The 72,089-nt window shown below is 36.7% G+C and overlaps 2 protein-coding genes across 5 annotated transcripts; one reads left to right on the top strand and one right to left on the bottom strand.

The window, feature by feature from the left end:
- Positions 1-12,620: 12,620 nt before the first annotated feature.
- LOC131154919 (transcription termination factor MTERF15, mitochondrial-like) lies at positions 12,621-18,308 on the top strand. Of its 4 annotated transcripts, none has more exons than XM_058107751.1 (3): positions 12,621-12,797; positions 16,473-16,564; positions 16,782-18,308. In XM_058107751.1, the coding sequence occupies exon 3, from the start codon at positions 16,953-16,955 to the stop codon at positions 18,159-18,161; it is 1,209 nt and encodes a 402-aa protein (XP_057963734.1). In that variant the 5' UTR covers positions 12,621-12,797; positions 16,473-16,564; positions 16,782-16,952; the 3' UTR covers positions 18,162-18,308. The 4 variants fall into 4 exon arrangements, with proteins under 4 accessions (XP_057963734.1, XP_057963735.1, XP_057963733.1 ...); XM_058107754.1 differs by having other exon boundaries at positions 12,637-12,797; positions 16,477-16,564; XM_058107752.1 differs by having other exon boundaries at positions 16,477-18,308.
- Positions 18,309-47,906: 29,598 nt separating this feature from the next.
- LOC131154918 (uncharacterized) lies at positions 47,907-70,269 on the bottom strand. The gene is made up of 9 exons (XM_058107749.1): positions 70,180-70,269; positions 65,983-66,028; positions 65,012-65,131; positions 64,785-64,880; positions 62,425-62,512; positions 49,478-49,562; positions 49,255-49,321; positions 49,059-49,148; positions 47,907-48,615 (listed from the first exon to the last, which is right to left on the bottom strand). Exons 3-9 carry the CDS (start codon positions 65,120-65,122, stop codon positions 48,571-48,573), a joined length of 582 nt encoding a protein of 193 aa, XP_057963732.1. The 5' UTR covers positions 65,123-65,131; positions 65,983-66,028; positions 70,180-70,269; the 3' UTR covers positions 47,907-48,570.
- Positions 70,270-72,089: the final 1,820 nt, after the last annotated feature.

Raw genomic sequence — 72,089 nt, 5'->3', positions numbered from 1 at the left:
GACTTCAATCTTCTCTCCAAGCCAGAGATGATAGCTTTTGGCCAATAGTTGTGAACACTTAGTAAGGCAATCTCAATTAACAGTACCAATTCTACATAGTAGATTCTTACGAGTCTAATTATGTATCTTAGTTGAGATCTTTTCAATGAGAAGGTTGCTGTCAGCGTTCTTGGTTGTCTTTGTGACCAGGGCAGACCAAGATATTTCATAGGGAAAGTCCCTATTGAGTTCTCTAATATCTTAGAGATGATAGCTTTGTAGACTCGAAGACGCTAGGGGTAAAGAACCTAAATTTAGCAGGATTAACATTGCAAGCCTCAGCGGATATAAAAATAGACCTAGAGTATGTTCAACATCATTGCAAGGCCAGGATCCCCGTAAGCTAAAATTAGATCATCCGCAAAGCAAAGATCTGTAATTCCCAAAAACTTGCATTTGCCATGAAACTTCAAATCACCATGGTTAGCAGCCCTCCTTTTAAGATTATAGTGAGGACTTCCATGCAAAACGACAGAAAGGTAAGGGAAGATAGGATCCCTTTGGCTCTCCTTTTTCACCTTGGAAAAACCTTCCTTGGATCCATTGATGCCGATGGAAAATGTGAGAGAGGGAGCCAGAGCAAAAGCATTCTTTAATCCAATTGATGAAAACAATAGGGTAACCAATTCCTTTTAGAAATTTTATTTTCTAGTCTTCTCAATTGAGTCAAAATCTTTTCGAAGATCCGCTTCCATAGCCAGCTTAGGAGCACCACCAAGTTCAGATAATTCTGCAAAAACTCATGACCAAGTATGATATTGAAAAACACAGCCATGCTAAACAAATGGCTTAGTAATTCTACTTTTTATTACCATTTTTCAGTATTTTGCCATGATCTTAAAGAGCATATCACATTATCTTGATTATTAAAAAGCAAAAAAAATAAATAAATAAAGGCAAACAAAAAAATTAACTTCTCTTACCCACATCCGTAGGAATTAACAACTATAATGTTCCAAAAAAGATGTACCGAAAAGCAGAGAAATTTCGCACCAGCATAAAGATGGTTAAGGACTAATCTCACCTTTTGAAAAGTTCATAAGCTACGACTGCCTTATCCGCTGTATATCGCCATAACCAAAACCTAGCTCATGAAGATCAATTTTCCCCTGATAAACATCCAACAGCTCAGGAACATCATCCTGATACTTGGTCACGAACTCATTCAAAAAGTCATTCCCATTGTACTTGGAAAATTGAGGCAAAGAGCAGGCCTTTCTTTTTAAAGCCCTTCAACTGCAGAACTGTGATGACTGAACACCGCGGCACAATCCTATTCTCCAAACTAAAAGAGAAAAGCAACGGAAATCTTGCAATAGCTGAAGATTGCCACCCCGTCTTATTCACAAGGAACTCCATTACAGACACGATTTTCTGCTCAGAAACATTCACACACACTGGGTTCCTTTTGACAGCAGATTGGATTTCATCTTCAGACCAACCCCACCTCCTATAAACCTCAAATTTATGTTCTGGGGTTGATTTACTCATTGTGAAAAACATGTTCATTCCACGGATAAAGCTCGATTTAGTAGCATTGAATCCCATTTCAATAATCTCCTTGGTCAATTCATTGAACTTGCTGGGACTAAACATGTTCTTCCATTACTATGAAATAATGTAAGTGACCACATTTTAATATAGTTGTAAAGGAAAGAATTTACATGTGATATATTGTAGTGTAAAAAGAAGTGTTGTTACCTTCCAATTAGACATATGTTTAATTTATTTTATTATTTTAAACAATTGTATATACTTAAATTCACTCAAAATCTTATCAATTTTATGCAAGACAAAAGCTTAAAAGGGTATTTCACATCTTGAATATATGTAAAGAAATAAAGGCAATCAAAGTCCAACGATATGTAATTACCTATAACGTTTTACCTGCTCATTATATATTTGCATTTTATACTTGATCATTCTTATGTTTTAAATGCATTTCATCATATGTTTATTTAGACTTTCCATGCAAGAAAAATATTTGATTAAATGATCCTACCATACCTCAACAAATAGTACAAACAAAATAGGTTAAAAAAAAATAGTCACATTACTTCAATAATGACTTCAAAAAAAATTCATATATCATGTTACTTATGTTTACTATTGCACCAGTTAAAGCAATTTCAAATCTGTAGTTTTGTATGGAGTTTGTTGGAGATGTAGCTCATATTTTGAGTGAAATGTATGCACCGGGGAAAGCATTGTGAAGCGAGGATAAAGAGAGGTTTGCAGGATGGTAGCTTTAAGGGCAAACTATCGATGGTTTGGGTGTAACCGTCGATGATTTTAGGCAGTGTTGCAAGGTATTCTTCTCAGCTTCAAACCTTCGACGGTTTAGCTAAAAACGTCGACGGGTATGCTCGCAGACGTTGCGAAATTTCGAATTGGAGAGCAGAAGATTGAGGGTTTTTGAAGGAATTTCCTCCGAGGGTATCGCTACATAAGTGTTTTAGATATACTAGATGTCTTCTGTACGCATTGGATTAGTATTTAATCATTATTATGTAACCCTAGTTTGATTAAGCTTGTAAGCTTCATTGTAATAGTAAAAATAGTCGTTGCTCACATGGACGTAGGAAAATTTCCGAACCATGTAAATTCTTATGTCTTTGGTTATTGCTTTCATTAATTCTCATTGTTGAGTGATTGCTTGTTTAGTATAGTTCATCAATGAGTGCTTGCTTGTTTGTTCTATTGATTGTTTCGTGAGAGTTTGTGTGAGGTCTTCCGTTGTGCACACTCGGCACCGACAATTGATATCAGAGCACCAATTGTTGGCACAACAATTGGTATCAGGGCTTGGTAGTCGGGAATAAAACTTGGTATCAGAGCTATTGGTTTGCAATGTGAAATTAGGAATAGCTTCCCAAGAGGGGGGGTGAATTGGCTTTTAAAATTTCTTTTAATTCTTTTTTAGAATTCTTAAACTTATTTTATTTCTTTTAACCAATTCGTGACTAATTTGTTTAATTTGTTAAGCACTCAAGAACTTAGTTTCTTTACTTAATTTTTAACCATACAAACATCCAATCATTCAACCAAACCAATCAACCAAAATTATAAAGTAAACAAACAAGCCAATACACAACACTTATGTAATATAACAACTCAAGATGGTTGTTTGTTTATATTTGCCATATTTGAACCAAACTCTGTAGTGAATGAGAATTTATGCTTGTTGATGTAAAGCCCTATATAGATGAATCAAATCACTCTTTCCAAATGTTTAGAACTCAAATAAACTCTTGGTAAATTTATCTTTGGGATGTTAACCAAGTAACATACTCTCGTAAGGTTTCCGCAAGATATGGTGTAACCAACGTACTCCCTTTCGATTTTCGCAACCCAAATCAAAATTAAACCTTAAGTTTGTTTGATTTCTAAATATTACGTAGTATATATGATTATCAAATAAACCATCCACGCAATTTAAATATGCTGAAAATAAAGAGTAAGGAAAAGAGAGAATGAGACGGAGATTTTTACGAGGTTCGGCTTATACTCAGCCTACGTCCTCGCCCTTGGCAATCCACCAAAGGATTCACTAAACCTGTTCTGTTGATGGGTGCAACAAACCTTTACAACCTCCTTGGCTAAGGCTAGAGCCCGCCTTCTCCAAACGATATTCCCTCGTTCGATCACTCCTTTAGGCTAGAGCCCATCTCTCTAAGCAATATCCCCTTGCTTAGCCAACGATCCAAACAATCCTTAGAATGTCAAAGAACTACAAGAAATACAAAATAAGATCTGCGTACAAGTATACTCTTTTAAAGAGCAAGTTAGTACAATTTCAGCACTATATACTTGAATGTAAAATATCAATATGAAATACAATGAAGCTCAAGTGTAGAATTTACCAATATCCTTCTTAGATGAGGATTAGCAGTAGAAATTTAGAGGAGGAAGGATTAGCACTTTAGAATATCTCAGCAAAATATTTTTGCAATGAGTGAACAAGAGAACTTTGGAAGAACAAGAGTTCTTCAGCTTTACAAGCAGATTTTTCAATTCTTGGATGAGTTTTGATTTTCAAAACCATGTATTTATAGGCTTTCAAACTTATTTCCACATTGAAAAAGTTTCCTTAGAGATTTTCCCAATTTTTTACAAATTTTGGAGCTCAACGGCTATATTTTAAAATATTAAAATTTAAAAAATTTGCCCATTGAACAGTGTTTAGATATCTGACATCAGTGACCCCGTTTCAGTGTTTTGGTCATAACCTTTTTTATATAACTCTAAATTAGTGTTCTTAGTGTCAACAGAAAGCTAAAATAAAATTCTACAACTTTCATGTTGACCACTTTTTAAAATAATGAGTTTTTGATAGAGAAAAATTCACCTCAATGCGGATGTATAAAAACTGACAACATTTAGGAAAACTCTTTTTGGTGTTTTTTATTCCAAAAATGATTCTATCCTTTTTTTAAATAATTTTTGACCTTATAAAGGTATTTCAAAATGTATCTAGGTCTAAGAAATTAACCTATGAGCTTCAAAATATTTCAAACGATATTTTAAACATTAAAGCACTTACATAAATACTTCTAAGATATTAACATTCTAAGTTCTTGAGTCTTCATGCTTTGTCCTTGGATTGAGTTCATCTTTTCTTCAAGCTTCCATATTCTTTGAGCTTTCTCACTTTGCCTTTCTTTAGTTCTTTGGACTTTAATATGCCTTGGCTTTCAACAACTCATTCATGTCCTCATATTCTTCAAGGTTTCATATATCATCTTTAAATCCATGCTTTGACTCATTTAAACTTCATTTGATCCTTGTGAACACTTTCACCTTACTTTCTCATATGTGAGCCCTGAAATAACATTACTCATACAAATACATTAGATTTCACTTATTTGTTAGCATCAAAACAAGATAACAAGATTTTAAGCCTTATAAGGCCAACACAATGGTTGGAATTTTTTTTTTTTTTTTTTGCGAGGCTCGAGTTTGCTAAGTTCGATTGAATGGGAAACTTTGGGCTTTCGTGGAGGAGGGTGAAGGACTTGCTAGTGCAGCAAGGGATGGTGAAGGGTCTATACGAAAAAGAAACCGAAAGGTATGGACAACGCAAGTTGGAAGGGGCTAGAAGCAAAGGTTGTGTCCACTATTAGGTTATGTCTGGCCGATGACATGTTGTATCATATCATGGATGAGGAATCACTGGCAGCAATTTGGTTGAGACTGGAGCTCCAGTAGATGTCCAAGTCATTAATGAACAAGTTGTATCTTAAGCAAAATTATATTGGCTTAAGATAGTACAAGGTTCAGACTTGACTCAGCACATCAACACATCTAATCAAATAAATAGTAATCTGGGCCGAGTTGATGTGAAGTTTGAGGAAGAGTACAAAGCGTTGATGCTGCTAAATTTTCTACCTTTTGTCGCTTACATACAAGAATCTGGTTACGACATTGTCTTGGGAGAAACAAACCTTGGAGTTGGAGGATATCATGAGTGCATTGTTAGGGTTCCATCAAAGGAAGAAGGCCAGCAATGAGGGTTCACATGGTGAAGGGCTTGTGGCAAAGGGTAATCAGGATCGTAAGAGAGGCAAGTCTTGGAGCGGTTCAAGTGTTAATAAAACTCAACTGTAATCCAAAAGGAGGAATTACATTCACTATTTTAAGTGTAGGAAACTAAGGCACATAAAACTAGAATGTCCAGAGTGGGAGAAAGGAAAAAAAAAAAACTCAAGAGGGTTCATCAAAATTTGCTGATGTAGTGAAAGAAAGGGACTTAGAGAGAAGTGATTGTAAGATGCTTTCTGTTTCATCAGGTTCATAGCGCCTCACGGATTCTTGGATCCTAAACTAAGGATGTTCTTTTCACATGGTGTCTAATAAAGCCTAGTTCCCCACTTACATATTAGTGAGTTCTGATTCCATTCTGATGGGAAGCGATGCGGTATGCAAATTTGTCGGAATGGGAAGTATTAAGATCAAGACATATAATGGTGTGGTAAGGACATTATATGGGGTAAGGCACGTACCTAATCTACAAAATAATGTGGGTACTATGGATCGTAACGGGTATAATTACAAGTTTGAAGGCAAGACAATGATGGTGTGTGAAGGCATCTTAATGGTGATGAAAGGATAGAGGATAACAAGAAATATCTATGCATTGTTAGGTAACACAGTTGTAGGCGGAGCTGCAGCTAAGAGTTATGAGTCAGATAATACCATTTTGTGTAATACAACCACTCACAAAACAGTGGGTATTCTTAACTACATTGTTATGGATGTTTGGGGACCGGTGAGGGCAGCATCACGGGTTGGACATGGGTACTTCATGAGGTTATCATGAAAGGCTTGGGGGTGTCTCATGCGGCATAAGTTGGAGATGTTTTCTAGGTGTAACTTGTGGCTGAGGTGGGGTACCAAATCAGGAGAGAGTTCCTCAGGGCAGATATTTGGACTGAGTACGTTGGTGTTCAAGGAGTTTTGTGAGCAGGGCATGGTGTATGCAGGGTTTGCAAGGAACTTCTCGGTAAAGTCAATATGTATGACATTTTTCTCGTTTAATCGATAGCCAAAGGTATCACTAGATGGGAGAGTTGCAGGAAAGGTTTGGGCAGGTTATGTGATAGAATTCTCTAGTTTGAGAGAGCTTGGAGGTCCAACTATGGACGTTTCTAGTGAGATGGGATCTAGGCTTGGTGTGATGTTCGGATGGTACATCTTTCTAATATATAAGAAATATGGGTTCAAACTGGGTGATCCAATAGCAAACAGGATGGCGATTGATGGAGACATGGTTTTAGGTGTTAAAGCCATGGGACAACGTACTTAGGCAGATGAAGAGAAATGGGTGCCAGAAAGCTTCAGTAGTAGCAATAAGCATGTTGTGCAGAGAGTTCTAGCTCAAGAGACTTGTAGTATCACAATATAAACTGGAGCAAAAAGGAGATTATGATGCAGGTGGAGTTACAGACTCAGGGCAGAGATGATATTGGTCATAATGTAGGAAGTTCAAGCTTAAGAGGCCAACAGGATCACAATGGGCTCAATGACACTATCAGGTCACTAGCCAGGCATAAAGATCTGATGTCTTATGCATCCATTACAACTAGAAAGGATACTACTACCTTTCAAGAGATAATGCACGACCAAGAAAAGGGTAGGTAGATAGGTGCCACGATGGAGGAGATGGATAAGAATCAAACGTGGGGGTTGGTGGAGCTCCTAGAGGGGGAGAGGGAGATAGGATGCAAGTGGGCAATTATTATGTTGTTTTATGTGAGTGACGTGCCGATTGTTGGGAAGGTCCCGACTGAGGTAAATTAGTCAAGGACTTTATTGAGAAAGGAAGTTGACATGAATATTTTTAGTGTTGCCAAGAGTATTCTTGGGTTGGAGATTCGTAAAGATAAAGTTATAGGGAGATTGGGTTATCTCGGGGTGACTTTGTGGTCATAACTGTAGGGAGATTGAAGTTATCTTAGGTTGGTTGCATGGAAAAAACTATAGGGAGTTTGTTGTTATCTCGGGATGGTTTTGTGAATCAGATGTTGGAGAGTTTTAGCATGGTTAATGTTAAACCAGCCACCTGTACATCATTGGAGAATCTAAGTAAATAGTCTACCGCTCAGTACTCGAGGATGGACGGGAATGTTCAAGACATATTAAAGGTTTCCTACGCCAGTTTAGTGGGATACTTCGGCATGCAACAGAGTGATCTGACAATTGTGAGGTTTGTAGATGCAGACTACACAAGGGACTTGAATGACAGAAGGCCTACAGTGGGGTATGTTGTGGGAAGGTCTAATTGTTGCAAGCCTAGGGTACAGTCTCAGGTTGTACTAGTAACAACTAGATCAAAGTTTTGGGCAGTGGCTGAGGCTGCCAAAGTAGTGTTGACCTTTTAGGTCGCGCCCAGTTTTGATAATGACAAATACTAATATTTGATGTTTGACAAGTGCTTGTGCAGGTTCAAATTAATATCCCAAGGAAGGACACTTGTGGAAACAAGAAGACCACGAAGATTTGTAACTTGTAGTTGTAATTCATATAGGTCTGTAATAAGGAAAGAGGAATGAATTTTTCTCAATTAAAAGGAGCTACATATTATTTTCCGCCTACGTATGATTGTTTTTCTTAATTTGGAAGGTATCTCAATATTGTAAAGACTAAAGGGGTAGGGGATGGAACTGGGTTGTGTAATTCAAGCATGATTATAATTAATTAAATTTTTTATGACAATACTCCACGGCAACCACATATTTTGGATCCTTCTGGCCTCTCCAAAAATGGAGGGTAGCTCACACTTGCTTTTCTCTAAAGTGACTTCTAAAATTTGGCCAAACAGAATTCTATAGTGAACTAGGATTAAGTTTGCATCTTCATTTAGTTCCTCAAGTGTTTGGCTCACATAATTATTTGTTTTCAAATGGTTGTGTTGATAATGGAGTGTCATTTTCATAGAAATTTGAAATTACCAAATAAAATAGATAGAAATATTTTTTTAGGATGACGAATTCTCGAGAATCCTTGATGCCCATGTAAGTTATGGAATGAACCGAATGTTGATGTGAACGATTTCTAATTCATATCTGGTGTCAGTTTATTTTCCACAATTTACTTTCTGCACCTGTATGTTTATGTTTATTATTTGAGTACATGATTGGGTTTGCGATTACATAGAAAGACCCTAGGTTTGTGTAATACTGATTGTTAGATTAAGTTAAACCTAGGAAGAATTTTTAAATACCCAATTCACCCACCCCCCCCCTCTTGGGATTACACCAAAGCTAACAAATAGAATATGTCCAACCGCTTAGGTAAAGAGCATTTATGAGTATATGAATTTTGACTGTAGCTCTTTGGTGATTGGAAAGTATCCTTTAAGCATGATCACTATTTTGAGTGAGGATAAAAAACCATGGAATAGGATGAAACTTTACCAAATGTTATCGTGGTTGGTAAAGAATTCCTATGAAGGGGATAGGTTAATCAAAACTAGAGGATTTATATTTTAAACTCAAAGGGAATAATTTGATTTGATCAATAAAGCATGAATCCCTTAGCGATTCCTCTAATTTTGATTAGCGCTAAATAGGTATGGAATTTATTATCATTAGTGCCTATACTTAGAGTAATGACTAAGTTTTGATCCAGACCTTTATGTTCAAAGAATGTCTTTAGGGAAGAATGATGTGAATTTCCTTAGGCTCAATTATGTGCAATGGACAAGGCGTTGGGATTTCCCCACGTGCCAGTTCGGTCAACCAGGGCGTTGATGTTCATTTTAAGGACGGTCGATCAAATGGTCAAACTTTTGATCCTAGGGAGGTTTAGTCGACTGAAGTGTCGCTATGTGTTAGGGTTCGGTCAACCAAACACACTAACTTTATGCAATTAAGTCCAGATTTCTATTTAAAGTCATCCCTTCTCACAAACTACTTATTTCTATGTTATAGGGGGCTTTTTCATGCAATAATTTGGATCCTATGATCAGTCTAACATCTTTGAGCTTTTTAATTAGTCCCAAAAATCCGGCATCGGTAGACTGATTCCTAAGGTCCATCTATGGTCTTGAGTATTCATCCCTATCATGCATACAGATGCAGTAACTACAGACCATATTAAAATATTACAGACCCAAAACTTGGATGCATCTACAACACAATATACACAATGTCTTCATTCCTTTTGCACATTGTATTGCCATATCATACGTATGGTGATGTTGAATTTCAGCTTCTCATGACTTCTATTTAATTCTTACCATCTGTGCATGCAAAGTAATAATCATGCACACATACTCAATGCACAGGTAAGATACTTTGTATTTGTCATAATCAAAATGGGATATGACCCAAAAAGTCAACAATCTCCCTATTTTTTATGATGACAAATACAAAATGCAAAAGTGGGTAAAGTCAAAGAAGACTCCCTCTAAAAATATGCATAATTTCAATAATTTCAAATTTTCAATGCAGATCAAGCATATCTAGAAAGGAAGACATTTCAAATACAAAATGCATTCACTTAAGCTCAAGTATCAAGAGTACCCAATTTTGCAAGTGTATTTCACTCCTCCTTTTGGCATCAGCAAAAAAGGTTAAGCTAAGTGAAACAATTTGAGCATTTAAAAAAAATTTAAGAGAACAACTCCTATTAAAAAAAATTTTGGGTGAATATAACTGTTTTTGAAAAGTATGGCACAATTGATTACACAAAACTGTATAACTGATCATTTGAATTTAAAATGACATAACAAACCATATCAAACTCGAAGTATTCACAAATTATTGCAGTTTGAACAATGCATAAGACCCGCAAACAAAATAGAGTTCAGAACATGCGGCATATGATAGCAAAGAGTGGATTTGCGAATAAATTTAGTCTAATAGATTTGTATTCATTTTCATGTGAAATCACCAAACCAGTTATGTATTTCAAAAACATATATATGACTGATAATAAGGGAAGACATAAAGGATTTTTTATTTGAAAGAATTTCTTGCCAAATAATAAAAATATATATTAATAAATATATATGTGTATATATAAATATATACCCCCTCTTTGATGTTTGCAAAAAGTATTGGGGGTTGCTTGCTGAAAAGAAAACTTTAATTTAATGCAAGCAAGCAACATTTTTCTAGTTTTAGCATAATAATACAATTTCCAATTCTATCGAACTTACCAATCTCGAACTTTGCAGAAGAAATCCTAGTCATTGCAACCAATAGCTCTTATACCAATTGTTGATTTGAATGTGCAACAGAAACACACACAACTCAAATCCAAATAAGTAATGTAAGCACTCAACGATGAATATACGAAACAAGCAATCACAATGAGAATAAAGAAAAGCAATAAAATCAATGACACAAGAAATTACTTGCTTCGACAATGTGTCAACGTCCACAGGAGCAAACGACTGATTTTCACTATCTGATTGTCAAGCTTACATCAAGGGTTACAAAATATAGTTTATATATCTAACCCTATGCACACAAAAGACTTAGATTACATCAAAAACACTTATATAGCAATCTCAGGAGGAAAAATCTCTGAATCCCCCAACGTACTGATCTCCAAATTCAAAAATACGTAACTTGTGTCAAACGAAACCATCAACGGTTAAATACCATGAGTTGTTCCTGTTGTAGACTGAAAACCGTTGACAATTTGATATTGAGAGCAAACCGTCACTCATACTGTCGATCAAACCATCGACGGTTTGATCCTACAACTAGCTTTCTTATTCTTTACATCATTATGCTTCTCTTGCACATGTGTTCCACTCAAATATGAACGACATCTCCAACAAAATGAATTAAAGAAACTAAAAAATTTTAAATCGAAATCGAATCGAATAAATGGTTAATCGATTTTTTTCGGTTCCATTTGGATAAGGTTTGGTGTTTGGTTTGGTTTTTCAATTTTTCTTATGCACCCCTTCCCATATCTATATATCCCAATTGTTGATAATTAAAAAAAAAAAAAAAATCTTTTCACCAAAAGCACAACTTGTTTTCTTAATTTCCTTTTTTCACAAATTCATGCTTAAAATAGACTTAAAAAGACACTTGCTATTTTAAGCTAACAATGGATCATGCATAAAAAATTATTGACCACATGAAAAGTTTGTACATAGAAGGCCACAACAAAAAAAAAATCTAGCTTTGATAGTTTTATTTTAGAAACTACTCTAAAAAGAAACTGAAATTTCAAATGCAATATATATAATATGATATATAATACCAAATTCATAATAAAAATGAAATCAAAAATCTCTAGAAATGAAATTAATTGATTAAAAGTCTACAAAACTTTAAAATAGGGGCCAAAGAAATAATAATAGCCCATGGATGAAATCAAAACGAAACTAGATGAAGAGACTCAAATTGAAATTAAGGTAAAATAAAATAAGATCAAACCTCTTTGAAGATAAGGGAGAAAGATTATATACTTGAAACATGGTTGATCAAGCAATTTGTGGTTGTTGACGTACAATTTATGGTTGGCCATAAAACACTTGCATAAATGAAGCTTAAAGAGCACAATTTTGGAGTTTGAGAGAGAGAGAAAGAGAGAGAGAGCGAGAGAGAGAGAGAGCATACCCTTTTGAATAAATTGTTTTCATAAAGACATTTTTACCTTTGAGAAAACTAAAATTAGAAATAAAATGATCTAATCTATGTACTAAAAATGTTGTTTTTGAAATAATATAAAAATAAACTAGAAATAACTCAAAGAGATAATAAAGTATGAAATTAGGTGAAATAATTAAGTTATTTGAAATTCCAAACTATAAATAATTCAAACATAATTTTGATTGAATTTAATAGTGATTAATTTTTTTAATAATTATTTTAAAAAATTGAAAATTCTTTATTTATTATAATAATAGAAATATGAACTATATAATTTAATTTCACTCTTCTATAGCATGAGATTTTTTGCATACACACATATCTCTATATTTACTATTTTTTAAGAGATAATAAATAGTCATTTTTTATTTTCTTAATTAGGAGAAAATTGGAATATTTATTAATTGTAAAAAAATTGAAGAAGAAAAATATATAATATTGATTTAAAATTACTTCTCTTTTCTCATCCCAACGACAGACCCCAATGGACTTTGATATTGCGAGGTCTCTCTCTTTCGGTACAGTCGTTGGGAGGAGTTCTGCTTGAAGACGAGGGCTTTACGAGCAGAGGCGGACATTGATACAGTTCGAGATCCACGGAGCAGAGTGAACTCCTTATGCTCTGCCCATCAATAACCGGTGAGTTCTTGACGGCAAAACCTCCGATTTCATTTTATTACGTTCCTTCGGACAATGCTTGCTTTCATCTGCAAAAGAATGCTTTTAGCGAATAGGAAGGCTGTGGGAGATTCAAGTTCTCTTTTTCATTTCCCATCTCTAGACCCCTTTCTTCATCACTGGCACCCTCCGAAACAGACATTCTCCATCCGAAAAGGATGGAAAAGACGCTTTGGCGGTATCTTACCGCATTAACGCATGTGGGTTGTCCCCTGAAGCTGCTCTTAGCCGATCCTGTGAGGACCCTTTTGCCCAAAATTGTCAACCCTTTTGCCCAAATGTTCATCCTCATTAACATTTCCCTAACATCGTCAGGAGTTACCATTCGCTGGTTTTAGTCAATCCTGTGAGAACCCTTTTGTCCAAATTTCGAATTGTCCAGTCTGTAGGCTTCTCAAACCCTGACCTTGTAAAGATTTTCCCTTAGTGTCCATGGATCCTCGCTCGGAGCTTGAACAACCATCTTATCCCTCGTTATAATTTCATCTAGAGCATTGTTGAGCTTGACAAAAAAAGGTTGCCAATGCTGTTAGGCACTTGCTGAGGATTTTTTCGGGATATGCGAAAGATTATTGCTCCTAATATTGCAGTCTTGAGGGAAATTGGAATGCCCAAGCCCACTCTCTGACTATTGGTATCTCGTTCTTGCACTTTGCTGCTCCAAAACCATGAGACGTTTAAGAAATTAGTAGGGGAACTTATTGGCTACGTATTCAACCCAAATGAATCATGTTTTATCCATGCCTTGCATGTGTTGTCGACAATGACTCAATCAAATCAGAAACATAAGGTGGAGGTTAATAAAAATTGGGGTTTACTTCTGTATTCCTGAAATATCTCTTAAGCATGTGTTGTCAGGGGTGAAAATATTGAGTGGGATGGAATTCTTTGTGAATAAAATGGGTTGGGAGTCCTCAGCTTGTCAGAAGCCCCAATATTCTCTGTCACAGTCTAGAGAAGAGAGGGTCATCCAAAGTGTTCAATTATAAAATTTCTGCAGCAGAAGGGATTGATAGAAAGAGATTTTCATCAAACTAGTATATTGTTGATATCTAAAAAACAAATTTTGGATAAGTTTGTGACAAAGTACCAGGAACATGTTCCTCTACTGTTTGAGATTTATCAACAAAAGATGGTGTCTGGATCTGGGCTGTTTACGCCAGAGCAAATTTGTAGGATTGATGTTTATGGTGTCATTTTTCAAATATGTTAATTCTTGGCCCATTATCTGCTGGTTAATGCTTTAGTGCTATGAGTTTTTGAGTTTGCAGTCTTACTAAATGCTATGTGTTTTGATGACAGTCCAACCAAATTCTAGAACTGCACAGGTATGTGTCTCCATTTAAGGATTCTACGAACAGTCAAGGATTACCACCTTGCAATAGGTAAGTCATATGCTACTACAGAACACCACAACCTGCAAGAGAAGCTAAATCAGAAGCAACATCTAAGCTGAAATTAGTAGCGGCTAAACCACTTTTACCATATTATCCTTAAACATAAGCTGGAACACTCTCAAAGATTTTTTAAAAGGTTAAGGACATTTTTTAAGAAAAAAACATTGTTGAACAAAATAAAATGAGACCAGCAGAAAACTGCAAGTGAGAAACAACCACATCAACCCTAACTGCAAAAGATGGTGCACAGAATCATGGTCTACAACACTCTCAACCATTGTGCTTGTTGAAGCTTGATATGCATTGTTGACCCGCAATCTTAGATCTTAAGCTTATAAAGTGTATCTAACATGGTATCAAAACTATGGTTGGCTGGGGGTCTTGGGTATACTCTTGTTGCCTGCATTTATTGTGTGGTGGTTAAAAATTATCTCATTCCATGTAATGGTTGTTATTTATTGTTTGTTTATTTTTCCACATGCAATTGTGCTGCATGTCTAGGTAGTGTTCAAGCTTAGTATACATTGTTGATTGACAACTTAATAACCCTATAATGGTCTTGGAAGTCTTTGGTAGTGTTATGTAATCATTAGGCACTGATTTTTAAAACTACGCCTCGAAGACTTTAGAGAAGCTCGAATATGATTAAAGTGGTGGCTCAGACATATTGAGCTTTATCTCCTTGAAAGCTCTTAGAACTCTTGTTTCTTCAATGAATTAGTGATGGAGCCATGATGGTTCTAAAGCTCTTCATTAACCGCCTATAAAAGGCTACTGAAATGGTTTTGGGCTTTGGATAGTCCAATATAGCTTTCACCTATTTAACCCTAGCCTCCTGAACTAGCTACATTACCTGCCCATGTTCAGAATGATGTAAGAACCCCAGCATCTTTGACACTGTTCCTGGGCATGGCATGGCGCTTTGCTTTAGGGTGATGACCAAGCCCATCCTTGTCTATCTTTCACTACACAAGTAGTATAAATCTAGTAAACATGAACACTTCTGGAAGCCTCAAGTGCATGTGTCCAACACATGTTAGATAGTTACACTTGCTTGATACTCCCCGACACATATCCAACACGTATCAGAAATTAATTAATTTATTTTTATTTATGGACATGGCTAAGACACTCCTCGACACTTCTTGAAATAACAAGGGCACGTCTAGGACACTTCTTGCACTAAAATGTTGTGCTTTTGTTACCCCGTTAATTCTGTTAGCAAAACCTTATATATATTAAGAATAGGCCGAGAGATTGAGGGTCAAGTTCTAACACTAGTGTGGTTGGACTTCGGAGCCTTTGTGCCACTACACCAGCCTTGTAGGGCATTGTTGGATCTCCCAACCCCCCAAATTCCCCCTCTTTGTAGCTCCCACCATTTTGCCACACTTTTTAATTTCTTTTTTTTTTTTTAATTTCTTCTTGAATGACCCCCGTTGTGCACCATCAGCCATGTCCTTGAGTTGTTTTTTTCTTTTTTGTTGTTCAACCAATATTCTATAATATGAATGTAGTTGATGATTGTATAAATTAAGTTTGTAAAATGTGTAATTGAGATTTTTGCATGAATGGTTCTTGTATTTCATTTTAAATAAAAAATTCCAGATATATTTCATATACAACAAACCAAGCCTTAAGTCTCACTAGGTAGGGTTGGTTACATGAATCATTTTCCTCCAATTTATGCGATCATGGGCAATTTTCTTCAGCAAATTTAGGATATTAAATCCTTACTCACCGTCTTATTCCAAGTTAATTTAGGCTTACTTTTACCCCTTTTACTATCCCTTGCAGTAGCTAATTCACTCTTCCTCAATAGTGCACAATTTGGCTTACGTTGCAACTGCCCAAACCACCTCAGTCGTCTCTCCTTTATCTGATCTTCTATAGGAGTTACACCTAAATTATCGCAAATAAGTTCATTCTTTTATTTATCTTTTAACGTTATACCACTCATCAATTTTGGCATTCTTCTCTCGGCAACTTTTACTTTTTGTATATGTTGTTTCTTAGTTGCCCTGACTCACCCAAAATTTTGATCTATATAACATAGCTGGTCTTACAGCCGTTCTACAGAACTTCGCTCTTAATTTTAAGGATATTCTACGATCACACAGCGCACTCTAAGCATTTCTCCATTTTACACAACCTGCTTTAATTCTATGCATTACCTCTTCTTCAATTTCTTCTTCAGCTTGCTTACATTTATGTTATTTTCATTTTTTTTTTCTTGAAGACAGGGCAAGAGAGAGAACTTTTGAAGACAATGACAAACAGATCCTTCTGCTTTCTTGGCATTCCGAACATGAGTTTATTGGTCTTGGAGAGGTACAGTATACAGCGGAGTGGACCTATCCACATTCCAAACTCATTGCTTTGAATCTTTTGTATGCAAGCAAATTCTTTGGCATTATGGGGATTTAGCTTACTTATTTTAGAAGAAATTGATGATGAAGATGCAAAAGCCATGAAAAATTGCCTATCCCCTTTGGCACCCTGTTAATTGTTCATTGCTGTTATTGAATGTGAGTTGTTGTCTGGATAGTTAAAGGGGGTGGATAGCATCGAATTTGAAGTGAATTTGCAGCTCTTGTCAACATTTTTGTGAATGTACTATTTCTGCCACTGAATTGCAACCCTTGTCTGTTACTGCTTATGGTACTTAATCTACCAGAAGAAATAGCTCCTTCAAATAGAGATTATTACTGCTACGGCAATGTTTGTTGTCATTTTCAAAAAACTGGTTCCATTAAGCTGGCCTGCAAGGGGTTCAGTGACCCAATTCAGTGTTCTTCAACACAAGAGTTTAATCATCGGTAGATCGTTGACATCATCCTTGGAATCAGATGACACACAACAACGTTCTTTTGTTGTGTCGTACCTTGTAAATTCATGTGGGTTTTCCCCAGAAACTGCCGTCTCTGCATCACGGAAGCTAAACTTTCAAAACCCTGATAGGCCAGACTCAGTCCTCGCCCTTTTCAGAAACTATGGATTAAAAGAAACCCACATCTCAAAACTCATTAGAGTTATACCAGCATTGCTTTTAGCTAGTCCTGAGAAAACGCTTTTGCCTAAGCTTGAATTTTTCCTTTCCATTGGGGCTTCAAGAGCTGACCTTGCGAAGATCCTCAATTTGAACCCCAATCTCTTGGTTTGCAGCTTAGAGAACCGAATTATTCCCTACTTCAATTTTCTCAAAAGTGTAGTTCTCCTCAATGATGGAAATATTATTCAAGCTTTGAAGCGCTCACAACGATTGTTTCTGTTGGATGTGCAAAAGAATATAGCCCCCAATGTTGCAGTCATGAGGGAAGTTGGGATGCCTCAATCGGTTATCTCACTTCTGGTATCTTGTCATACTCCTACAGTGCTCCTGAATAGTGACAGGTTTAATAAGGTTGTGAGGGAAGTTATTAATATGGGATTCAGTGTTAAGGAAACAAAATTTATCCATGCAATGACTGTGTTTTCTGGGAACAGTCAGTTGAGCCGAGAACATAAAATGAACATTTTGCAGGAGTGGGGTTGGTCTGAAGATGAGGTTCAAAATGCTTTCAGGAAGTATCCCATCTTTATGAATGCTTCCCAAGCGAAAATTGTAACTGTGATGGATTTCCTTGTGAATAAAATGGGTTGGCCGTCATCTGCAGTTGCTAAATATCCATTAGTTTTCAACTTTAGTTTGGAGAAGAGGATAGTTCCAAGGTGTTCAGTTATTACAATTTTGTTGTTGAAGGGCTTGATGAAGAAACATTTCACCATTGGCACGATCTTGGGTTTCTCTGAGCAGCAGTTCTTGAATGAGTTTGTGATCAAGTATCAGGATGATATTCCTGAGCTGTTGTATGTTTATCAGGGGAGAACTGATCTTCAGAAACTAGGATATGGATCCGAGGATATACACCGGATAAGAGAGTTGTAGCTTGGCGACTTTTCAATGTTAATTATTCTTTTTTAGAGAACAATATTAATTCTTGCACATCTGTCACTTTGCTGTTTTCAGATTTGGCACTTAGCAGGTGTCTTCATCCCAGAGCTTTTTATCAAAGTGAAAACCATATATCACTTATTTTTCCAGGTGTTGTGGTTTGCTTATTAATTATTCTACACTCGTGACGCCCCCTTCCAAGTAGCTTAAACAATACACATGTTTCGGTCCTGTCGACAGAAGATGTATGTTGTTTAGGAGAACATTAAACACTTATGGTCTGTTTCGTTTGCAAAATAATTATTATTTGAAATAAGATAGAATATAGTGAAAATTTTATCTTTTTAATTTATCATATGATATCAACATAATTTTTTATATACAGTCTATTCATTTTTTGAACGATGATGACTAAGTATTAACATTCAAACTATTATTACTTCAACCAAAGTTTTATTGTCTTAAGGGACTTCCTCAGCTCCTTCAAACAATCTGTGTTTATACGAAAACAATAATCATAGAGTTCCTTCTAACTTTTGAGAGCATAACAATGGACCGTCGGATAATAATGTTTTTTAGGGCAAAAGATATCAACCTCTCTTGAAATTTTTTGTTTTTAAAAAAGATATTAATTTCTCTTATAATTTCAAGAATCCTAAGAACTTCTTCAAAGGTTTCAAAAATTCTATAAATCTTCCCTAAGATTTATTGAAAAAAAAAAAAAACCTAACCTCTCTTTGTTGTTTGAAAAAGCCTAACCTCTCTTTGTTATTTGAAAAAAGAGAAAAGTATTGAGGGGTTTTAGTGTCCTAAAAGTGAAATGTTAGGAAATGTTATTGAAAATTCTAAACCTCGCATAGGTTTATGAAAATTTTCAAATATTAGAAGTCATTGGTTTTTTTTTTTTTTTAAGGTTACATATTTGTAATTTTAAAAAACTTAGGAAAAAAGTTTAAAATTAGTTTTTTTTTTTTTTTTAGAAGTTGGAAAAAAATGTTTACTAAATACATGCAATCCAACTTTTACTTTTAAAAATGAGAAATTGCGTCAAAAAGGAGGATTTTTTTTGGGTTGGGGTGGGGGGGGACTCAACCTAAATGCGTATGTCCATTTCTTCCTAGTTAATAAATAATATGGAAGTTGTCCAAGGCAACTAGAAGTTTTGTATTGAACTCTCTTTCAAATTCATTGATAATATAAAAGGTTAAAGCTTTTAAAATAATGATGTTATCTTGTATATGCTGTAATCAGTTACTACACATTTGATACATAGGAAAGATTCAAGATAAATGGAATCTAATTTTTCACTTGAGATCCATTCAAATTTTCATTCCATTTAGAAACTCAACATGCCGTTAGAGTGAGATTAACTTCTAGGGAAGAAATCCAAAAGATCTAGAAGAGAGATCACCACATTACCAATTCCTTTGGTTGACCCATACCATCAGTTTAGATTTCAAGGGAAGATAATGCTCGTGCCCTTGAAATTGGGGCAAATATAAGGTTCCACAATCCGAATGTCTCTTCCGAATATCATATGAATGCTTTTGATCATACTACCAACGCTTGCTTAGCTCTTAAACACAAAGTTCAAGACTTAATTGGTGCAAACATTTTGAAATTCCAACCAGCTGCAGATGCTTTAAATCCTAACATTAAAACAAATCCTTTTCTTGATCATGGAAGCACATAAATTAATGCTCTTGAAGTTTGTGAAGTCCATGGTATTAACCAATCCATATCATCTATCTCCATCACTTATACACCTGTCTATATCCAATACCATACCTCATCCTCATAAAACATTACACCTATAATAATTCAACCATCTATATTCTTCCAATCAAGATGCACCTTCAAAGTATGATTTAGAAGTGGTAAGTTCATTTGATATAGTTAATGTAGCTAATTTATTTGGTGTCGGTGGGATGAAAAGAAGTGGTCATTGTCGTTATATACTAGAAGAGTTAGAAAGGAGGAGGAAAGGTAAAGATAAAGTTGGTGACGAAAAAGAGCAAGAGAATAACAAAGAGAAGAACAAGGAAGTTAGTAATGAAGAAGTGGTAAAATTTCTGCAATAGGATTTTTTGCCCAGGATTCCTTCAAAACCATAGAAAATTTTCATATTTCATTTATTATGATAAGAACATAGTTTTCAATATATTTTAATTTTGCTCTAACAATAAACAAATCATAAGGACAAACTATTAAAAAAGTTAACGTTTATCTTTCACATCATGTGTTTAGCGATGGTCAGTTTTATGTAGCATTATCATAAGGAGTATCAATGTCAACCATTAAAATTTTGATTAACAAAGACAACATAAATGTAGAGGGGAAGAATCTACACATGAAATGTAATGTATAAAGAAGTATTGTTACCTTCTAATTAGACATATGTTTAATTTATTTTATTGTTTTAAACAATTGTATATACTATATTGTTTCTAGTATTTTTTAAAAAATTAAATTCTTTCAAAATCTAAACAATTTTATGCAAGACAAAAGCTTAAAAGGGTATCTCACATCTTGAATATACGTAAAGAAATAAAGGCAATCAAAGTCCAACCATATGTAATTACCAATAACTTTTTCCTGCTTATTTTATATTTGCATTTTATACTTGATCTTTATTATGTTTTAAATATATTTTATTATATGTTTATTTAGCCCCCACGGCATGACGCGGTGGAAAGGCATCAGCAAGTAAAAAGGAGTATCAGGAGTTCAATTCTAGGTAGATACACTCACAGAGTCAGTAGTACCTGTAGATGGTGAGAGTTTACTCTGTGACTAGCGGGGACCGTGGATGGTGAGAGTTCGTTCTGTGAGTCAGCGAGAACCGTGGATAGTAATGGAGATATATCCCCAGAGTCGGGTTGGCCGAACGCCCAACTGATGCACAGAAGCCGTATCCACATCCGAACTTTACCCTGATCAGCAAGACTTAGGGGTGAAGGATGTTGATCCGTAGGGTTGGTGCCGCACTAGGGGGTCCGAATGGCTCGTTGGTGGCTGGAGTTCCTATGCAATCAAAAAAAAAAAAAAAAAGGCTAGAAAAAAATTGTCACATTACTTTAATAATGACTTTAAAAGAATTTACATATCAAGTTACTTATGTTTACGATTGCAACGGTTAAAAAAATTTTAAATCTATAGTTTTGGATGGAGTTCCAACATTAGAATAGATAAAACACAAGTTTGGAACATGGTTAAATGAGTTATTCTATCTCAACAAAATAAAACTTCTGATGAGTCATCTAAAAGGTATAATACTCACAAACAATCATATTCTGCTTTTATATTCTAATTATATAAAGAAAATGTGCTTATATATTACAATAAACCACCAAACAAAGCATACAAAAATGGTGATATTTACAGTAAATGTGCCCTTTTACAATTTAATATGCCTAACTGTAACTCTTAAATTGTCATTAATCTATTATGCGTTTTCATCTCACAATTCTTCAAATCACAAATAAGAGTCAAAGAGAAAATAATTATTGAACTACAAAGTATAATTACAAGGTACTATTTTCTTCATTACTTTACACAATACAAATTTATATTTGCATATTAATGTTAATTTTTGTCTATTTTTTTAACAAGGACATTACAAAAATTAGTGAGAGACAATTAGAAGAAAATGGAAAAATGTTCATATCTATGTTATATAATTGTTGAAACCAAGTATTGAAATTTTATTGATGGTATCTTATGTGAATATTAAATATTTTTTTAACTATTAGCTCTTAATGTACAATAGTGGATATATGGTTTCATAATGACTGCTTTTATGCGTAAATATTTTAGAGCACATGAGTATTGTTCAATTTATTCTCATTAATCACAAAAAATCATATATCACTACCATCAAATTTCACATTAGAAACTTTCATTTGTAAAATCAAGAGTTTGAAACTTATGAATATCATCTAATTAAAAAGAAAAAAAAAACTCTCAAAAGCTGCAAAGCATGCACATCGCGCGTGTTTGCTGTTAGTTTTCAATAACTTTTTTTGATAACTATTAAAAGCTCAAGTACATGCTCGTCGTAATTACTTGTTTGTTACTGCCGCAATTTTCTGGCATTTGTTTCTTCTTTTTACCTGAGTACATTGTCCTATGACTTTATCACCAAAAGCCATATCCTTGATCACCCATTTGTTTGCCACAGGATCACACAGCTTGCACCCACCTTTCTTATACCCTAGAAAGATGTATTGTCCGGACATAATACCAAGCCTTGATCATCCATCACTAGAATAGTGCACCTATGAACATTCACTAACACCGAGTAGTCTACCACAAAACCTACCCACAATGTACCTGCAACTCTCCCATCTAGTGATACCTTTGGCGATCGGTTACACGAGAAACGCGTCATACTCACTGACTTCACCAAGACGCTCCCTGTAAGCCTTGCATATAACCTGTCATACTCACAAAACTCTTTGAACAAAACTAGCGTACTCAGTCCCAATGTCAAACCTAATGATCTCTTTCCCGATCTGGTTCTCCACCTCAACCATAAGTTAAACCTGGTAAACACCTTAGACTTGTGCCACATGAGATACACTAAGACCTTTCATGATAAACCCATGAAAAATATATGTCTGCTTCGTGATGTTATCCTCACCAGTGCCCAGACATCTGAATACATGTAGTCACCCATATGCTTTAACCACATATGCCAAAGAACATCTAACTCAGATTCTATAGTTGTAGCTTTACCAACAATTGTATTACCCTGCAGTGTATAGATATTCTCCGCTACCTTTTGTCCTTTGATCACCATCAAGTCGCTTTCACACAATTTCATTTCCCCACTTTTAGACTTGTAACTATATCTATTACAATCTAAAGTGCCCAATGAAATCACATTCTTCTTTAGATCTGGTACATGCCTTACATCACATAAGGTTATCACAACACCATCATACATTTTAATTTTGACATTTCCAATATCAATTATTTTGCATGAAATATCATTTCCCATCAAAACACAACCAGTATTAACTGATTTGTAGGTGTTGAACCATTTTCAATTTCCTGTCATGTGATAAAAGCATATGGTATCTAGGATCCAAGAATTCGTGAGGTACTCTGAACCCGACGAAACACATAGCATATCACCATCACTGCTCCCTGAGTCTCCTTCCACTACATTTGCAAATTTTGACAAACCCTACTGATTTTCAGCATTCCCTTTCTTCCACTCCACACATTCCATTCTTATATGTCAATTTTAACGCACCTAAAATACTTTATATCCTTCCTTTTCTCATACTGCAATCGAGATCCGCTCTGGGACTTACGTTTTCCACGTTCTTGGTTACTTTTCACCACAAGCCCTTCACCATGTGAAACTTCATCGCTGGCCATTTTTCTTTGATGAAAACCGAATAATGCGCTTGCCACCTCTTCTAAATTCAGGCTTTCTTTGCCTTATCTAAGAGTTGTAACCAAGTTCTCATATGTGTGAGACGCTGGTAGGGATTTAGTAGCATCAGCGCCTTATCTTCCTCCTTGAACTTTACATCAACAAGCATCAAATCACTCACAGTTTGCTTGAATGCGTTGATATGTTGGTTCAAATCTAAACCCTCAACAATCTTAAGACAATACAACCTTTGATTAAGAAATAGTTTGTTCAATAAAGACTTAGACATATATCGGCTTTCCAATTTCCTCCAAACTGCTACCAAAGAATCCTTATCCATGATGTGATGCAACACGTCATCAGCCAAACAAAGTCAGATGATTGATACTATCTTTGTGTCCAATTCATTCCAACTTGCTTCATCCATGCTTTTCGGTTGAATTCCGTATAAGGCCTTCACCATGCCTTACTAAACTAAGAGATCCTTTACCCTTTTTTGTCACAAATCGAAATTTTTGGTTCCATCGAACTTGACAACATCAAATTTCATAATCTAGAGGCCATTACAACAATGCTCTGATATCAATTTGTTGTGAAAAAAATGAATTGCACATCGAAATATTTATATGTCAAGGATCAAACACACAATATTCCAACACTTTGTGATGAATATATAAAATAATCCACAACCACACCAAGTATATGAAAGCAATAACAAACATAAGGACACAAAGAATTACATGGTTCGACAATGTCTACATCTACGAGAGCAAATGACAAAGATTCACTATCTTCTTGTCCAAATTTCATGAACAATACATGAATCCTCTCAACTCTTTTCAATCATCACAACCTTCACTCTAAATACATCACAAATGACATACAAATAGAGTTCTCAGAGGTTTTCGCTCCAAAACCCTAACCATATTAATGTCTCTCTTACAAAATGAGCCCAATCGTCAACGGTTTCAGACAGAATTTAATTTGTTTGAAATTCTGCTCCAACTCGTCAAAGGTTAGAGGCTTATCGTCGACGGTTTCCCCTGTTGCTGCTTGATTTCCTTAATGCTTTCCCTTTGTGTATGCTTTCTACTTAGTATGTGAGCCACATTTCACAACAATTTTAGTATATTATCATAAATTGGGAAGGACATATCAACTTGTAAGCTAGTGTTGACAATTCTAAAACTGAAGTAGTTGTGAAGTTAGTTTGGTATTTTGCTGTATATTATTTTTGCAGGTTGTGGAATTCTTTGATTTTTACTAGTAGCTCACTAAATTTGAATTTTGTCATTGGACAAACCAAGTTTGGTATCAAACTCAACAATTTAGGTTTTTTACTTTCTAACTTTATTTGTCTACTGCAACGTGTAGATTACTCATACTTTTTGTAAAATATTTTTGCTAGAAAATACTTTTAAGAACTCGACCCAAGATAGGTATATTAAATAAATGAGGGAAAGAGAAGGAAAATTTAAAAGGTAAAAATTTGCAGGCCTTGTAAACGAGGCTTCTTTGCTCATCAATGAAGTCTCGTGTGCAGCTCGGTGATGAAATTTAATAGCCCGTTGACAAGGAGATATCGAGAGATTTTGGGAAATCCTGAAATCTCAGGCTCGTCAACGAGGCCCCCTTGACGTCAACGAACTTCCTTCTACGGTTCATCGACGAGGACACCGTCTCGTCGACGAGGCTGGCTAGGTCAAAGGGTTATAAATATCTTTTTCACTTGCTTTATTGCTAAGAAAGCTAAAACTATCTCTCTCTCTCTCTCTCTCTATCTCTCTCTCTCTCTCTCTCTCTAGAACTCGAATCCTCTCCCTCTCTCTCTAGGATTTTAGGACGTAAGTTATCGAAATCAACAATCTAACGTTACCACGTGAATCAGGAGGAAAATCTCTACATTTTTGTGGACCAAAAATTCGTTTCGAGGATTTTCAGGTTTTGACCCAAACGAGGTAAGGGTCCGATTTTAGTTTCATTTATGAATATATGTAGTAGTAAGAATTATAGTGTAGTATAGTTCTTGGATTTTTAGGTTTTGGGAACTCGGTTCGTAGTTTTGGAGCCATAGAGTTTGTATTTTGGTATTCGAGAAAAGGTAAGGGGATTATGTTTATATCAGTTATTTTTGAAATCGGGATCGATGAACATGTAGTTTACGATCGTCTGTATGTTTTGGTCACTTATTTGGAAAAATTTATCAGGTGAAAATGCGAGATTTTTGGGTTACAGTTTTTGGGAAAATTGGGGGTTTCGAGTATCATCCTTATTTTTGCTGAAAAATCGTATATTGTATAAAACTGTAGTAATGGGATGACTGTACCTGTATTTTTATTAAACTGTATTTCTCGAATTGGAAACGATATGATTTATTATATACTCAAATAAGTGTGGAATGAAATGTTGTATGTAAATGTTCTAGGGTTTTGTAAAATAGTTAGGGGTGGCTAATTACCGTACGCTGATGAGTATAGGGACATGAGTTCCAAAATTGTTCTAGGTTTTGTAAATCAGCTACGGGCGGCTAATTACCTTACGTTGACGTCACGTCTCGGCTAATTATCGTGGGCGAGAGTGTCCGGCTCTATATCCAAGGGTGTGAAATATCGCCTGTTTGTTCCAGCTGGTCACCGATGGGTGTGAGTGCACATTGTAATGGCAATGATATCACTATGAGACATCGTTTATTACGGGGTATCGGGTGCTTGAGTGTGACTTCACTGACCGTATGTACTAAAACTGAATTGTGAAAATACTAGAACTGTATCGTGTTATGTTTTATGTTGAAATAACACTTGTTTGGTACATGCTAATATAACCTGCTTTCTTCCTTAGTGAGAGGTGTCTCACCCCAAATATACAAATATTTTTCAGGTCCTTCAAGTAGCCGAAACTAGCATCCTAGCGTTCGGAAGCATGGGTTTCGGTTAGCTACGTTGAGTACTTGTGTAAGTACGGGTTTTGTAACTGGGTTGTCATTGTTGGGTTTTGTAGACACCCAAAGTATGTATTGTATTTTTGGAACGTATATCCTAGTTATGTATAGACTCTGGTATGATATGTTGTATGATATGATGTATGTATAGAAAAAATATTTCCACTGCGTATTTGATGTGTATGGATATGTATGTGATTGTGTATAGGGTTTACGTGTATCCCATGGGGTCGGACCCTCATTCATAGTAGTATCATGTATATTTTAAATGATACGGAGATAGGTTAGGTTACTAAAATCACACCTGGGACCCATCCGCGGGTTCGGGGCGTGATAGTTTGGTATTAAAGCCAAGTTGGTTATTAGGTCTTGTAGACTTAGTTAGGCGTAGTTATGTGTACATACCAGAGTATAGGATGTAGGAAATGGGAAGAGTAGGTCGAGGGTTGTTTTGTTGCTAGACGGGGACTCATTGGTGGTGTTCTGTGTTTTTTCTGGAATGGCAATTTCAGTAAAATCACAGCAAACCATTGATGGTTTTGTGTCGATGTGGTAGGACAGACTTGGACCCGTGAGAGTTGTAGTTAGCATGATTAGTTTTCAATGATGTGTTAACTATGTATGACATAGGGATTATAACCGATTCTTATCATACTTTCAGAATGAAGCCCAAGGATAACAACTTGGATAGTGGTTCCGAGGGGACTGCGAGTGATGAGTCTCCTTCTGTGCCTCGGAGCTTGATGAGGCAGGTTATGCGAGAGATTGGGCAAAGTCTTAGGAGACGTGAGCACTCTCCTACTGCTATGGGTTGTACCATAAATAGGTTCACCCGCATGCACCCTCCAACGTTTACGAGAAGACCCGATCCGATAGTAGTAGAGAATTGGGTGCAGAAGATCGAGAAGATATTGGACGTTCTGCCCTGCATTGACCAGCAAAGGTTCTCTATTCTACCTTTTAGCTGGCAAAAGAAGTGGAAAGATGGTGGACGGCTGTGAGTCTGCTTGAGAAGTAGAGAGCTGGTCCCTCTGGTATGACTTGGAGCCGCTTTAAGGAGGTATTTTTCGAGAGGTACTTCCTAGCTTTTACTCATGACGCGAAGGCTGATAAGTTCTCAAGCTTGACTTAGGGAACCCTGACGGTGCAGGGATATGTAGCCAGATATATTGAGCTATCTCGCTTTGCTCTGTATTTGATCTCAAACGATTATGAGAAGACTCAGAGGTTCGGGAAGGGTTTGAGGAAAGACATTCGCAAGCTTGTGGGTATGTTGCAGATTTGAGAGTTTTTTGTTCTGGTGGATAAAGCCACCATAGTTGAGACTAACCTCTAGGGGGATGAGGTGATACAGGAACAGAGGAAGAGGCCAGTATCTTTTGGTTCTCAGACTGGTCCTCGATAGGGATGGTGGAAGAAGAAGAAGAACTATAGTTCAGGTTATCGCTAGAATACCGAATGGCAGGGTTCTCAGGGGGATCCGTCCTCAGCACCATGCGCAAAGTGTCGTAAATGGCACAATGGTGAATTCCAGCTGTTCTGGGGTAATTGCTACAATTGTGGCAAACCAGACCACATATCTCGAAACTGTCAGGCACAGAGGAGTGATATGCCTATACAGAGCCAGAATCGGGGAAGTAATCAGATGCCTCGGGGAAACTATCAAGAAAACACGGCTCCGACGAGGGCGTACTCTCTTACTCCAATAGATATGGAACATGCTGGGAACGTGGTGACAGATACCATCTTATTGCTTTTGAATAGAGTCGTTGTCTTATTTGATTTGGGAGCAACCCATTCTTTTATATCTGCTAGTTTTGTGAAACTGTGTGGGGTTGAAACCCAAGTAATGGATGAGCGGTTATCCGTGTCTACGCTGACTAGGAGCGTAACAATCTATAGTAAGATATTGGGAAACTTCCAGTGGTTATTCAGGGAAGGCTTCTACCAGTGAACCTAGTAGTATACGACATGTGCGGATTTGACGTCATACTGAGGATAGATTGGTTAATCTCTAGTTATGCAGTAATTGATTTTCATAGGAAGGTAGTAGTGTTCAGACTTCCTGGGGAGCAAGAATATGAGTTCGTGGGATCGTGTGTGTGTTCGACGCCACAGATTCTGTCGTCTATACAAGCGAGAAGGTTACTTTTGGACAGTTGTCAAGGTACCTAACTTGCATGAAGGAACCACCTTGGGTTGATCTAAAACTTGAAGATATCCAAGTGGTTAACAAATTTTCAGATGTATTCCCAGAAGACTTACCTTGTTTACCTCCTGATCGGGAGGTGGAGTTCGCTATTGATCTACTGCCAGGTAAGGCACCGATTTCTAAAGCTTCATACCAGATGGCTCTAGCTGAACTTAGAGAGTTGAAGGAGCAGTTATAGGAACTACTGGATAAGGGCTTTATCCGACCTTGTGTTTCATCCTAGGGAGCTCCAATTTTATTCGTGAGGAAGAAGGACAGGTTAATGCGAATGTGCATTGATTACCGCAAGATCAACAAGGTAATAGTGAAGAACCGATGCCTGTTGCCTCGTATAGATGATCTATTTGACCAACTACAAGGAACGCAGGTCTTTTCGAAGATCGATCTACGGTCAAGGTATCATTAAGTGAGAGTTAGGACTGATGATGTTGCGAAGACTGCTTTCTGAGCCAGATACGATCACTACGAGTTTCTAGTCATGCCTTTTGCATTGACTAACGCTCCGGTGGTATTTATGGACCTAATGAATAGGGTTTTCCATGAATACCTGGACCAGTTTGTAGTGGTGTTCATCGATGATATTCTGGTATATTCTAAGAGTTCAAAAGAGCACAAAAACCATCTGAGGTTGGTACTTCGAGTACTACGGAAGAAGAAGTTGTATGCTAAGCTGAAGAAATGTGAGTTCTGACTGAATTAGGTTATGTTTCTAGGCCATGTCGTGTCGAAGGGTGGTATCTCAATTGATCCTGGTAAGATAGAAACAGTGGTTGATTGAGTGAAACCGAAGAGTACACAAGATGTTTGGAGTTTCCTAGGATTGGCTGGGTATTACTGGAGGTTTGTGGAAGGATTCTCTAAGTTATTTGGCCCTCTAACACGGTTGACGAGGAAGGGTGTGAGATTTGACTAGACTGATGAGTGCGAGCAAAGTTTCCAGGAGTTAAAACACCAACTGGTCATTGCTCTGGTTTTAACCATCCCATTTGGGGACGGTGGTTTTGTGATTTACAATGACACATCGCTAAAGGGTTTGGGATGTGTGCTGATGCAATCGAGGAAGGTAATTGCGTATGCTTCTCGGCAACTCAAGAAGTATGAGAAAAATTACCCTACGCATGATCTGGAGTTGGCGGCAGTAGTACATGCGTTGAAGATTTGGAGACACTCCTTGTATGGTGTACAATGTGAGATCTTCACGGACCACAAGAGCTGCAAATACTTCTTCACACAGAAGGAGTTGAACATGAGGCAGAGAAGGTGGCTTGAACTGATCAAGGACTACGATTGCACCATTAGCTATCACCCGGGGAAGGCTAACGTGGTAGCTGATGCATTGAGTTGGAAGTCAGAGCATGCATCAGTATCTATAGTAGTAGGTCAGTGTCATATCAGACGGGATCTGGAAAGTTTTGGCGTGGAGTTGGTGGATGGTAATCATCAGGCTTTCATTTCTAGCTTGGTGATCCAGCGGACATTATTTGAGAGGATTAAAGCCGCACAAGCTAATGATGCAGAGTTAGTTGAGGTTGTAAAGAAAGTGCAACAAGGGTTGGCTGTAGATTTTAACATCTCTGAGGGAGGTGTGCTGAGGTTTGGGACCAGGTTGTGCGTTCCAAACGACGAGAGGATAAAGAGGACGATCTTAGAGAAGGTGCATCGTTATTTGTATATGGTACATCCGGGTAGTACAAAAATGTATCGGGATTTGCGCGAATCTTTTTAGAGAAGTGGTATGTAAAGGGAAATTACTCGATTTATAGAGCAATGTCTGACGTGTCAGCAGATAAAGGCTGAGCATCAGAGGCCGATAGGGCCGTTGCAGCCATTGAGTATTCCGGAGTGGAAATGGGAGCATATTTCCATAGACTTTGTCACCACGTTACCACCAGCACTACATGAGCAGAATGTCATCTGAGTAATCATGGACAAGTTGACCAAATATGCTCACTTTGTACCAATGAAGGTTAGCTACTCTTTAAGTAGGCTAGTAGATTTGTACATGCAGAAGATAATCAGAATGCACGGGGTATCAGTGTCCATTGTTTCAGATCGAGACTCGAGGTTCACTTCTCGATTCTGGATGAGCTTACAAGAAGCACTGGGGATGAAGCTTACTTTCAGTACAGGGTTCCACCCCCATACTGATGGACAGTTAGAGAGGACAATACAGATCTTGGAGGATATGTTGCGAGCTTGTGTATTAGACTTTGGTGATAGTTGGATTCAGTTTCTACCATTAGTGGAGTTTGCCTATAACAACAACTTTCAGGCTAGTATCGGGATGGCACCGTTCAAGGCATTGTATGGTAGGAGGTGACGATCTCCTCTATATTGGGATGAGTTCGGTGCACAAAAGATATTGGGTCCCAAACTCGTACAACGGGCTTCTAAGAAGGTCAGATTGATCAAGGATAGGATTAAATCAGCTCATAGTCGATAGAAGAGTTACGCGAACGTTTCACCACCGTGAGTTGGAATTCGAGGTGGGGGGTAAGATATTTCTGAGAATCACTCCGATGAAAGGGGTGATGAGATTTGGGAAGAAGGCCAAGCTCAGCCCGAGGTATATCGGACCATTAGAGGTATTGGAATGAGTGGGTCTGGTGGCCTACAGAATTGCACTACCCCCAGCGCTCTCGAGGATCCATGATGTATTTCACGTATCTATGTTGAGGAGGTACATGTCGGATCTGTCGCATGTAATTAGTTACGAATCCTTAGGGATTGGGGATGCTTTGGCGTATGAAGAGATACCCGTTAAGATTCTAGACCGTAAAGTTCAGAAGCTGCGTACCAAGGAGATAGCGTTAGTGAAGGTACTGTGGTGGAATCACGCGGTTGAGAAAGCTTCTTGGGAGTTAGAAACAGAAATACACCGAAAGTATCCACAATTGTTTTGAGTAGTAGTTTTGGGTAGTAGGATCGGTATGGATATGTATATATGTAATATTCTGTTATCGTAGTAATGATGTGTAGTCAGTCTCTAGGAGAGTTTTGTAATATTGTGACTCTCGAGATGGAAGGTATGTAACTACGGTATTCCTCCGCCATAAGTGAGGGTATGTATGTATTTGGTACGGGGCTGCTATATGGGTGGCCGCCGGCTCTTCCCAGAGTCGGGTATGTGATTGGGTATGTAGTTGAGTAGGTAAATGAGAGATTGCAAATTTTAGGGACGAAATTTTTGTAAGGAGGGGTGGTTGTAAGAACCCGACCCGAGATAGGTGTATTAAATAAATAAGGAAAAGACAAGGAAAATTTAAAAGGTAAAAATCTGCAAGGCTTATTGACGAGGCTTCTTTGCTCCTCGATGAAGTCTCGTGTGCAGCTTGGCAACAAAATTCAGTAGCCCATCGACGAGGAGATAACGAGAGATTTTGGGAAATCCTAAAATCTCAAGCTCGTCGACAAGGCCACCTTGACGTCGACAAACTTCCTTGTAAGAACTCGAACCGTGATAACTGGGTTTAAATAAATGAGAGAGGGATATTTTGGTAAAAGAGCAAGCCTCGTCAACGAATCCAGATTTCGTCAACGAAGCCTTTGTTCTTCTCATCGACGAAATTCAGAGACTCATCGACGAGGAGAAGCCGAGGAGTTTCAGAAAAATTGAAGATCCTAGATTCGTCGACAAGGCCACCGATTCGTTGACGAAGTCAGTGAAAGATTCATCGACGAGAAACACCATTTCGTTGACAAATTAGGTTGGGTCAAAGGGCTATAAATAGAAATTTTCATTACTTCTTCATTAAGAAACTTCAATCCTCTCTCTCTCTCTCTCTCTCTCTCTCTCTCTCTCTCTCTCTCTCTCTCTCTAGATTTCTTCGCCGATCGTTGATGAAATCAGAAATCTAAAGTTACCACGAGGATCGTGGAAGGATTCTCTATAACTTCTATGGATCGGAATCTCGTTACAGAGATTTTCGGGTTTTGGCGTAAAATCGAGGTAAGGCTCAGTTTTTAATTATGATCCGGTAGTTTTGTAGGAAACGGTCTTGTGAGCATATTTCGTATTGTGATTTGTAGGTTTTGGAACTCGATTCGCTGTTTAGGGGCATTGGAGTTTGGGATTTGCTATTCAGGGAAAAGGTAAGGAGAACTATGTTTATATCAGTTATTTTTGAAATCAGACTCGATGGAACTGTGGTTCACGGTCATGTGTGTGTTTTGGCTACTCATTTGGGGGGAATCTAACAAGGAAAACTATGGGTTTTTTCATTATTACAGTTTTGGGAAAAGGGGGCGACTGGTTGCATCCCTGGTTTTGTTGAAAACCGTGGGTATATGTTGATTTATACTGTGTTATTGGGATAGTCATGCCTTGACTTGTTTAAACTATATTTGTTTGGAAAACCATGATTTAGATTACCAAATGGGTGTGGTTTGTTTGGTTATATAAGCATGCATATATTGTATCTTGGTGAAATAGGAATGGGGTTCCGAATTGTTCCAGGTTTGAAAATCTGGCTTTTGCCAAAGAGTGCGCAATACCACTAGATTGGCTGGCTTTCGAGTCGAAGGGTGTGCGAACACCAGATTTGCACCTGTTCAACGCTAATGTTATGCCAGGTTACCGGGGGCACCGGCATTTGCCGAAGGGTGTGAAATATCACTAGACTACTGGCATTGGGCGAAGGGTGTGAAATACCACCAGATCACCGATTTTTACCGAAGGGTGTGAAATACCACCATACAGTCCGGTTTCGAGCCAAAGGGTGTGACGACAAAAGATTGTATTGCTTGGTTTGTGAAAATACTTGAACTATTTTGATTGTTTTAACTATTTATCCATGCATGTTAGTGTATCATGATAACACTCAAATGCCACACACCGATATAACATGTGTTCTTCCTTACGGAGAGGTGTCTCACCCCTGCTGTACGTACATTTTTACAAGCCCTTCGAGTAACCGGAACTAGCGTCCTAGTGTAGGGAGCGTAGTGACCGGTGTACTGCGTTTAGCGCTTGGGTAAGTGCTAGGACTGTATTTTTGGTGGGTCGCCATTTTGAGATGTATTTGGGCACTTGTTTGTACATTTTGATAGAGCCATGTTCTGCTATTGTATAGACTCTGGTATGGTACTGTATATGTTGTTATAGAATAACCTTTTTTCGCTGCGTATATGATTGTGATTGGATGTGTTTAGGGTGCCTAGGAACCCCAAGGGGTCGGACCCTCATTCATTGTACTGTATCTTGGGATGTTTTATCGGATACATGGACAGGTTAGATTACATTTTCACCCTTGGGTTCCATTTCGGGGTTCAGGGCGTGACAGCTTCTTCTGCAACTCGTCGAAGAGGACGGCATCTCATCGACGAGGCTGGCCGGGTCAAATGGTTATAAATAACTTTTTCACTTGCTTCATTGCTAAAAAAGCTAAAACTCTCTCTTTCTCTCTCTCTCTCTCTCTAGAACTCGAATCCTCTCCCTCTCTCTCTAGGATTTCAGACCAACAGTTGTCGGAATCAACAATCCGACGTTACCACGTGGATTAGGAGGAGAATCTTTACGTTTTTAGTGGATCAGAAATTCGTTTCGAGGATTTTTGGGTTTTGACCCAAAACCGAGGTAAGGGTCAAATTTCAGTTTCGTTTATGAATATATGTAGTTGTAAGAATTATAGTAAAGTATAATTCTTGGATGTTTAGGTTTTGGGAAAACGGTTCGAGTTTTGGAGCCGTAGAGTTCGTATTTTGGTATTCGGGAAAAGGTAAGAAGATTCTGTTTATATCAGTTATTTTTTAAATTGGGATCAATAAACGTGTAGTTTACTATATGTATGTTTTGGTTACTTATTTGGTAAAATCTATCGAGTGAAAATAGGGGATTTTCGAATTCCCGTTTTTGAGAAAATTGGGGGTTTCGGGTATCATCCTTATTTTGTTGGAAAATCGTATATGGTATAAAATATTAGTAATGGGATGATCGTATCGGTATTTGTATTAAATTGTATTTCTCGAATTAGAAACGATATAATTTGTTGTATACTCAAATAAGTATGGAATGAAATGTTGTATGTAAATGTTCTAGGGTTTTGTAAAACAGTTAGGGGCGGCTAATTACCGTACCTTGATGAGTATAGGAACATGAGTTCCAAAATTGTTCCAAGATTTGTAAATCAGTTAGGGACGGCTAATTACCGTACATTGACACCATGTCTCAACTAATTACCGTGGGCGAGAGTGTCCGGCTCTATATCCGAGGGTGTGAAATATCGCCTGTTTGTTCCGGCTGGTCACTGATGGGTGTGAGTGGACAAAGTAATGGCAATGATATCGCTGTGAGACTTTGGTTATTGCAGGGTATCGGGTGCTTGAGTGTGACGACACTGACCATATGTTTGGTACCGTATGTACTAGAACTGAATTGTGAAAATACTGGAACTGTATCATGTTATGTTTTATGTTGAAATAACACTTGTATGCCACACACTGATATAACCTGCTTTCTTCCTTAGTGAGAGATGTCTCACCCTGAATATACAAATATTTTTCACGTCCTTCAGGTAGCCGAAACTAGCATGCTAGCGTTCGGAAGCATGGGTTTCAATTAGCTACGTTGAGTACTTGTGTATGTACAGGTTTTGTAACTGGGTTGTCATTGTTGGGTTTTGTAGACACCCAGAGTATGTATTGTATTTTGGAAACATATATCCTAGTTATGTATAAACTCTGGTATGGTACGTTGTATGGTATGATGTATGTATAGAAAGAACATTTCCGTTGCGTATTTGATGTGTATGGATATGTATGTGATTGTGTATAGGTTTACGTGTACCCCACGGGGTCGGACCCTCATTCAGAGTAGTATCATGTATGCTTTAAATGATACGGAGACAAGTTAGGTTACTAAAATCACACCTCGGACACATTCGCAGGTTCGGGGTGTGACAATACTAATAGAAAGTGAACCATTTTAAAAGATAAGCCAAAATTTGGTTAATCAATTTTTAGACTAATATCCAATGGTTAATCAAACTGAACCTGTTAAATATAATTTAGAATTTTAAAGTCACTAAAAAGAATGTTTGTTCTTTCATAATAATCAATATATAAATTTAAAATATTCATCATTAAAATTTAAGTATTAATCTTTGTGCAACACAAACTTTTTCATTTAAATTATTAAAATCTTATATAATATTATATATAATATTTATCTATATATACTATAGACCTATTGGGGTCTGCCCCTTCCTCGGACCCCGCATATGCAGGAACTCTATGGACCGAGCTGTCTTTTTATTTTATATTATTTTTTTTTTATATCATTTTGATTCAGTTGATTGTGGTTCTTGAATAAGTCAAATTGAAATCAAGTGAATAATAAAAAATTACAATTTTTGAATCGAACCCGAATTGAATAAATGGTTAATCAATTTTTTTCAGTTCTATTTGGATAAGGTTTTTTGGTTTGGTTTTTCAACTTTTCTTACTCACCCCTTCCTACATCTATATATCCCAATTGTTGATAAAAAATTATTTTCACCAAGATCACAACTTGTTTTCTCAATTTCCTTTTTTCACAAATTTGTACTTAAAAAAGACACTTGCTAGTTTAAGCTAGCTATGGATAATGCATAAAAAATTATCTACCACATGAAAAGTGTGTACAAAGAATGTCACGAGAAAAAAAAAAATCTAGCTTTTGATAGCTTTATTTTAGAAACTACTCTAAAAAGAAAGTGAGCGAGATGAAGAGACTCAAATTGAAATTAAGTCAAAAAAATAAAATCAAATCAAATCAAACCTCTCTAGATAAGGGAGAAAAATTAATATAGTTGAAACAAAGTTGATTGAGCAATTTGTGGTTGTTGAAATACAATTTTGTGATTGACTGATAAAGCATTTACATAAACGAAGATTAAAGAGCACAACTTTGGTGTGTGTGTGTGTGTGTGTGTGTGTGAGAGAGAGAGAGAGAGAGAGAGAGAGAGAGAGAGAGAGAGAGAGTTGCGGTTACGAGTGAACATACCCTTTGAATAAATTGTTTTAATAAATATATTTTTACCTTTGAGAAAATTAAAATTAGAAATAAAATTATATGTTCTATGCACTAAAAATGTTGTCTCTAAAATAATATAAAATAAACTAGAAATAGCTTAAAAATAAAATAAAGAAATAAGATTAGGTAAAGAAAATTAAGTTGTTTGAAACTCCAAACTATAAATAATTCAAACATAGTTTTTATTGAATTTAATAGTGATATAATTTTTTAAAATTTTTTTAAAAAAATTGAAAATTCTTTATTTATTATAATAATAGATATATGAATGATATAATTTAATTTCACTCCTCAATAGCATGAGATAATTTGCATACACACGTCTCTAAATTTACTATTTTCTAAGAGATCATAAATAGTTTTTTTTTTTTTCTTAATTAGGAGAAAACTGGAATTTTAATTAATTGTAAAAAATTTAAGAAGAAAAATATATAATATTGATTTAAAATTACCTTCTCTTTTCTCATCCCAATTTTCATGCTTGCGCAGACAGGGGCCGGAGGGCATTGGCAAAAACAGATCCCAATGGACTTGGATATTGCGAGGTCTCTCTCTTTCGGTACAGTCGTTGGGAGGAGTTCTGCTTGAAGACGAGGGCTTTACGAGCAGAGGCGGACATTGAACTCCTTATGCTCTGCCCATCAATAACCGGTGAGTTCTTGACGGCAAAAGGATTCATATAGCCGACCCCACTTAGTGGGACTAAGGGTTGTTGTTGTTGTTGTATATTATTCCATGTTAACAGGTGTAACCCTAAATTTTGCATGGTCATTTGCTTAGAATCCAACTTTTTCTTGTTTTGTTATCTGTTATATCCCTGTATAATGAATATTCTTCTTTATTTGGGTGGAATAATGAATACATGATAAATGTCTATACTATAGAGTGTCTTTGAGAATTAAGACATCTTTTGTGATGCTTTCTATATGTTGCAGCAGGACTATGGCACTGAATTCTTCACATAAGCTCATTGCAATGCTGTTGATTTTTCTATTTTTTTCAAACACTTATTTTGCTTGATCCTGCTGTTTTATTATTTATTTATTTATTTATTTGAGGTGGGTGGGGAAGGTTGTCATCTGCTTAGTTCTTTGATATATATTTTGGTGACCATGCTATATTTCTAAACTGATGCTTGCTGGGTGTTTATATGTGCAAAGATTGGAGAGGACAGGGATTATTCTGTAATGGCGAGCGTGGAACTAAAAAAATTATTTCCAACCAGAAAGGTAATAATAATAATATTCCATGGATACAATGCTCCTATATGCTCTTTCCATGGTTAGACATGTGACTGTATTTGCCCTTTGCCATTTTCTTTTCATATCAGCAAAGTGACAGAGATGAGTTTGTCTGCAAATCAAGAAAGAGCTGAGATGGAGCAGAAGAGACCGGTTTGGAAGGTTGAAGGCTCCCCAGTGGAAGCTGAGATGGTGAGGGGAGGACCCGTTGATCCCGGAAAGCTTGTGGTGGAACTTTCCCCAATGGAAATCCAGACCTTCTTTATTGACTTCGATTACCTTCGAATGGTTGGTTCTTGAGAGACTTGCAGCTTGAGGCTGTTTGAGGGCTTAAATGCATGGGAAAAGGGAGGGCTGTTGGATCAGTACCAGTATGCCCTTCTAAGCTTCCATCTTTCATATACACATTGGCGAACGAATGCTGCATCGTTATTGTTGTTGTTTTTTTTTTTTTTTTTCTTTTTTTCCTTTTTTGGAGGGTAAAAGAGGGCAGCACCTCCTTATTATATTAGAAAATCTTTCACTTATGGCGGAGGAAACTATGGTTCCAGCAAAGCAAATTACAAACAGATAAACTAAACGTAACAAAAAGGATATTGAAACTGGAATGAAAATTTATCACTTTATTCATGATAATAAAGAATAATTACATAATGCCTTTTTAAACACATTATAACAACCGAATTTGTACAACTAAAGAATATAATTTATAACTAAGAAATTCTTCTGTAACTAATATACAACTGCTGCGTGCTGGTAAGCTACTGTCGGTGTATAACAAACTGAAGACCAAGACTTCTGATAAATTGTTGTGCTGCTATGTAATTGATTAACTGAAGACTGCTAATACGCCCCCTCAAGATGGTGATGGGGAATAAATATTCAACACACCCATCTTGCGCAAAATATGGTGAAAAACATCAAAACCTAAAGCCTTTGTGAAAATATTTGCTAACTGGTGATGAGTGGAAACATGAAGAAGATTTAAAAAACCAGCTTGAACCTTCTCCCGAACTAAGTGGCAATCGATGTCAATGTGTTTTGTTCTTTCATGAAAAACAGGATTGGAAGCAATATGCATAGCAGTCTGATTATCACAAAATAAAGAGATGGGTAGAGATACTGAAACACCCAGATCATTGAGAAGATTAACAAGCCAAGTAAGTTCACAAGAAGTTGTTGCCATAGCCCGATACTCAGCTTCAGCAAAAGATCTGGAAATGGTTGTTTGTTTCTTAGATCGCCATGAAACAAGAGAGTTACCAAGAAAAATGCAAAAACTAGTAACAGATCGGCAAGAGTCAGGATAGCTTGCCCAATCAGAATCAATAAAAGCTGTAAGTTTTAGAGATGAATGAGCACTAAAGAACAGACCCTGGCCAGGAGATGATTTCAGATATCGAAGATCACGATGAGCTACATGAAGATGAGGTAGCCGAGGCGTATCCATGAATTGCGTAAGTACTTGAACTGAGAAAGCAATATCAGGTCTTGTGATAGTGAGATATAATAATCTTCCAATAAGATGTCGATATGGTAAAGGATCTGATAGTAAAACACCTTCAGTATGAGAGAGCTTAAGATATTGAATCATTGGAAATGAAACAGATTTAAAACCAAGAAAACCAGTGTCCTGTAAAATGTCCAAAACATATTTTCTCTGACAAAGAAAAAGTCCTTTAGAGGAACGAGCTACCTCAAGACCCAAAAAATATCTCAAGCATCCAAGGTCTTTAATTTTGAAAGCCTAATGGAGAAATTGTTTAATGGCATTGATGGATGATATACTGGAACTTGCAAGAATAATATCATCAACATATACTAGAAGAACTGTAAAAGTTGTAGCAGATTTCTGAATAAAAAGACATGAATCAGATTTTGACTGATGAAAGCCATAATCAATTAAAGTCGTAGCAAGCTTGGAAAACTACTGCCTGGATGCTTGCTTTAAACCATAAACGTTTTTATGAAGTCGGCAAACCAAATCATTATTTCCTTGAATTCCATAACCAGGTGGTATTTTCATGTAAACTTCTTTAGATAAATCACCATGGAGGAATGCATTATTCACATCAATCTGATGAACAAACCAATTTTTAGATGCAGCAACAGCTAGCAAGCAACGTATGGAAACCGTTTTAGCAACTGGAGAAAATGTTTCAAAATAATCAATGCCCTCTGTTTGATTGAATCCTTGGGCTACTAACCGAGCCTTAAATCGCTCAATAGAACCATCTGAATTAAATTTTATTCGATACGCCCATTTGCAACAAATAGGTTTGTGACCAGGAGGCAAAGAAGTAATGGACCAAGTTTTGCTTTCCTCAAGTGCATGTATTTCAGCATTCATAGCATCACGCCATTCAGGAATCTTGACAGCTTGATGATAATGTTTAGGTTAAGATTGAACAGAGACATTTAATGCAAAAGAACGATAAGCTGGAGAAAGATGAATATATGATAAAACAGAGGATAAAGGATAGGGATTACTTGTTTCTGGCCAGAGAACAATGATAGTCATGAAGATAAGAAGGTGGATGTCGTGATCGTGTTAAATGTTGTAGTGGAACTAAAATGGGGTTAGATATGGTGGAAGATGGTATTAAATTGTTAGATGAAGATGGAATATTTGATGAAAAAATAGAATCATTAAGAGCAACATCTATTGGTTGAATGGGCAGAACAGTATTTGAAGTTAATGGTTTTGTAAGGAAATTAGATGGTAAGGCAGAAAAAGGAAAAATATGTTCATGAAAATTGACATCCCGAGAAACAAAAATTTGATGAGTTTGTAAATCAAATAATTTGTAACCTTTGATGCCAAAAGGATAACCAAGAAGAATACAAGGACGAGAACGAGCTTCAAATTAATGACGATTGAATGGAAGGGTAGAAGCAAAACAAAGTGCACCAATAACTCTCATGTGAGAATATGAAGTAGGTTTATCAAAAAGAATCTCATAAGGAGTTTTCTTTGACAAAAGGGGAGTGGGGGTGCGATTTATGATATATGCAGCAGCTAAAACACAATCAGACCAGAAAACTAATGGTAGATGTGCTTGAAAACGAATTGCTCTCGCAACATTGAGCAGATGTTGATGTTTTCTTTCCACAACTAAGTTTTGTTGAGGAGTAGCAACGCAAGAATTTTTGATGAATAATACCATTTAAACGATAAAATTCAGACATATTGAATTCAGGACCATTATCAGTTCGTATAATTTTAACAATAACCTGAAATTGATTTTTGATTAAAGCAAAGAAAGAATGAAGTAGCATGCGAGTTTCAGATTTGCACTTCATGAGATAAATCCATGTACACCTAGAATAATCATCAACAATGGATAAAAAATAACGAAAACCTTTTAAAGAAGGAATTGTAAAAGGACCCCAAATGTCTGCATGAATCAATTGAAAGTTAAAAGTTGATACAGATTGACTATGTTGAAATGGTAATCTGTGTTGCTTCGCAAGGGGGCAAATATTACAAATTTGATGATTATTTGAAGGAGAAAGTGAAATATAATTGCGCAACATATGTAAACAACTATGAGATAGATGTCCTAGTCGTTGATGCCAAAGATCAAACGACCGATGTACATTGTTTGAAAAAGAAGAATTAACAATAGATGTAGCAGAATGATTTCCAGTCGAGAAAGGAAGCAGATAATAGAGACCATTAAGCAATTGGCCTAGTCCAATTGTCTTCCACAGCCGCAGGTCCTAAATATAGCAGAAGGAAGAGGAGAAAATTAGACAACAAAATGAGGTTGATGATAATTTGCTAGCAAAAATGAGGTTGAAATTGAAAGAAGGAATGCAAAGAACATCATGTAAAATTAAAGATGATAATAAAGTAACAGTTCCTATATGAGTTACAGACACATGAGTACCATTTGGTAGATTGACAAAAGATTTAATCGAAGAAGTGATGGTAGTTAAAAAACAAATATCACTAACCATATGGTCAGTTGCACCTGTGTCTATGATCCTGGAAGTTGGGGAAGATAAAGAACAAGAACAATTAAAAGATATACCTGTCATACACATTGGAGTTAAAGAACTACCAGTAGGAACAGATGATGCAGCCAAAGCTGAGGATGAAGCAGGTGAAGGTTGAAGAAGAGCTAACAATTGATTGCATTGCTCTTGAGTAAAAGGCAAAGCAGGAAAGTCTGAAATGGCTTGATTTGCAGAAAAATTGCCTCTTTTTGATTTAGTAAATTTAAAACCTGGCAGGAAACCATGAATTTTGTAGCATTTGTGAATAGTATGGCCTGAAATTCCACAATGAGAACATATAGGCCTGTCTTTCTTGAAAAGTTTTGAATTAATAGATGATGGTGAAGCATTTGTGGCCATGGCATTAGAATCAAAAATTGGAGTAGAAGTTGTTATAAGCTAACGTTGACCTTTATCTTAAAGAATAAGAGAAAATGCTTTGTTAATAGTGGGAAGAGGATCCATCATTAATAGTTGCCCTCTTATGGCTGAAAATGAATCATTCAATCCCATAAAAAATTGAATTGTGTAATCAAATTGTTCACGATCAAATATTTGCTGAAGTGCTCCACAAGAACATGATGGTGAACAAGAACAATGAGGAGTTGGACGATAAGTTTGAAGTTCATCCCAAAGTGTTTTCAGATGACTATAATATTGAGTGATTGATAATTGGCCTTGAGAAAGATCTGGTATCGATTTCTTTAACTGATAGACACGCGGAGCACTGCTTCTTGAATATCTTTGTTGCAGATCCAACCATATCCTTCTTGCATTGTCAGAGAACAAAACACTAGAAACAATGTCTTTTGATAATGAATTTGTAGTCCATGCGACAACCATGGAGTTACATCGTCCCCAAACAGATCAAAGAGGATCATTAACATCTGGCTGTGGAAGAGAACCATCAATGAATGAAAGTTTATTTTTAGCATGAAGGGAAGTAATCATGGAACGACTCCAAGTATGATAATTTGTTTCAGTGAGAGGTGTAGTTACAAGGGCAATGTTTGGATTATCCCCATGATGTAAGAAATAGGGATTAGTAAAATCATCAACTATAGATGAATTAGAGCTAGACGAAGATGCCATGGAAGCTACAGCAAAGCTTCGAAAAAAAAATACAGAGAATACAGAGGAAGTTTAGAAAAGCTCTAATACCATATTGAAACTAGAATGAAAACTTATCACTTTATTCATGAGAATAAAGAATAATTACATAATGCCTTTTTATACACATTATAACAATCGAATTTGTACAACTGAAGAATATAATTTATAACTAAAAAATTCTTCTGTAACTAATATACAACTGCTGCGTGCTGGTAAGCAACTGTCGTTGTATAACAAACTGAATACCAGGACTTCTGATAAACTGTTGTGCTACTGTGTAATTGGTTAACTGAAGACTACTAATAAAGGAAACCGAAAACAAAACAACGCATTACTCTTAAATTAGGGAGACTAATTTTGTCAAGTCGTATCATGCCTCTAACTAGTCGAGGTAAAGAATCAAACTCCAGATATCTCATAGTGGTGTCTTCCTCTCCCTGACGTGCCAATAAATCCGCAGCCTTATTTCCTTTTTTGAATTGGTGAGCAATGGTAAAATTAATCATGGAAAGAGCCTCAAGCAATTCTTCCCAAAAATCCCACAAATACCATACCATGCATTTCCGAGAATAAACCCAATCGACCACTACATTAGAGTCACATTCTATCTCCACATTCACATAACTCATCTCTTTGCACATCCAACTCCTTCCGTCATGGCCCTAAGTTCGGCTTTATTATTAGTGCTATAGTCAAAGAAGGATGAATAAGCACCCAGGAAATCCTCGCTACAACCTCGAATCACACCACCCCCTCCACAAGTCCCTGGATTCCCACGGCAACTACCATCGACGTTCAACTTTACAGACCCAACCCGAGGAATCCCCCACCTAACAACACGAGGAGTCCGTGCCTTCGGAGTAATAATTGAAATCTTAAGAGCACTTAGAACTTTGCTATCTTGAGTTGAAAGGGATCCACTTGTTCTCATATTTTCCGAAATCCTCCTAAGTCAAACCTTAATTGCCAACCAAACTCCTTCAGCCGATTCCTTAGCACCTTCCACTCGAGCTTTACAATTGACTCACTTCTAAAAATGAGTAGTGCAAAGGTTATCCCAAGTATAAAAGTTACGTCGTGTAATAATTAACCCAAAAAGGTCATATCATCTCCTCAGGGAATGCAAATTAATTTTAAACTATCGCAAAACAGTAAAAAGAAAATAAAAAATCAATTTTACTGAGTATGGTTCAGATTCGAAATCTTTGAGTTTTTGAGATTTTGTGACGAAATTAATTGACGCGAAACCTAAAATGTGAATCTAACACGCATAAACCGACCAAACAACTCACCAATTAAACATTCAAACAACAACTTCAACAAAAATAAGTAACTTCAGTTCTGACTTAGGAATTATAAACCAACTCAACATAATAATGACCTAATCAAAAAAATAAAACAAACAAAACTCACTCATTAATAAACTCAACTCAACATGATAATAACTTAAATAAAGAAATAAGGCAACAAAATCTTAAACAAAAACAAACTAAACTATATAACAAACTCAAACAAAATGATGAAACAATAACCTAACAATACTTAAACAAAAATGTTGAATTCAATAACCAACCCAAACTAAATATTAAAAATGAGGAACAAAAAAATAAATAAGCAGTAAGGAATTCTTCAACAAAGAAAGAGATTAAACACACTAATTAACTTAAACCAACATTTAACTCCAACACTAAATTTAAAAAAAATAAACTAAGCTCCACAATAATATAATCCAAACTAGATTTAATGGCCTTAAATAAAAAAAAACAAACTAACTTAAATAATAAAAGTAACTCAAATAATATTCAATCCCACGATGACTTTAAAAAGAAAAAAAATAAACTAACTTCAATAATGAATATTAAACCAAACAACAGTTAACATTTAAAACAAAGAGAGAGAGAGAGAGAGAGAGAGAGAGAGAGAGAGCAATGGAGATGGAGAATGGAGGTGGCTCCGGTCTCCAAGCAGCTGCTCAGGTCTCCCTGTGTTCAGCGGCACAGAGGCTCTCCCCAAAAGTCCCACACGCAACCCTAGCTCCCCTTTATTTCAATAGTAACCCTAACTCCCTTTTTTTGTCCAAAGATTATCTGAAGTCATGAGCCTCCAAGCAAATTTCATATGAATAGATTTTTTGAATTTCACCAAAATCACGAACACCTAAACCACCCTCACTAGTGGGCTTGCACAGCTTAGACCACAAGCACCACTTCATTTTTGGCTTTCCCATTTATCTCACCCCAAAAGAACGTTGAAAGGATAGAATTCATCTTTGTCATTGCTTCCACTAAAGGACTTGTTGCCTTCTCTGGGACAAAGCAATAACATTTTGGAAACATGCCTAGAACTGTTTTTGCGAGCAATCAGCCAAAGGCTACCTGTTTGGTACATGAATAGTGGAACTGGTTTGGTACAGAGGAGTGCTATATAATAATACAATGGAATAGGTTTGATATGTATGTAGTAGTGTTAATAGGAATAGAAAGGGATTGAACACTCGCTCCACTCTTATTTCATTCCATTTCAACAAACAAAACACTATGCCAAGACAAAATTAATTATTTCAATGGTAATAGTAATGTTAATTTTGTTTTATGCAATAATATTATTAAATGGCTTGATCTTATTAGAATGCAAAGAAAATTGTACCACGTTGTGTTTTGTAAGCATTTGGGGAGAGATGTATTTTCAGCAAGATAATTTAATTGGGAAATGTCACCTCTTTTAACTTGAGATTGTGTTTGCAGGTAGGCTGACCATTCCTATTGCCTGAAGGGCTTATTTACTTCTGGATGTAAGTGCATTCTTCTTCTTTTTTTCTCAAAAAAATTATAAAAACATTGTTTTTTTTATTAAAAAAAATTCTAATAGTTATTGCAAAAAGTAAAAAAAAATATTTTGTCGAAGAAATGTACACTAATACTTTTAAATTAAAAATAATACTAAAGTTGTCTTCCACCGGTAAATTAATCCTAAAGCTTTGCCAAGAGGTTAATAAGACTGCAATTTCTTTTTATTTGCAGCAACCTCTAGTAACCAAAATAATTCTCTTTTTATTTCCAAGTATTGTCCAACTTCCAATCAAGGCCTAAAGGAAGGCAGAGGAAAACTTTTTCTACATTAACCCCTTTTGATTTGCGGAATGAGACCTGAAATGGAATCAAATTTCAAGAGTGGAATTGCAACCGCGCATTTGGTTTGTAGAATTCAAGACGGAATCATACTCCAACTGGAATACAATACTTGCAAATAGGGGAATCACAATTCCAGCTTAGATTGGAATCAATTTTCATTCCATAGAATCAGATTTATTTTATAATAAAAAAAAATTCTAAAAACAACAAAAAATGCTAATTATTACTACTATTATAATAAAAATAATAACTTATGATAATTGCAATAATAATAAATAATATATATTATTTTATATAACAAAAAAGGGCAAAATAATAAGAATTATTTTAAGCACAATAATTATTATAAGATAATTAAAAAATTGCAATAAATTTGCAAAATAATAATAACAAAAGCAATATTAACAAATAAAAAAGGAAAAATAATAATTATGATTTTAAGTATAATAATTACTATACAAAGAGAAAATAATAACAACAAAAAAATAATAATAATTACACTAATAACAATCACTATTATGAAAATAATAAGAATAAAATAAGTCAAACAAAAACAACAAATAATAATAATAATAATATATAATAACAATTATTGTTACTATTAAAAAATAATAACTAATAATAATTACAATGACAATAATAACAACTAAGAATAAGTTTTTTTACTATTAAAATATAATTAAAAATGATAATAATAACAAGAATAATATTAATAATAAAAAGCCAAAATAATAATAATTATTATAAAAAGAATAAAATACTAATAACAACTAATGGTAACTACAATGAAAATACTATTTATTATTGTAGAATAATAATAACAAGGATAGCAATAATAATAAATAAAGGCAAAAATAATGACAAATATTATTTTAAGGATAATAATTATTATAAAAATAATAAAAATACAAATAACAACAATAAAATAATAATTACATTAATAACAATCACTACTATGAAAATAATAAAAAATAATAAAACAAAAACAACAAATAATAATAATACTAATTGTTTATTATTATTATAAAAACAATAACTAATAATAATTACAATAACAATACTAACAATTATTAATAATATTTATTTCTCTCAAAATAATAACAACAATAAAAAATAATAATAAAATTAATAAAAATCGCTATTTTAAAATAAAAAATAATAATACAAAATTAAATATTATGCATTAGGGATTTTTAATAAAAAAATCTCTATTTTTCATTCCATAATCAATTGAAGAATACCCAATGTTAGAAAAAATTAAAACTAAATTTCTGTAAAAAATTAAAACTAAATTTCTGCAACCATTTCATGTTACTAATCAAACGTAGTAATTGCATTTCAAGAATAATTTCATTCATGCCTTGATTTCATTACTCCCTTATTCCTTTCGTGCTTCAATTTTATTTTACAAACCAAATGAAATGAGGGCAACTATATACCGTAAAGTATTCAAAGCACTCCGATTACCATCTCTTTGTTCAAAATAATCTTCACCACTAATGCATGACTATTCTTGTGATACTAACATAATCATATGAATGGTACAGTCCTGTTATTTTCCAAGGTTTGCCAAGTCAAAGATGCCTAACCTGTGTTCTTTCATTTATGTCTATATCCACACCACCTTTTTTTATGTACCAATATGAATAGTTTTAGTTTTTATCCTTTCAGCATGAGGCTGTGCCAGTTTGTCATATAGGAATGATTTAACTCAGAACCAATGCTGCTAAGCAGTTTACCATTATAGCTAACAGAGTCAAATATAGATACAAGAGACCTTTTTTTTTTTTTCCTTTTTTCATAAAAGAGGACAGCACCTCCTTTCTTTATTAAAAAACAACTCACTTATGACACAAGAAAGTTGTGGTTCCAGGAAAGCAAGCTACAAACAGATAAATACGGAACTTAATGAAAACGAAACAAAGACAAAACAACACATTAGACTCTTAAATAAGGAAGACCAATTTTGTCAAGATGTATCATGTCTCTAACTAGACGAGTTAAAGAAGCAAACTCAAGATATCTCATACTGGTGTCTTCCTCTCCCTGACGTGTCAAGAAGTCCGCAACTTTATTTCCTTCTCTAAATTGGTGATCAATGGTGAAATTAATCATGGAAAAAGCCTCAAGAAACTCTTCCCAAAAATCCCACAAATACCATACCATGCATCTCCGAGAACGAACCCAATCGACCACTACATTAGAGTCACATTCAATCTTCACATTCATATAACTCATATCTTTGCACATCCGCATTCCCTCTGTCAAGGCCCTAAGTTCGGCTTTATTATTAGTGCCATAGCCACCCAGGAAATGGTATCACACTCTGGTCCTTTTCTGATGTACCAAACAATTTATGAAAAGCTCCATTACCACCAAGAAATGGGACCAAGACCCTCCTCAGCAATAGATCCCTGCCAAAATATAGCACATAGCTAAAACCCATGCCTTTCTTAAAGATGCAACCATTCTAATAAATAATTCAAAGCACTGAGTGAAAAAAATCCAAAACCATGACAAGTTTATTGCATGTTCACAAAGAGATGCCACAATAACTCCCCCTTCTGTAGTCTAGAGATACTGACACATTCATTTGCAATGTACCATCAACAAAATAAATGAGTAAATCAAAGCAATAACCCACGCTCCCACAAGCACAAAGCATGGAGACGACACCCCAGAGAGAGAAGAGAGAGAGAGAGAGAGAGAGGCACAAAGCATAGAAGCAACACAAACACACCCGCACACACAGCTCTAAAAATTAATTGCTATGACAAGGACTTTTTTTCTGCAAACATTCATTTAGATGCTAATGCTAAAGCAGTTCAGGCATTGGGACATCAAAGGATGAACTTACTGTAACAACCATAGGAGCAAATGGCTTTGATCCTTCACTTTGCTCAATTGGGATTGGAGGATATTTTACACTCTGAACTCGAAACCTAATCTGCAAACCAGCACCAATAGTTAAAAAGCACTCGCACCATAAAAATCTCCAAATGAAAAAATAAAGAAGTTTGAGAACTCAAAGCATAGGATAGTAGTAAATAAACCTCATCTTCCCCATCAATAAAAAGTGTTTGTCCCTCGTCATACTCCCACATCCATAACTTGCTTCCCCTAATCCACATAATAGGTCAAAGTTATGGCACTATGAACTGAACATCAATCATACTCATAGTTACATTCATCATCATTGCAATAAGAGGATGAAACAAGCCTAGATGATTCCAGTCGCAATTCAAAAGCAGCAATTAACATGGCCAAGATTCTCACTCATTTTCTGGGCAAGGCCCAAACCGGGATGGCTTTGGCATCAGATGGGCCGGTACATGAATGTCATCAAAAAATCCAAGGGACACTGCAATTATAAGTTCAATGTCACAATTCACAGTTGCCCAAAACAAATTTAAAAAAAAAAAATGAAAAATAATGACTGGACAAAAACTGCAACCAGACAATGACAACATCAACAAATTGAAGGAAGAATAAAAATAAAAAGACAGCCCATGTGCTCAAGGCTCCAGCCAACACAGGGTCTAGAGAAGGTGATGTAATGCACACAGCTTTAACCCTGCACGTGGAAAGTCTTATTTTTGCGAAACAAGCCCATGACGCCTAGGCTACAATGGAGCTCTTAACTGACTTGCTAAGGCTTGCCCTCCCTTTGACAAACAAGTAAGACAACAACAACAACAAAACCAAGTCTTAAGTACCACTAGGAGGGGTCAGCTATATGAATCATTTTCCACCAATTTATGTGATCATGGATCATTTCTTTTGACAAATTCAGGGCTATTAAACCCTTACTATCTCAATCCAAGTTATTTTAAATCTACTCCTACCCCTTCTATTGCCCCTCACAGTAACTCTCACTCTTCCTCAATGGCGCACTATGTGACCTACATTGCAAATGTCCAAACCATCTAAGTCGTCCCTCCCTTATCTTCTATAAGAGCTACACCTAACTTATCGCAAATATGTTCACTTCTTAATTTATCTTTCAGTATTATACCACTCATGCATTTAAGCATTCTCATCTCGACAACTTTTACTTTTTGGATATTTTATTCTTCGTTGCCCAATGTTCTGATCCATATAACATAGCTGATCTTATAGTCATCCTATAAACTTTCCCTCAATTTTAAGGATATTTTACGATCACAAAGCATACTTGAAGCACTTCTCTATTTTACTCAACCTACTTTCACTTTATGCATTACGTTCTCTTCAATTTCCCTTCAGCTTACACAATAGATCCAAGGTATTAAAATCTACAAGTGTTATTTATTTCATCATCATCAAGTTTAACTTTGTCTCCAATATTCCTCTTACTATTACTAAAATTACATTTCATATATTATGTCTTATTTCAACTTATCCTAAGGCCTCTAAATTCCAAAGTTTCTTTCCATAATTCTAACTTAGCCTCTACTTCTCCCCTAGTTTCATCAATCAATACAATATCTCTGCAAACAACATACATTATGGAACCTCATTTTAGATACTCTTAGTCAGTTGATCCATCACTAAAGCAAAAATATAAGGGTTCAAAGCAAATCCTTAATGTACACCTATGGTGATAGGAAATTCACTAGTCTCTCCATCTACAGTCCTCACACTAGTCATTACTTCATCGTACATATCCTTAATGACATCAGTATACTTACTATATACACCTTTTTTTTCTAAAACCCACTATAGAACTTCTCTAAGTACCCTATTACTATCTTTTTTCTAGAAGATCATAAACCTTGTCTCATTAATATTTTGGGGCTCCTTCAAATCTTTGAAAGGGCTTCAAAGCTTGGGTAAGAGTGGTATTGCAGCTATTAATGTTCCTGCAGAGTGTGTTAGGGATTTAGCCATAGAAGTTGGTTGCGCTGAGCTGGGTTGGCCATTGCCCTATCTAGGTGTGCCTTTGGGAGGTAAATCCTAGATTATGTAGTTTTTTGGATCCTGTGGTGGAGAGTGTCCAAGCGTTTAGATAAGTGGAAGGAAGCCCTTTTTTCTTTGTGAGGGAGGATTGCTCTAATTCAGGCCTGCCTTTTTAGTATTATGTTGTATTTTATTTATATTTTTAAAATCCCAATGGGAGTTGCTAGTAGGATTAAAAAAATTTTGAGAGATTTTCTTTGGTCAAGGGTAGCGAGTTCTGGGGATCATGTGGTGAGTTGGGGGTGGTTTGTAGGACTAAGAGGGCTGGTTTGGGTCTTGGAAATTGGGTGTCCAAGAACAGAGCTCTTCTTGCTAACTCTAGTAGCTCCCGCTAGAGGTTTCTTTATTGTGGCATAAAGTTATCAAAATCAAATTTGGACTTGATGGCAACGGATGGTATACTAATTTGGGTTTTAGATGCTCTTCCAAAAGTCCATGGAAAGCTATATCTCATATTTACCCTCTCTTTATTCCCCACACTAAATTTGTTTTGGGCAAGGGTTGTAATATCCATTTTTGGAAAGATCTATGGATGGATTTCCTTGAGAAACCCTAGCACCTGAACAACAAAACCCTTCCTACCCCAGGCAGCCGCCAAAATGTCTGCTGCCACTGTATACCTGAACTAAATAGCAGCCCACAGCCACAGCAGCTTTCTCCCTTGATTGCTGCTGTGCTGGGGCTTGTTATGCCAAGCCACAGCCTCCCCTTTTCTTCCTCTTTTACGTGGCTAGTGTTTCCTTAGAAATCCTAGCATCCTACCATCACAGCACCGCCAAACCCAACAGCCTTCTTAACAACCTAACAAACCAAAAAACAGCTGCAGTGATTTGCAGCCATTGCTGCCATGTTCGGCAGCTGCTCCTCCATGCCAGCTTCAAAACCGTAACACCCAAAGAACCCTAAAACCCTTTAGCCTCAAGACTCCAACCAACTAAGACAAATGAATCAATAAAAAAATAAAAACATATCACAGCATAAAAGAAAAAGCAGAAAAAGAAAGAAGAAAAACAACCTTTAATATGGTCATTTGTTCACAAACAAAGGCTCTTCTTGCTCCTTTCAAGGCCGTGATTTTCTCTCCTTCTTGCTCCAACTCTTGCTTCTTCACTCTTTTCTTTTCTCTTTCTCTTGGCCATAGGTTCTCTTCTCCTTGGAGTGTTTCTCCAACTCTTTACTTCTCTTTCTTTTTTTTTTTCTCTGTTTCTTACCATTGGCAGCCCATGTGATTAATGGAGGGGCCGCAATGATATTCACAGAGGCCGCTAGGGGAGGTGGTAACCCAATACTGACCATCTTAGCTGAGACCATTACTCTGAATTTCTGCCCGGCTAATGGGAATGGTGTCCTCTGATGTTGCACTCAGTTGTTGTACGTATGGTTGGTTAGCCACGCTTTGGTAAAGTTAAAGATCTTCGGGGAATTATTTTGGAAAGACCGGAATTGATGGAGGGACCGCTATGAAATTCACAGAGGCCGCCAGGGGAGGTGGTAGCCCGATATTGGCCATCCTAGCTGAGACCTTCATAACTCTGAATTTCTATCCGACTAATGGGAATGGTGTCCTCTGATGTTGCATCCAGTTGCAGTATGTATGGTTGGTTAGCCACACTTTGGTTAAGTTAAAGATCTTCAAGGAAGTATTTTGGAAAGACCGGAACCCTTTGGAGGAATTTGCTCGATATGCTTGGAAGGACCACCCGTGGGGAAAATGGGAAGACATTATGGAACGAATAGGAAAAGGGATGGTACAATGGGTGCCTATCTGGATGCATTTGAGGCTTGTATTGGTTCAATGTGGACAATTTCCACGGGTCCCATAGTTTGAAGTCAGGGGTTGCATCAGTTACGCCCCATCTCTAGCGCTCCGACAGATAGAGTACTATCAATTCATCCCTCACACCGTAGGGTTGACGCAGTTTCAGTTTTATTATGGAGATTGGGATCATCCGAGAGGATTTGCAAAAGCTAAGGCAGCTTGGTATCATCAGAGATCCATAGAGAAGGGAAGCAAGTTGACCTTAACTACTATGGGATATCCTACTTGGCATCAGAGCAGGGGCAAAGACTACAAAGTCCCTCGAGCATATGGGCTTAATAAGCCTCTCCGGAGGTCTGTCAACTTGGAGGACTACTATGATGAGTTATGGGCTCGGCAAGAGGCCTACTACTAGGAATGGGAGAGGATGAAGCAAAAAATGAAGGAAGAATCGTGCATTGAAGAAAAGGAAGAGGGAACTAGGAAGAGAAAATGGGGGGTTGGTTAAAAAGTTGCGAGGTCACCATGAAACAAAGGAGTGGGTGAAGGCCCTTGAGCACATGAATCAATTCCTAAGAAGCGAGCTATGGAAGCAAGACCAGAAAATTATTTATTGGAAAAATAGGATCTATAAGCAAGACACATGCATTAATGTCCTAGACCTCAAACTGCAGCGGCAGGGTGAGCAGTTTGCCCAAAACCAAGCATTCCTACGAGAAATCAGATTGAAGGTAGCCTTTATGACAGAAATCCACTACGCCATGTGGAAGCGAGTCAGCTCGTTAGACTCTTTGTTACGAAGGGCAAGGAGGATAGCCAAAGTTCTATATCCAAGGGCTGGGGAACTATTGAGCAGCCTACACCCAACCACTGCTAACACTAGAATATGGAGGTTCTTATCGTAGGCTGTGCAGTTCTTCAAGGAAGTCGTCATAGTAGGTCACAAAAAGCAAGAATTGCCAAGTAGTGAAGGCTAAGAAAATGACTCTAGAAAAAATTCTATGGAACATGTAATTCCTTAAGGATTCATATCAATAAAGTAGTATGACCCCTATAAGAAAACATCTCCGCATAGGCTATGAAATTGTAATAGATAATGAGACATGATGGATTTTTTATTTTTATGTGATTTGTTTATCCTTCTAATGTTGTGTGAATATGTTGATTGCTATGGTGATTGTTTATTTATTGTGTTTTTATTTTCTTTCCAATAAAGATTTGGGCAAAATTCTTCCCAAGAAGAAAACCCTCCCTGTCACTCAAGGTCCTATAATTCACCAAATCCCAAGCAAGAGAAATGGGTCCTTAGGACACCTAGAACGATGAAGGATCAGTTGAAAGGAGATTTGAAGCCCTTGAAAAGTCGCTATCAAATATAATGGCCCTATTGAAGGGGAAGGTTGTCATGGACCATGCTCCTCCTGCCCCACCGGAGCATCAATCAAGGGGAATCTTCTTTTTGATTTTCCATGCCCCCACACCAGCACCAAGGGCTCCTACAGTGGAAGAATGTCCAGTTAATGATCGTATGGCATATCTAAAAGAGCAGTTATGGACTTTACAAGGGGCGTTGGATTGTGGGGTAGTGAATTTTTCGAACTCTATCTATTCACCGACGTAAACATACCAATCAAATTCAAGGCCCCTAACTTCGACAATCACAACGAGATAGGATGCCCAAAGACACCTTCAAATGCATGCACGTAACACGATAGTGCATGCAAAGAATCAAAGCTCTTGATTCACATGTTTCATAAGAGCTTAACCGAGCCCACAATGCACTAGTACTCCACACTAGATAAGAGTCAAATTCAGAGATGGAAAGATTTGGACGACGCCTTCATGTTGTAGTACTGGTTTAACACGAATATAGCCCACAGCAAGTCACATCTGCAGGGGATGGAAAAAAAGAAAACTGAAACATTTCGAGAGCATGCCCAAAGATAGAGAGAAGGCAGCCCAGGTACAATCGTCATTGGAAAACAAAGATATGGTGGAATTGTTTGAGGCGACATTTCAATGCATATACTTCGATAAGTTGTTAAGTCCAAGCCTAATAGATTTCGCTAAATTAGTCGTTATGTGCAAGAAGATGGAAGCAGGCCTAAAGTTAGGGAAGCTGATAGACTATGTTACTCCTCATTCGAGGGATGCACACGGAAGAGGGCCCCATACGGGAAGAAGGATAGGAAGGAGGAAGAAGTGAGTATGGTCGGAGTATCGAGAGCAGAAGGGAGTCATCTTATCCTGCTCAAACTCCAACCACATATCAATCATCTCAGGTTTACCAAGTACAAGCTAGCAAACCCAATATGGGACAGGCGTATTCGACACACAAACCTAGGAGGGATTTTACCCTGCTGATGTTGTCAATGTCAAAATTATACAAGCAACTGCATGCCCAAGAGAAGATAACTCTGATACCAGCAAAAACTTCATAGCTTGAAAAATGGCTAAACCCAAATTTCACATGCAAACACCATATGGGAGCCCTAGGCGCCATGGAACAGACATGTGCTGGATGTTAAGGCATAAGATACATGATTTGATTGACGCCAAGCTTCTCATCTTCTAGCCAAAAAAAGATGCAGAAAATCCAAATGTGAAGATTAATCCCTTACCAAACCACAAAGGGTCATTGATTAACTTGATTGAGACAGAAATGATAGCTGAGCAATACATAAATGCTTTCGAGGAGGGTTGTCGGGAGATGCCAATAGATCAAAATAGACAACCTATGAACCCGACTATTGTTACCTTAACCCCGATGATCATCCATTACAAACCCAATGAAACTAAACCCAAGAAGGTCACAAACCAAACCACAGTCATCACCATTCAAACCACAGCCTCGTTCCCTTATGATTTGAATCACTTAGTCCCTTAAGAGGTATAAGACCTCCACCAAAAGCAACGAGGAGGAGTCTAGCGTAGCTAATATCTCTAGGATAGGAGGCATGAACCGCAGTGGGCAGTGCAACACCTTATAGGATCTAGAAAAGAGAAGAAAATAAAAGGAAAAAGTAAAGGAAGAAGGCCCGAACCAGAAGAGATAAATTAAAGAGGATGACACTCAATTTAGCATGATATCTTTGTTTTCCAATGGCGGTTGTACCTGGGATGCCTTTTCTCTCCATCGTTGGGCGTACTCTCGAAATGTTTCAGTTTTCTTCTTTTTAATCCCTCATAGCTATGACCTAGTGGGACCTATTTCCTTGTTAAACCAATACTGTAACATTAAGGTGTCGGCCAAATCTTGCCATCTCTAAATTCAACACTTATCTAGTGTGGCGCACTAGTGGAGTGCGGGCTCTGTCAAGCTCTCATGAAACACATGAATCAAGAGCTTTGATTCTTTGTGTGTGTCATCATCTTACGCACATACATTTGAAGATGTGTCTTCGAGCATTCTATCCCATTGTACTTTTTGAACTCAGGGGCCTTGAATTTGGCCGATATGTTTACGTCGTTGAATAGATAGAGTTCTTCAAATTCACTACCCCCACAATTCTACGCCCTTGTAAAGTCCAAAACTGCTCCTCCATATATGACATACAATCATTAACTGAACATTCTTCTACTGTAAAAGCCCTTGGTGCTGGTGCGGAGGGCACAGGACATCAAAAAGAAGGGTCCCCTAACTGATGTTCCAGCATTCTAGGTGTCTTGAGGATCCATTTCCCTTGCTCAGGATCTAATGATTATAGGACCTCAAACAACGGGGAGGGTTTTCTTGTCAAGAGGAATTTTCCCTAAATCTTCATTAGAAAGAAAATAAAAACACAACAAATAAACCATCACCATAGCAATCAATATAGTCACACAACATTGCAAGGGAAAACAAATCACATAAAAATAAAAAATCCACATGTCTCATGATCGTTACAATTTTGTAGCCCGTGAGGAAATAATATCTCACAAAGGTCATGCTACTTTATTGATATGAATCCCTAAGGAATTATATGTCCCATGGAAGTTGTTTTAGTTTCGTCTTCTCAACCTTCACTACTTGGCAACTCTCTTACTTTTTGTGACCGATATATTGTGGCGGCTTCCTTGAAGAACTACAGGCCTTTGATACGAACCTCCATATTCTGGTGTTAGCAGTGATCGACTGTAGGCTGCTTAATAGTTCCCCTAGCCCTCGGATATAGAACTTGACTATCCTCCCTGCCCCTCGTAACAAAGAGTCCAACGAGCTAACTCACTCTCACATGGCGGATGGATTTTAGTCATAAAGGCTACCTTTAATCTGACTTCTCGTAGGAATGCATGTTATCGAGCTAACTACTCACCCTGCCTTTGCAGTCTGAAGTCCAAGACATTGATGTATGTGTCCTACTCATAGACCCTGTTTTTCCAATAAATAATTTCCTAATCTTGCTTCCATAGCTCACTTCTCAAGAATTGATTCATCTGCTCAAGGGCCTTCACTTGCTCTTCTTTTTCCTGGTCACCCCATAGCTTTTTAACCAACCACTCATTTTCTCTTTCTAGTTCCCTCTTCCTCTTCTTCAAAGCACTAACCCTCTATTGGAGCTTCGACCAGGCTTGGACCTCCTCCTCTACCTTCTCTACAATATTTCATTCTCTGCCACTAGGATCCCAGATTCTTCCTCCATTTTTTGCTTCCTCCTCTCCCATTCCTGGTAGTAGGCATCTTATCAAGCCCAAAACTCCTCGTAGTAATCCTCTAGGTCATCAGGGCTCAAGAGAGGCTTATTGAGCCCATATGCTCAAGGCATTTTGCAATCTTTGCCCGTGCTCCAATGCCAGGTAGGATATCCCATAGTAGTTAGGGTCGACTTGCTTCCCTTCTCTAAGGATCTCTGGTGATACCAAACTGCCTTAGCTTCTGCAAATATCCCTAGGTGATCCATATCTCTATAATAAAACTGAAACTGCATCAACCAGTGTAGGAGATGAACTAAAGGTGCCCCACCTATCGCAACGCTAGAGATGGGGCGTAACTAATGCAACCCCTAGGTCCAAAAAAGGGGACCCATGGAAACTGTCTACATCAAACCAATACAAGTCTTGAAGGCATCCAAATGGGCACCCATCGAACTATCACTTTTCCTAGTCATTCCATAATGTCTTCCCATTTCTCCCACTAATGGTCCTTTCAAGCATATCGAGCAAATTCCTCCAAAGGGTTCCGATCTTTCCAAAATACTTCCCTGCAGATCTTCAATTTGACCAAAGTGGGGCTAAACAACAATATGTACAACAACTGGGTGCAACATCGGAGGATACCATTCCCATTAGTCCAGTAGAAATTCAAAGTTATGAAAGTCTCAGCTAAGATGACCGGTATTGGGCTACCACCTCCCCTAACGGCCTCTGCGAATATCATAGCAGCCCCTCCATCAGTCACATGGGCTGCCAATGGTAAGAAAAAGAAAGAGAAGGATAGAGTTGGAGAAAAACTCTAGGGAGAAGAGCATCTACAGCCAAGAGAAAGAAGAAAAGAAAAGAGTGAAGAAGCAAGGGTTAGAGCAAAAAGGAGAGGAAATCATGGCCTTGAAGGGAGCAAGGAGAGCCTTTGTTTGTGAACAAACAAAAATCCTAAAGGTAGGTTTTCTTCTTTCTTTTTCTGCTCCTCTTTCTTTTATTCTGTGATATGTTCTTGTATTTTTATTGATTCCTTTGTCTTGGTGGAGTCCTGAGGCTAGAAGGTTTTAGGGTTATTTTTAAGTTGGGGTGTTAGGATTTTGAAGCTGGCATGGAGGAGCAGCTGCCAACATGGCGGCAATGGCTGCAAATCACTGCAGTCGTTTTGGTCTGTTAGGTTGTTAGGAAGGCTGTTGGGTTTCTGGTGCTGTGATGGTAGGATGCTAGGATTTCTAAGGAAACACTAGCCACGTAAAAGAGGAAGAAGGAGAGGCTGTGGCTTGGCATAACGAGCCCTAGCACAGCAGCAATCAAAAGAGAAAGTTGCTATGGCCATGGGCTGCAATTTAGCTCATGTATACTGTGGCAGCAGCCATTTGGTGGCTGCCTGGGGTAGGAAAGGTTGTATTGTTCAGGTAGAAACCCTAGCTGCTTAAGAGGAGAAGCAAGGGGAAGCTGTGGCCTGGTATTGTGGTAATTACAGCAGGCAACATACAATACTGCCTTGGCCGTGAGCTATTGTGTTAGGATTGGGAGTGCACACACAGCAGCCGTAGAGGTTAGAGGTTAGGTTAACCCAATTGTTCTAATTAAATTTGAGGTTTGCATGCATTTGTTTGCCCATCAATTCCTACTTATATTAAAAGCCCATTTCATGCATATTGGTCAATTAAATGTTTAATGTGGTTCTCTTGTATTTTGATGCATATGATATGGCTTGAAGAATGTTTGTTTTAATAGAAATTTGGGGTTAGCATGCACATTTTTACTCATCAATTCATGCTTGTTTTAAAAGCCCTTTCATGCATATTGGTCATTTGAATATTTAACTTGGTTCTCTTGTATTTTGATGCATATGATGGCTTGAAGAATGCTTTGTTCTAATGGAAAATTTGAGGTTGGCATGTACATGTTTACAAATCAATTCAATGCTTGTGTTAAAAGCCACTCCATGCATACTGTCTATTTGAATGGTTAATGAGGCGCCCTACATTGAAATGTGGATAGAGGCTTCTTGGGGAATAATATGATTTGATATCTCATGGTAAGTGGAATACCTCTATTGGAATTTGTCATTATCATAAAGCGTGTAGTTACATTATCTATGTGGGGACCATTGCAAATATTGAAGGTGTGCTCAAATTTGATTATGCATAGGATTACTACCCTTAATGCTAGTTAATATTTCCTTACTTATGCATGCATGTTATTAATTTACCCCATTGTCATTGCATGTTTGTCAAATACTCCCTTTTCCTCAAGGTTACTAATGTGTCCTTTGTTGTGTCTCCAAGTTTTGTTCAAAGCCTCTCAACCTGGCTAATGATGGGATGATTGGGGAGATTTCACCGAATGGTATCCTCTCCCTTTTCAACTCCAGGCAAGGGACAAGTGCTCTCCATTAAGCCTGTATGGGTGAATGAGAGTTGATGCTTGTACCACGGGATTGAAGCTAGGGGCAAAATTGGAATTCACCTTTTTTTCAAATGGAATTCCTTTTTCAAAAAGACCGTTCAAATCCTTTGCCTTAATGGTTGGTGATGAGTTTGGCAGTTATTTCAAAAGCCTTTTTTTGCCAAAATTAAAACTTTCCCTTTTCAAAAATGTCAAATCTCTTTTCATAAATGATGATTGTCTTAGTCAAGGACACTCAATCCAATTAGAGTTATTGAAACATCAAAGATCTCAAAGCATTCAATCAGAGAGTTGACCAAATCCTAGAATAAACTCTAATTGACATTAGGTATTTTTCAAATCGTCCATCAAAGGTTGACCTTATCCTAGCATTAAAACCCTAATTATCAATCAAGGAATTTTTTTTTTTTTTCAAATCCTCAATCAAGGGTTGACTCTATCGTTGAATTAAAACCATGATTGTCAATCAGGGATTTCTCAAACCCTTCATCAAGAGTTAACTCTACCTTCACATTAAAACCCTGATTTTCAATCATGGATTTTCAAATTCTTCAATCATGAGTTGACCCTTTCCTTGCATTAAAACCCTAATTGTCGATCAGGGATTTTCAAAATCAACAATTAATTATTGACTCCCTTTTTGCATTAAAACCCTAATAGTCAATCAAGGATTTTCCAAATCCTTAAGTAAGGGTTGACTCTATCTTAACATTAAAACCCTAATTGACAATTAGATATTTTTTAAATTTCCAATTGATAGTTGACTCAATTTGAATATTAAAGCCCCGAGTGTCGATTAAGGATTTTTAAAATCTTCCCAAGTTGACTCAAATAACTTTCAAATCCCTATAATCAATTAGAGGACTCTGCAAAATTCATTAATGACTTATTTATTTCAACTTTCATTAAGCCTTAAGGTCAATCAAGAGATTTTATACTCCATCAACATGGATTTCTCTAATTTTCAACTAGGGGAACTGGAACCACAAATCTTGATCAATTCAAAATTCAATCAAAAACCCCGTCCATCTCATCCAATCCATGATTGAAATTAAACATTTGGATGTTGAATTTTCCCGAATAATAAATCCAAAGGAAAGAGTCATCTTTCAATCTAAGGCAATCATTCAAAATATTCTCTTCTATTTTAACTTTTGTTTTCAAATTTAAGGATATTCTGAGGCCAATCCCCTTTTTAAGCAAGAGTATGTCAGAGCTTTCAACCCTATTGTTTGGACTCTTGGACAGTGATTCTTCATTGGATGACCCAAAAGGGGACCTTCTTTCCTTTCTTTCTATTACTTAATTTCTCAAGTAGGACACACACACACATAGCAATAACTGTTCTTAGAACGGGTTGTTAGTAGGGTGTTGATTGGCAAATCTCCCTTAGAATGGTTAGTCCACCACCTTCCCTACACACAAATGAACTCCCAAACCCTTGTTCTCTATATTGCAGACCATTTTAAGGTTTTTCCTTTATTTTACCTAAACAAAAAATAATAATAAAGGTGGCAACTCCGCATTTCAAATCTTTTGTATTTTCTCAAGTCTACTCCACCCCAATATGACTATCTTGTTGAAGGATCGCCATGCATAACACATTCCCATCCGTTGGCACATCCCCCGAACCAGAATCCGAGGTCAACACATGTCATGAAAAAAGAGCCAAGGATGCAAGCTGCAAGATTTCTAGATGTCTCAAATTTGTAAATAATAAAGGATCTAGCGTTGGCAAAGGTTGGAAGAAATGATTTGGTTCATTAGTCCTAGTGCTTCAATAATCCTCTTATGACTCAAACTAGGTAGGGCTCAAGAAGGTGAAGCTTATTTTGTATAATTTGACCACCTCATTATAGGCAGCTAATGGCTATAGAAACCAAGGTACCAAGACTTGCACTTTCTTTCACCATCATGATCTACACTTACCATCAAAACATATCATTGCCACAAGCAATTAACACTTCTACCCACCCAGAAAAATAATTGCTAGTACCTACAATGAGCATTATCGTTTTAGCAAAGAGCTTTGATGGTAGAAATTAATGGTTATGCACTGGATGTTGCCATTGAAGAAGAAAAAGAACATAGAGGTGAACATGGTGGGTCCATTTGGTAGCCAGGATGGGTATCTTGGCATCCACTCGTAGAAGAGGAAATGGAATGAGAGGCCCTTAGAGTGAGGCCATTAGGGTGCAAGGTCACATCAGTGATGGCCACGGTGGTTTCTGCAAGCGATGATGTGTATTGTCACTTGTTTGTCAAATTTCTAATTATGTGCACAAAATTAAAGGTGACGAACATGCTACTACCGTCAACAATCAATCTTGAACTCCACGCAACATAAAGTTTGTGAGAAGATCTCTCATGGTTCTGGTTTTAGGGGCTTCTTTCCCACATGTACCCTTGTATATGTTGGATGGGGATATACATTAAAAAAATAAATAAAAATATAAATGAAGATGGTCATCAATAGAGTAACTTTAGTAGGACATACAATGTAAACCATCAGCATCAGATTCTTTAAGTTTTGCAGCAATAACCTCTCCAACAAATGGACGAAACATCATCAATCTGAACTTTACCTGCCATAATGCAATGACAATCAATTGTTAGACAAATACATGGACACAAGATACTTTGCTATTTGGATGCCCCAAGGTGATCAAATCTACCACATGTATATCAAATAGCATATGAAGAAGCAATAGTTGCCTTTTTCAGACATCTATGTAATTAAAGCATGAGAATCAAATATTGGAGGTTTCAAAACCTTGGGAGGGATGGAAAGGGATACAGTAAGATGGCAGATTGGTGTGGAACCTAGGCCCATGGAGCCCAAAAAAAAAAGACGAAGGAAAAGGAAAATTATATATATACTCGTAGAACCACATGAAACTACAAACAAACCCCTAAATTACAAAAATATTACAAACAAACCCTCAATACACATAATCCGATGCTAATTAAACTAAACACACATAATTAAATAATTAATTGAACACAACCCTCAATCCTATTCTGCTGAATTTGTCTCCAACAAGGATTTACCCATGGCACAGCTCCTTGTCCTACATCACTTGGGTTAGAAAATGAAAGAGGCTTCTCACTTTGATGATACGAATGCTCTGCAAATGGAGAAGAGGAAAGATTATGATTTGGATTTTTTATTATTCAGATGCAGTAGGCCTTTTCTGGAAATTTCTTTTATAAATCAGAATGTTGTAACACTAGGAGCAGGGACTAAACAACCTGTTAATAGTCTCAATGCCAATGCATTGAGTAATACTAATAACAATGATTGTGCTGTGGGGTTCTCCAATAATTTTTGGAGTATAATGGTTAAGATTTTTTTTTTTCGGATAACAAAAGAAGATTTTATTAATAGATAAAGAATTTACAACAGGAAGAAAGGCATCTCCCGAGAAAAACTGGGACAATCCAGTAATAAACAAATAAAAACAACAAAGAGAGAAGAGATTGTCAATTCAGCATGTTCCTCTAACTCTTTGAAACTCCTGAAAGCTTGCCCCTCTGAAAAATACATAACCAATAAACACAGTGAGGCCAAGTACTGAATTTTATCCCAAACCAGGATTCAATTTAATTTTTTCCCAGAAAATATCCAAGCATTACATTCCATCCACATTCCCCATAAAACCTTCCATAAAGCTTTCCTATCCTTCCTTCTACCAATTCCTACAAAAGAGAGGAGTTGCAATCAGATTGAAGCCATATTAAGGAAGCCTTTGCAATGGGTTGTGCCAAGAGGCCATGGATTTTGTTGGGGAAAGCAAGGATGGTAAAGATTGTAAAAAGAGGCAGTAGATTTGAAGAGATATAAGCGTCAATCAGCGAGGAAGAAAGGGACAGGTATAAAAATCTTGCTTCTTGACAATTATATTAACTCAAATATGTGGGGAGGAAAATTTTAAAAATAGAAAATGCTGGAATATTTTATGTTGAGGAGTCTCAGAATTGTTCTAAGTCTACCTTAGATAAAGGAGGTAATATCTTCAGAAGGGAAAAAAAATGATTTTTTTGGGGGGGTAAGGTGGAGGGGCTGTTGTATTTCAGAAGAGGATAGTGATTGGTGAGTATGATACTGATTTTGCCTGTGATAGTGGTCTTTTATTGGATAATTGTTGCAAAAACTGGGATGACATTTCTGAGTCTTCCGACGATCTTGGGGTTATGAATTATGTACCCCCTCCTCTGCTTGAAGGTCTTGAGGATGTTTATACCTTTGAGGGGGTGGTTTTGGGTGCAGACTTTCTTGAGACTAATTGGCATAGGGATGAGTTATTACCTACTCTGGGGGAGCAAATTAGTGCACAGGAAGTTGGTGCTCAAAAAATTCTGGATGTGTGGATGGCTGATCCTAGTGGGAATGAAGTTCTTTTGGATGGGAAAGTGAGTAAAGATCAGCGGGAACTAGCATGTTTCCAAAGCTCCATCAATTATGAAGGGAAGGGCTTAAAAAGAAGTTTTCTTAATTAGGATGGTTCATTTTTGTTCTGTTTTATTCCTTTTTTTATTGCAATCAAAGTGATAATAATTAACAAAAATTATGAACACTTTCCTATACACCTTTCCCTCAAAAATGACAACAAATCCTAGCACATAAAATCAAGTTCCACAAGTCTTTGGATGTACCATAAAGCATAAAAGGCACTTAACAGAAAGTGAACGCAAAGTCTCATACACACGGCACACGCTATAAGGCAGTATTCGATCTGCATTTTTTCCATCATTGTTCCTAAAATGCTCTTCTTCTTCTATAAGTTTAAAATTAAAATAAAATTCTAAATTATATGCAAAATAACTATTACTAAAACAAGAACAATATAAATATACCGTATAAGTTGAAGCGCCTTCTCCCGGATAAATAAAACCACCAATAATTTTTTGGATATCATAGACAGAGATGCAGAGCCCCAAATCTTGTACGACCTTCATGAAGAACAAGTTTTCAATCTTCATATGTAGTCAAGCATAATTTATAAAATCAAGAGATTATGAAGAAAGAAACTAAGTGTATTCTCACACTTTTGAGATTTTAAAAATAAATAAATAAGACAGACCTTATCCAAGAAAAGTCTCTCAAGCTCTCCCTTGACTGCTTCTTCTAGAGGAAGGCTAAGAAGATGAGGAGGCAAACGAAATGTGTGCTCAATTAGGCTAAGGAAGAACATCTAAGCCTCCTTCAAAATTTCAAATTGCAAACAAACAATCAGCTGAAGGAAAATCTCTACATATAATAGAATCAAATCAAGTATAAAACAATATACAGTCCAGACTCCAGTCCCAGTAGACAGGTATGACAACAGAAACAGCTAAGTAGCACGACCCATTGCAAGTACAGCAGTTATCAATTGAAGTTGAACCTCATTTAGAAAATGGAATGGGAATGAGTGGGATGTGCTTCATCCCTCGAAATGCAAATAGTACATTCAGAGTGATGAGTTTGGATTGCTTATTTGAGCAGAATCAGACCATTCCAATTCCACAGTTCAGTGCAACATGGGACAAGAATAAAGACAGGCCAGCTTCCAAAAACACCCTTATCCAATTGCAATTCTTCTTGTATACATCAACACTATTTGCTATAAATTCATAAGTGCAATTCTTCTTGTATACATCCAACACCATCTGCTATAAATTCATAAGTGCAATTCTTCTTGTATACATCCAACACCATTTGCTATAAATTCATAAAGTTGAACGCATTAATTAATCTGTTAATCCATCTAAACAATTTCAATTACAGGCAATTTAATTTATAATTTTAAATGAGCAATTGCTTTAAAAACTAATAAAGCACTCTAACACCCCACTCACCCAAAAAATAAAAATAAAAATAAAAAACCAAGGATGAACAATACGCAATAAAAATACGGGCTCATCAAAAATTGTTTGTTTCTTGTCACAAAATATGAGTAGATAGGACCTGAAAGAAAAAAAAAAAAAAAGGGCGGACCATGAAATCTGCATAAAATTATATATCAATGTTTGAAAGACGAAGGCAACCAAGGATAAGGCAAGGTCTATTAACCTTTGTAAGGCAGGAGCAAGCCTTAAGGCACTGAGGTGAAAGCCTCCTGAAAAGCTTGTTCAAGATAAAATAAGTAAATAAATGACATTTATTTTAAATAAAGAAAAATTAAGAAAATTACAAACAATTTTTTTAAAATCAAACACGATTGATCTAAGAAGCAACTCTCTATTATTTTGGAAAGGTTGAGATTTAAAAATTGACTCCAATAGAGTGGTATTATTTTCACATAAAAATCTGATTAATTCTTGTCAACTCTAACATAAAATTCACACACCCAAAAGTAAACCAAGAAATCCCATTTTAAATAACCAAGAAATCCCATCTTTAAACTCTCCCCCCATAATTCACCGAACACCTCAAATTTGTTAGTTTCCTTCAACCCTTCTTAGCCTTAGTTTTACCACAGATTAACATGTGTAAACCAATTTATCCAACAACGTGTGACTTTCTAATATTAACTCCAAAGCAATGTCGTCAGAAGTTTAAATTCACTAATACACCCAATAGATTTGTCCCATTTTCAGAGTCTAATAGATCTACACATAATGATTTAACACATCCTAATTTGCTTGCCAAGGCTTCTCTCGCAATACTAAGTTCAACAAACATTCAGTAGATTGGCAAATGTATTACATAAAAATGCTAAAACCTGAAGCAAAAGCTGGCATAAGATAATTCGTAGCAAATTGGCTCCATTACAAAACTGATGGGATGCTAAAGTTGGGGTTAATATTACTCATGCGAATACTAGGAAGTTTATACACAGATTTATGATTATTTCTTTCCTAAAATCCAGTACATGGTGGGCAACAGGGAGCGGATTCATTTCTAGGAGGACCTTTGGATTTGGGAGAAGCCGTTGGCTATTGCTTTTCCCCGTCCTTATCGAGTCTCTATTCTTTATGAAAACCCTATTTCTTTTTCTTCTTTTTTCTTTCCCCTTTTGCAAGGGGATAGTCTCTCTTGGAATTTCCATTTTGGAAGAAATCTCAACGATAGGGAGATTTTTCAGTTGGCTCCTTTAACCAGTTTGCTTGATTCTTTTCAAGTTAATTTGGGGAATGATAAAATGGTTTGGAGTTTGGATCCTTCTTGGGATTTCTCTAGTAAATTTTTTTTCTTATTTGACTCACAACCCTTATGAGGATCCTTCTGGTTTGTACTCTTTGATTTGAACAGCTAAAGCTCCCTAAAAAATAAAGGGCAAAAGACACTCACCTCCCCTTAGGTTTGGAAAAAAGACAAAGATATCCCCTGAAATTTCAAAAATGCCACTGAGTTCCCCAAAGATTTCAAAACGTCACAAACCTCCACTTAGCTTTGCCAAAAAGGCACAGACCTCCCCTAAAAAAACTTGTCATTTTGTAAAATATAAGGGGAAGTTTATGTATTTTTGACAAACCTCAAGGGAGGTCCTTGGGATTTTTAAAACTTCAGGGAGGTTTTTGAAATTTTTGAAACCTCAGGGGTGATCATTCTCTTTTTTCCAAACCTTCGGGGAGGTTAGTGTCTTTTGCCCAAAAATAAAAGCTTTTATTCAAGCTTCAATACTTGATAGAACTAATACTAATGAGGTGCTTCAGAAGAGAGGGCCTAATTAAGCCTTACCACCGGATGTTTGTGCTCTTTGTTTGAATCGTGAGGAGACTTGCTCACACTTGTTTCTTCATTGCCCCTTTACTTGGGTTGTCTGGAATAAATTATTTGGTACATGTGGTGAAGACTAGATTTGTCCCTTCACTTGGAAAGCTTTTTGCTCTATCACTTTTAGATATTTTGGAAAAGGGAAGGATATGAAAGTCTTGTGGTGAAGCACTATTATGACTGTTATTTGGTGTGTTTGGTTGGAGAGAAACGCCAAAATTTTCTAAGGGGTGGCTACAGCTAATAATTTGGTTTGGAGTAGAGTGGTTTATCTTGTGTCATTGTGGGTATCGGCTAATGGTTGTTTTCGTCATGTTTCTCTAGGAGACCTGTAGCAGGACTAGTTGGCACTGTTCATTGATTTGGCTTTCAGATTACAATGATCTCCTGGTGTAATTTTTTTTGTTATTAGCCTCATTAATTTGCCTTTCAGATTACAATGATCTCCTGATGTAAATATTTTGTTATTGTTTTAAAGGAAAGATTTCTTATGCTCCCAATTTTCCTTTCTTTTCCACTTTTTTTCTTTTGTTGTACATTCTTATATCTTCTAATAATTTTTTATAAAAAAAAAAATACACTCAAAAAAAAAAACCCAGCAGCAAAAGCTTTGAATACCCAGGAAAAAATTAAAATAATTAAAAAAAATGAGAAGCAAGAATACATGGGAGTTTGTGGCTGCCAATGCATGTGTGTGCACATGTGTGAGAGAGAGAGACGAGTTGGCCAGCTAATGAGAGATAGAGATAGGATTTATTGTCATCCCACTAGATGATGTTCAAATGTTTGGTAGGCAAGTCGAGCGATCCAATACTTGAATAGTAACAAATTTATGGGCCAAGTCACCAGCCTACCACCCTCAGGTGCATACTCGAGTCAAATTGAGTTGATATATAGTGAGGTACTAGAATTCAAACCAATTCGAAAATTTTAACATGGTGATCTACCTCATGAAAGAAGAGGGTAGCTTAGAAAATAATTGCATGAGAGAATTTCAAGACTTCATCAATGCGAATGCTCCCATTGATCTTCCCCATTCATGGGCAGCACTTTCACTTGGTCTAACTCTAGAGAGCTTCATCCTTAAGGATAATAGATTCTAATTTCCACATATTGGGGAACTCACTTCACTAAAAAACCAGCCAAAGCCTCCTTCCTATGCCCATCTTGGACCACTTTCCCATCCTCATTAACACGGAAGGGGTTAAATGGGGGCCAACCTCTTTTCGCTTCAAGAACATATGACTAAAGCATAATGGATTTAGGGACCTCATTAAACTCAGGTGGTCTACGATATAGATAAAGCGGAACCCTAGCTTTGCACTTGCATAAAGCTAAAGGGGTTGAAAGAAAAGCTAAAGGTGTGGAACAAAAGCATCTTTGGAGATATCCAAGCAAAAAAAGACCGCTATTCTTAATGGTATCAAGGATCTTGATGAATAGGAAGTAGGTCAAGGGCTTAATGACGATGATAGGGCCAAAAGAGTGTCATTTAGGAAAGAATCAAACAAAGTTATACCTCGAAGAGATTTGCTAGAGACAAAAATCTAGAGCCTTATGACTTAAAGAGGGCAGTCAAAACACTAGATTCTTTCATTGTACAATTAACTGCAGATTGAATACCATTTCCAGCATTGATACTGGTGGAAACATGTGATAGCCATACCCTTAAGGTCACGGAAAATTTAAATCACTTTGATAAATTTGCATGATTTTTGGTTTGTTTCTATATTGAACAATTTCATACTAACCATGTTGTTCATTAATTTAGTTATGTTAATTGATATTGGAAATTCCATTCAATTTATTATTGGTAGGAGGGCTTTAGATAACAATGACATGTCACAAGCATCATATTCAAGGAATGTTGAAAATTCATATTGCAAAATTTATTAATAATAATTACTTTATTTTCTTTGTGTGCGTTTGTTGCAAGAATTAAAAAAGAATCATAATGAGACAACACATGACAATGAGAGGAAAGCTCAAATTGAGCTTCCAAATCATATATAATATTATATAATAAATATTATCCATAACTATGTTGACAACACAAAAATAGATATGAGGTTAATGCAAAAGATGCATCAAAATTTGGAGTGAGGAACACATTTGGACTTGAGAAAAACTATGATCGTATAAAGGTATTAAAGTCCATCAATGATAGATGCTTATTTAAAAAATATATATTAATAAAAATAAAAAAACAAGTATAAGATGGCATATGGCAGGTTGATATGGAAGCTTGCCCTGAGCTTCCAAAAGCATATATAATATAGTGTTAGATACATTTCATATTATCATCGGCAATACATTTCATATTTCGAGGTGCGCCTCATTGATGCGTTTTGGGCCTAAAACGCCCTAAGGCGTTAGTTGAAATGCGTAAGTCCTAAAAGGCGAACGCCTCAGGGGAGAACACGTACGCCTCGGGTGAAAAATCTCGCCTTTTTACGCCTCAAATTCCAAGCGTACGCCTTTCGGGATTCTTGATTTATAACATAAATTAAACAGGGCAGAACCCAGAATGCATCGAAAGCCCTATCCTACCTCTCTCGCACGAAGCTTCCTCTGTTCTGCTCCCTGACGAAACCTCGACGAAGCCTCCAGCGAGTCTTCTCCTCGACAATAGCCTCTGCTCTCTCTCCGATGATTCCTCCAGTACCTCCCCTCTCTCCGACGACTCGACGGCTGCTTCCAACGATTCCTCCAAGCTTCTCGTCTCTCTCCGAGGAGTCAACGTTCCCTTCCAAAGTCTGATCTGCCTCCGACAACTTCAACGAACCCTTCGGAGCTGTCGCCTCTCTGCAGCAGCACTCTGCAGTCCCTCGCCTCTCTCCGCGACCCTCTCACCCTCTCGTACCCTTGCCAGTGTGTTGGCTGCAGCTGGCTTTGAAATTAGAATCTTCGAGACATTTTTAATTTGGCTTGGCTAATATATTGAGACATTTTTAATTTGGCTCATGCTTATTCTTTTAATATATATTATTTATATTTGTTACTTAACACTTAAAGTTGGCCTATTTTTTATTATTTTAAAATTTTTTTTAGTTTTTTACTATAAATAAATTGATTTTATTTATTAATTATTTAAAATATATACAATTCAAAAGAGTTACACCTCAACCCTTAAGGCTTGCATCTCGCTTCCGGAGGGTAAAACGTCTTACCTTACGCCTTTTAAAACATTGTTTTATATTACTTTAAGCAATATATTTAAAAGAAAATATTTTATAATATAAATGGAATGCAAGGGTTTAAACAAAGTATAAAACTTGCAAAAACTAAAATAATTTTTTAAACAAGAAATGTAACAACCAGCACAAGACTCCATGCCATCAGGGATTTGGGGAGGGAAAGATGTACATACTCTTTTTTTTGGATTACGCACCGGGTATCCACATGTCCATTTTACAGTCCACGTGACTAATTCTGCGCCCCTTGAAGTTGACCCCATAACTCCAAAGGGAGGGTAAATTCAGGAATTCAGGGGCGGAAATGAGCTCAGAAGGGTTTGAACACCTGACCTCATGAGAGATACATACTCTTACCTCAACTAAATGTGTTAAGAAAAAGATTAAAATCTTTAGAAATGATCATTGGTGAATATTACAACTCACTTGTTGATAGATGGATGAACTTTATGTCTTTAAACATTGAAAATTTTACATTATGCTCAAGAGGAGAAGGGAGTGAAAGGAAAGAGAATGGCAGGAGGGGTTTTGACTACCCTCATCTGGGATTTTATTCTTTTGGACGAGAAGGGACCACATAGTTCCTCATTTCACTTAATTGCGTCTGAAATCATCAATATAACAACCGCCCAAATCATAAGGTTTTTGGATTAAACATGAGGGAAAAATTGTTGGGTTTTGTGGAACCTAGTTGCGTTTGATTTGGATGATGACCCGACCTTTTCTTAATAAGAGATTTCTATCCTAAGATTTACATCAAACCAATTATGATAAATATGTAATATATTTAGAATAGTAGGCTTTTTGCAATTTGCACTTGCTTCATATGGAGTTTAAATCTTTTTTGGCCCATTTTGTAGCCCATTGCTGTGCGCAATGTAGCGCCGCATACCCAGTGGGTCCGAAGTGCCACTTTTCTACATATTAATAAATCCATATATATATATATATATATATATATGTAATTATGAGGACCCGAACCTGAAGGGGGCCCCGGGTACACCTGTCCATAAACCAATTTAAAACATGCAGCGGAAGATAATTAAACTTCAAATACTTTACCACAGTTCTAATACCATTATAATTACACATGTACCTCCAAGTATTCATATTACATCCCAAAATAAGCAACAACATGACAAACTCAGTGTCTTGCACGCACTTACAACAACTCAAAAATCTAATCCTAGCCCCATGGCACACTAGGCTCGATTCCCTGTAGGTCCTGAAATATGAAGATATTTATTGGGCCGAGATACTTCTCAG

The sequence above is a fragment of the Malania oleifera genome, chromosome 5 (genome assembly GCF_029873635.1).
Source record: "Malania oleifera isolate guangnan ecotype guangnan chromosome 5, ASM2987363v1, whole genome shotgun sequence".
NCBI classification, from domain to species: domain Eukaryota; kingdom Viridiplantae; phylum Streptophyta; class Magnoliopsida; order Santalales; family Ximeniaceae; genus Malania; species Malania oleifera.
The sequence above is the reverse complement of the archived record's forward strand: the minus strand, read 5'-3'. Positions and strand labels throughout refer to the sequence as shown.

What these genes read in the sequence shown, in the direction of transcription:
- LOC131154919 (XM_058107752.1), top strand. Translation starts at nt 16,953, where the DNA reads ATGTTTGTTGTCATTTTCAAAAAACTGGTTCCATTAAGCTGGCCTGCA.
- LOC131154918 (XM_058107749.1), bottom strand. Translation starts at nt 65,122, where the DNA reads ATGTTCTTCCTTAGCCTAATTGAGCACACATTTCGTTTGCCTCCTCAT. An exon ending in AGAGACTTTTCTTGGATAAG is followed by an intron (nt 64,881 to 65,011) that starts GTCTGTCTTATT and finishes TTCTTCATGAAG; the next exon opens with GTCGTACAAGATTTGGGGCT. An exon ending in TTATTGATGGGGAAGATGAG is followed by an intron (nt 49,149 to 49,254) that starts GTTTATTTACTA and finishes GCTGGTTTGCAG; the next exon opens with ATTAGGTTTCGAGTTCAGAG.